The sequence below is a fragment of the Stenella coeruleoalba genome (genome assembly GCF_951394435.1).
Source record: "Stenella coeruleoalba genome assembly, chromosome: 5".
NCBI classification, from domain to species: Eukaryota; Metazoa; Chordata; class Mammalia; order Artiodactyla; family Delphinidae; genus Stenella; species Stenella coeruleoalba.
In genome coordinates, this window is record NC_137150.1 from 138,995,259 (window position 1) to 139,067,347 (window position 72,089).

General features: G+C 45.3%; 1 protein-coding gene across 1 annotated transcript; it reads left to right on the forward strand.

Annotated features, from left to right (window-relative positions):
- Positions 1–22,287: 22,287 nt before the first annotated feature.
- On the forward strand, positions 22,288–54,983 carry PCP4 (Purkinje cell protein 4; the record flags this gene model as incomplete). Its single annotated transcript, XM_079921465.1, has 4 exons — positions 22,288–22,390; positions 22,891–22,943; positions 26,068–26,119; positions 54,856–54,983. The coding sequence occupies 4 exons, from the start codon at positions 22,288–22,290 to the stop codon at positions 54,981–54,983; spliced, it is 336 nt and encodes a 111-aa protein (XP_079777591.1).
- Between the last annotated feature and the right edge of the window lie 17,106 nt (positions 54,984–72,089).

Consider the following 72,089-nt stretch of genomic DNA (forward strand, 5'->3'; position numbering starts at 1 on the left):
TCAGAAGAGAAGTGAGGGAAGGATTGCATTGCACGGCCATGTGGAAGCATTGCCTGTACAAACTACATCTGCAGTTAATCAGAGTAAAACCAGTAGAGAAATGCAAATTGTATGAACCACAAAAAATCTGCGCGTATGGGCGTGTGGGTCTAAGACGGGAGAAACTCTGGCTCCAATCTTCAATTGAAAGTCACTGCTCTGTATCTGTTTATCCAGAAGAGTTTGTTGGGGCAAACTGACAGCTCATTGTATTTTTTAAAAGATCCTATTCTCTGTCTTTCTTTTCAAAAAGGCAGTTTTGGGGTTGTACACCAACACCTTCTAATTCCACTTGGTAGCCGAGATAAATCCACTTTCATATCGTTTTGGCCGGCACTTAAATCATTATTTTAAAAAATCTTTTATTTTGCCTTTTTTTTTTTGACAGATGGGTGATCCTCTTTTTTTTTGAAATCTACAGTAAAATTAACAACTTCAGAAATAAAATGCCTCTTCCCTGCTTTCATCTCTCTGATGGGTGACTTTTGATATAAACATGACATGAAGACGGAGCAGGCAAAGCGTTATAAAATTTAGGAACAGGGTTTGGGTTGGAGCCAAGGAATCGGGCAAGAAAGAGTGCGAGCGTGGATGGAGGATGGGGAGGCAGAAACCTTCCAGCAGCAGCAAACCTTCCACCACAGCAGCTCCTGTTTGCCCAGTGTCCCCAGTACCAAGCATCCAGTAACCTTATTTGAACTTCCCCACAAGCCTGTGAAGTAGGTGCTATTATGATTCCCAATTGATGGATGAGGAAACTGAGGTTCAGAGAAGTTCAAGGTCAGCTGGCTCAAAGCCACCAGCTAGTGAAGGGCAGATCCAGGACGTGGGTGGGTCTTGATGTCCAAATTGCGTATGGAATTTTCTGATCCGTAGGAACAATGCATGCCAGAGAAAGCGAAAGAGGTGGAGAGTGGGGAGCTGAGGCCAGGAAGCTGGGGCTCTGAAACAGAGACAGGGCAATGAGAGCCAGGCCTTCTTTTCCTGAACGCTCAGGTGAGGGGCTTTCTGTAGACTGGACAGAGATTTCAGTATATTCTCTGTTTGCATCGGCTCACCATACTTGCAAGTAGAAGGGATGGCCGTGTGGGGTAGGTTTTTTTATACAACTTAATAGTTTCAGGTAGAAGAAGGGCTTAGAAGCCTGTGTAGCCCAGGGGGCTCCCCCTCTTCGATCAAGTTAGCTAAAGGGGACTCTTCGGGAGTGGGGATCCCCCCGTTGGCTCTCCCCTCTGGCTGTCACCCATCTTCAGCAGAGGTTCCTTGTCCCATGCCACACTCATGAGCTTTCGAGAATGCCTCAGCTTGGCAGTGTCACTTAACTGTAGGTCCCCAGGGAGACAGCAAACTTCCCAGAGCTCACCCATCATGAGGATCACAACCTCGTTTCTGCTGAACATGTAATTAGGGCAGCTCTGCAGCCGCAGCCCCGCCCCCCAGCATTCCGTCAGAGGCCTTTGCGGGCTCTTCCAAGAACTCTGCCCTCTTCCTTAAATGTTGATAAAATCCCACAACATGAACATCTCACACCTTTGCCCCCCTTTGCTTCCCTTCCAGCTCCCTCCGCCTTGCTCCCTCCTGCACCCATCCCCCCCCCCCCACGTCACGTGCAGCCCCCGTGACCAGGTCTGCAGCTCATCTCCAAGTTTCTGGGAGCGTGCCCCTCGGAGGGCGGGAATTTGTCCCTTGACTCAAACTTAAATCTGCTTAAAACATTTAATAAAGTTGAACAGAAGCTCCTTTTCCGGGTAGAGGACGGGATCTCTCCCCCCTTCCCCCTAAGCTTTTCTTTAGTTGGATGACTTCCATGTGGCTTCTAATTTTAATAATTCTCAGGCGGGGATGGATTTCAGATGATCATTTACTTACCCCAGAGGGCCAAAGCAATGGATTTTGTCAGACTTTTCCCTGACCTCAGGATTTATTTGGGTCTGATGGGCACAGAGTTGCTGCTCCAGCTGTCAGGGTATAGTGCCCGCTGCAGAAATTCCCTAGCTCACAGCTGGGCTGGGAGGAGAGGTCCCGAAAGGGCCACAGGCTCCCTGGGGTGAGCTCTCTCTTTGAGTTCTTGCAGCCTTTGGTGGGGGGACTGAGCCTGGAGCTGGTTTTAAACTGGGTGACTTTACGACCACACATCTTTTTCCCCTTTGACAACGCTTTTTAGGGGTAAGTGGCATGTGATTGAAAAGAGCAGCTCAAGTATAGCAAGGAAAGTAAAGTCCAAATCTAGGGTAATGTGAGAGAGTGGAGGTGGTTTGCAGGGGTGTCTAATTGGCATTTCAGTATTAAAGTGTGTCAGATGCGCCTGGAACAATCTATGAAATGAGCTGGAAGACAATTTAGCCGGGATCAAGATACAGGCTTCGGTACGTTCACTGGATCAAAAATCCTAAACACCAAGGTTGAAGTTTACAAAATGTGTTCTCACCTCTTCCCTGCCCAAGAAAGAGAAAGGCTCCTTTTTTTTAGTGACCTAATAATACCATTTGAAAAAAAGTTCCACCAACAATGACAATCAGTTCCATCTTCTCATTCAGGTGTCTGTTTTTAAGTTGCTTTTTAAAAGAACTTATTTAGGAGAGCCAGGAACAAGATATTAATGCATAAAGGCACACATTTGGAGAGTTGATTTAAAAAATGACACACACCATCGCCCTGTTTGTGAGAGGATGGGGGAGTTCCCGGTTGCATAATGCATCCGTTGACAGCTGTGAATTAGACTTGAGACTCCTTTGGGAAAGCGTTCTCCTGATGCTTCCCTGTTGCTGTCCACAGTCTCTTTTCTTGCATCGGCTTGGATGGGATGTTGCAATTTGGTGCCAGATTTCTGGGCCTTTCTCGCATCCAGGCATTGGCCACGACAAAAGGACCACACCTGTCAAGGCATGGTTTGAACACACCGAGGAATTTTGTGGGTCAAATCTTTAGACCCACATGTGTATCCTTAGCACAGAATCAGAAGCTACTTGCCTGATACATTAAATCTCTAAAGCAAGAAGAAAGCAGTGAACAGTGTTGCTCTGGACAGAGATTGCAAGGGAAAGCTATGCCCACTTATATTGGGGGGCGGGGGATGGAAAAGTCTTGATTTTTTTCCCGGAAGTAGCCATTGGTTTAAAAATCACATATGACACTGGTTTAGGGCTCATCTACTCAGCTCTCAGGGTAACCCTTTGGTGAGAGAAATAGTAAGATGAAACAGGCCTAAAATGAAAATTAGTATAGTTGTGTGCTTCCTATGATGTAATAGTGAACTGAAACAGATGCTGACGGGTGAGTAATAGGTTTGCAAGGAACAGTATAATTTCGACCAGTTAAGCACGGATTCTGAGGGTAACTGTGCACAGTGTAGATTTTGCAACTGGCCCCAAAGGCTTAGCAAGAGAAGGTCAAATGAAAATGCAATTCCTTATGTAATTTTAACCTCATTTGGGGATATGCCTGAGAGGAGATATAGGAAGATCCAGCAAAATCCATATGGTTTTGCTGGATCACACATCGATAGATGCTCTCTCTACTCTAATTGGGAACAATAGGTCTAGAAAGACACCAATTGCAACTTGGGTTCGAGTTTCAACATTTCCTAAGTGGGAAGAGGCCACAGTGAAGCAAGAAAATGTGTTTGCTGGGCTGGTGATGGTAATGGATTATTATAAGATTGATTTCCCCCATCCTGCATTTCATTAACGAATGCTGTGGGATTAAGTCTCACCGTTTTTCTCTTTTGAATTCTAAGAGTGACAGAATGCAAGATGTATTTTTTTAGAGAGAAAAATTGAATAAATGACTCACAATTGATTTTGTTAGGGGTTTAGTAGAATAGTGTGATCAAGATGAAGGGGAAACATGAGCTTTTGTAATGGGAAGTGCCTTGAATTTATGATGAACACATTCTCTGCATTATTTTTTAAAATTCTAATTTCCGCTCTCAGTGCTTTATCAGAGGTGTTGTCATAGGTGGAAAGAATTCACAATTTGTTTGGGGTCTTTCTGTTCTTGGTCCACGGGGCACACTGAACTATTTGAACACCTGAATGATATCATGAACCCAAGCCTGGGGCTTTCCATTAATTTAGAATGACTTTCCAGAAAGGGCTTCATAGTGGGGGAAAAGAAAGATTTTATGGGATGCATATGCACAGGTATATATTATATTTGATTGATATTTTTATGAAACACTGCAGTAAAGATCATGCTGTTAAAGTACCACAGACTGAGTGACTTATAAACAATAGAAATTTATCGCTCACGGTTCTGGAGGCTGGCCGTCTGAGACCAGGGTGTCAGCATCCTTGGGTGAAGGATCTCTTCCGGGTTGCAGACTTCCCACTGTATCCTCACCTGGTGGAAGGGGTGAAGGAGCCTTCTGGGGTCTCTTTTATAAAGGCACTAATCCCATCCATGAGGGCTCCACCCTCATGACTTAATCACCTCCCAAAGACCCCACCTCCTAATGCCATCACCTTTGGGTGTTAGGATTTCAGCATGTGAATTTTGGGGGACACAAACATCCAGACCATAGCAAGTATTATGGGTTACATTTTATTTATTAGAATTATCCTACCTAGACTTTGAACTTCCTGAGTCATCCACAGACCTGGCTCCTGGCTTGGCACTTTGTAATGTTCAGTAGATTAATCTACTGGATGAATCAGTAGATTTCAGGTTGTGGATTTATCAGTTACTGTGACCAACAGACCAGCACCCTCTTCTCTAAATGTTGAGATTTGTGGTCCAGGTGAGTTTGGAGAGCAAAAATTTCTCTCTTTTGTTGTTTATGGGTTTGAAACCTGTGTTTGCCATTTAAATCCTTTTAAATTGGAAATGGGTGCATTGTTATACATGCAAAATAAATACCTTCACGGCAGGCAAAGAAAATGAGAAAAACTTAGAAGAATCTCAATAGAAAGAACTCTTGACATTTGGGAAAATGTCAAGGAAAAGAGGGAGCTGAGGGAGGGATGGAGAATTCTAATATCCTTCAGTTTGGGGTTATTCTACATTGAGATTATTTTGATTCAGACAAGTTCTGTGAAATTCAAACAAAAAGGGGTGGTAACCTGAGGGGCAGAGCCCGTGACTACCTTGAAAAATGGCTGATGTATTGAAATGGAAAACCAATTTGACTGGGATTAGAGGCGAATAAGAAATAGTCCAAACGGATCTTTAGTAAGTTAGCTCCATATGCCCAATCGTTCAGCCAAACTGTGAATCTGGAGTATTGTTGCAGGCGCAATATATCTAGCATACAGGAGGCAAGTTGCATATTTAAATATTTTAATTAATACTTAAAAATGAAGCACCGATGTTACTACTAATTAAAACAAATATTTTAATTATAGGTGCATATTTAAATATTTCAAATTAATTTATATTTGAAATAGGAATACAGGACAATTCATATACTAAAAGACATCAATTCATATTTGTCCTCCTGGGAAGTAGGACATTGAATTGTGCATCCAGGCTGCTGTGCAGTCTCGTGGGGTCTGTCTCCACTCTTTTATTGTCCCCAGGCACAAACTACTTACCGTTCTTCCAGTCTTTGGAATGAAGTGAGGTATAAATAAGGAATGGGGAAACATTTTCCATTCGATTTGGTACAGGTGCCCTTTGGGTACAGATAGGAGAATGTTCTATAGCTCATTGCTTTGTGTCATAGGCCAGGCAAGCTTGCCACATCTGGCAACGGCCCAAACCCATAAATCCAACATCCATTTCTGGGCTGTTTTACATGAACCATTCAGTATAAGTTACATATTCCAGGCATCAATCTGCTTGAATATTGTTTGTGCCTTGCAAATAGCCCTAAATTTATGCTTCAGAATCTCACTAAATGACTTCTTGTTCCATATCTGAAAGGGAAACGCTTGGCCATATTTATAACATTGCCAGTGGAAAAATCAAGCACCCACTAAATGCCATTATTTTATATTTTACTCTTAATCTGCCACTTTTTAAATAAAAGGAAGACAAATTAGAATCATAAAGCAAGAAGGTAATCATCCACACATTGAAAATGCTCCTGCAGGACATCTAAAGGGAAGAAGCCCCAAAGTGTGAACTGCCCCACTCAAAGAGGGCAATTTTCATATCATGATGGAGCTATAAGGAAGAACAGGGAGTCCTTTGCTCTGGGAGGTTTCAGCCTCCAGTTTGAGGACACTGGTGGATTTCCTAAGACTGAAATATCTCAAGTCATCCATATTGCAGTCCTTCACCAAATGGCCTGGAATGTCTTTTGAATGTTAGGTTTCAAATACTTGCTTATGGAGATTTGATAACTGAGTTTCTTTCTGGATTGACGTGAGATTACGCTTTGCTGGCTATTATAATCCAAAACTGTTGTGGAGTGGCACGGTGAAAGAAATGGTCATCTGTCCCCATAACACTGCACCCGTATCGTGGCCAAGGTTCTAACAAAGTGACTAGTTATTTTAATTTTATACGATGCATGAGAAGAGGACCCCAGAGACTGACAATACTCATTAACATTGGTCTTAACCAAACAAGAGAGTAAAAATATAGCAAGGAAATACGTTCTTTCTTTTTCCCAAGATCTTTTTGAAATTTTTTTTTTTAGCCAATACACTTTTCTGTCAGTCATGTGGTTAAATTCCAATATTTAAAAACTAATTACACTTGTTTTAAAGATTAAGATTCCTTTTTTTTTTTTCGGTACGCGGGCCTCTCACTGTTGTGGCCTCTCCCGTTGCGGAGCACAGTCTCCGGACGCGCAGGCTCAGCGGCCATGGCTCACGGGCCCAGCTGCTCTGCGGCACGTGGGATCTTCCCGGACCGGGGCACGAACCCATGTCCCCTGCATCGGCAGGCGGACTCTCAACCACTGTGCCGCCAGGGAAGCCCTAAGATTCTTACAGAAATAATTTCCTTATTAAGTATTATCCACTGTTTCCTTAGGGGTTGTTAGAAAAATATCACTTTATTTTCTTGAGCCTGGCAAAATGGATAATTGTACCTAGGCTTTTCTTTTCCACATTTCTGCATGCTTGTTTGATGTGCAGAAGAATCCCTGAGGCCGTGAAGTGGTCAAATTCTGAGGCTGAGAGCATCCACTGTGATGGTCTCCTCATTTGGGAGGGTTGAGAGGTCATCAGTAGACACAGGTGTTGACACAAACCTGCCCACATTCAAGGTGGCAGAGTGTGTTGAACCCTCTATAAAGATCCTCTCTCTTCATGAGTCTCAAAGAGCTGTAGATGGAGATGCAACAAGCACAACTTCAAACTATTATGCCATGGGAACACATCCCTGAAACAATTCAAGGTGGTTTGAAATGATTCTGGTCTCTCCCTAGTGAAACCATTGCTATCCTGCCCCTTGCTTTCTTTGACTTTTTCACCATTAGCTGTGGTAATTCTAATAATAAACATCCACAAGTGCTTAAAAACTAACATTCAAAGCTTATCAGCTTTTGGGGAACCATTTCCTCAGTCGTCCTGCAGATCCGTGACAGAGCAATGGAATGGTGTACACAGTGACCGTGGGTATCAATTCTCAAGAAGAGTGTACGCTCTCAGGGAAACAATTGGGGCATGCGTGCACAATAATTTTTTATTAACTTATTTTAAAATTATTTATTCATGCTAATGTGCTCATCTCTTAAGTGCAGTTATGAAACATACCAAAAATAAGCATTGAAAAGAATGACAGAATGATGAAATAAGCTATACTTTAGATATCTTGCTAATTGTGATGGCTTTATTAATCTTAGTCAAAATTTCAAGGCACCGTATATACTTGTGAGAGATAATTGTTGATGGAAAACGTGGAAATCTATAGTTCAAATAGTCTTGGTAACTAATAGTCTTGGTAACTGCACTTCTTTTTTTTTTAAAAAAATTATTTATTTATTTTATTTTGTTTATTTTTGGCTGCGTTGGGTCTTTGTTGCTGTGCGCGGTCTTTCTCTAGTTGTGACGAGCAGGGGCTACTCTTCATTGTGGTGCACGGACTTCTCATTGCGGTGGCTTCTCGTTGCGGAGCACGTGCTCTAGTAGATGTGGCACATGGGCTCATTAGTTGTGGCTCATGGGCTCTAGAGCACAGGCTCAGTAGTTGTGGCACACAGGCTTAGTTGCTCTGCGGCATGTGGGATCTTCCTGGACCAGGGCTCAAACCCTTGTCTCCTGCATTGGCAGGCGGATTCTTAACCACTGCGCCACCAGGGAAGCCCTGCGCTTCTTTTTGAGCTGAATTTGTTGAGTGTGATTTTTAAGCCTGTATTGGCACTTGTGAAGATATTCTAATAGGAGAAGTGTTAGGTAGCATTTCCATTGTTTCCCTGTTGCTTTTGCTGGAAGTATTAATATCTGTGAAAATTTTATGCAGGAATTTTTTTATTCCTGTAAAAAACAGAAAATTTACCATCTTTCTCATTTTTAAGTGTGTAATTCAATCGTATGGTTTATTTATTTCGTTGTGAAACAGATCTCCAGAATTTTTCATCTTGTAAAACTGAAATTCTACCCATTAAACAACTCCCTGTTCTCCTTCCTCTATCCTCTGTTAACCACCTTTCTATTTTCTGTCTCTATGAATTTGACTACTTTAAGTACCTCATATAAGTGGAATTATACAATATTTGTCTTTTTTTTTTTTTTGTAACGGGCTTGTATTACTTAGCTTCACGTCCTCAAGGTTCATCCATGTTGTAGCATGTGACTATGCAGGAATTTTTTAAAGCCACTTACCTACTGTGGTGCGATTAGGTTGGTTAAATGTAGGTGTATAAATATAAATCCTCTTACCGGAGCACAAGGAACTGCAGTGCAGCATGTGGTGATATTCCAAGAGCAACTTAAGAGTGAGGGAGTCATAGAAATCAAAGTCATGGTTACCAAAGGGGAAAGTGGTGGGAGGAGGATTAATGGATACATACCACTATATATAAAAGAGATAAGCAACAAGGTCCAACTGTATAGCACAGGGAACTATATTCAGTATCTTGTAAGAACCTATAATGGAAAAGAATCTGAAATAGTATATATATATATATATTATATATAATATGTATATATAAAACTGAATCATTTTGCTGTACACCTGAAACTAACACAACATTGTAAATCACTATACTTCAATTAAAAAAAAAAGGGAAAAAAAGAGGGAGGGTGTTCTGGACAATCCTCAGTCGTAGGATTTCCACTGTTTCCCACCCACCAAATGATGATGTCGATATCAATCCAGATAATAGCTACTGGTAACATCTAATTTCTTTCTTACTGATCTTAGATCCTAAACTGATATACATAGACATTCTGAAATTCTCTTCACCACGCATAGTTGTAAGAGTTGAGCACCTTGCAGCCCCTGAGGTGCCATCCATTCTGCAGTCTGTGTCAGTGGTGCCCTCTGGAGTTGTGCAGTGCACAACCTGTGCAGCTGAACGTGGTGGCCCTGCACCTTCCTGGGGCGCAGCTGGCCTGCTTAAAGACCATTGACCCAGAGAAAGAAGGTTGTTTCTACCGTCCTGCTTAGAATTAAAGGAGGCCCTATTGTCATTTCATTCCAGGTAGTCATTTAAAATAGGGAACTGAGTGCCCCAAGGCTAATCCTGTTCAAAATCACAGAGATTCTTGAGCAAAAGTCAGGCTAGCTTTCACTTACACATTTCCTATCCTATTAAATTTCTCATTTTCTGACATATCCTGGATACAGCCCAATTTCTTTTATACCTGTCCCAATTCCATTTAGGACTTGGACATGAAACATATTAAAACTAATATTGTCCTGGATTATTTTTTTCCGAGTAAAAAAAGAACAACCACAGAAATCTTGACAAAGTTATTCTTTCCTTCACCAGGGCTTCCACTTTGTTTCTAGAGGTTTACGTATCCAAGCCGACCCCCTCACCCTCCCACCCCAATCACACATGAAGTTGGTAAATGTCAGTATTGCTACTCTTGTACAATATCTCGTAAAGATCTCTGTTCACAAAGTTTCCTTCTGCATCGTCCAGCAGAGTTTCCTTGACTTTGAGTTTACACCAGTGGCCTTCATTCCTTGCCTTACCCTCCTTGGCTCTGTTTGAAAGTGCAAGACCATTCTAAACCCCCAAAATCAAACTCTTAGAAAATGTTTGCTCAGGCAACAGAGTCCTTTTCTATGGCAAAACCATTGCATGTACAGGCAGACCTTGGAGATATTTTGGGTTCAGTTCCAGACCAATGGAACTGAAATAAAGTGAATATCTCAATAAAGGGACTCACGCAAATGTTTTTGTTTCCCAGTGCGTAGGAAATTTACATTTACACTGCACTGTAGTCTATTATTAAGTGTGCAATAGCATTATGTCTAAGAAAAAGTACCTACCTTAATTAAAAATGCTGTATTGCTGAAAAGATGCTATCATCTGAGCCTTCAGCGAGTCATACTCATTTTGCACAGTCACATCAAAGATGACTGATCAGAGATCACCATAACAAATATAATAACGAAAAAGTTTGAAACATTGTGAGAATTACCAAAATGTGACACAGAGACACAAAGTGAGTAAATGCTTTTGGAAAAATGGCGCCAATAGACTTGCTTGACACACTGTTGCCACAAACCTTCAATTTGTAAAAAATGCAATATTTGCAAAGTGCAGTAAAACGAGATATGCCTGTTATTGGTATTTACTTACCCTCTCAAATTTCTGTTTGCCTTCTAGATTATGAATATTTAAAAGACAGAGACTGTGTCTTCTACACCCTTTCATCTCCTCAGCACATACCATTCAACCCACATTGATGGAGAATCCATTATATGTTGGACATTGTGCTGGGTGAATGGACCCCTCCCCTCAAAGAGCTTATAGGCTACTGGGGGAGACAGAGTTCACATAAAATTAACTGGACGACAGGGTCCATACAGGGTACGGGGCTACTCATTGTATAGACCAAGTGCCAGGGAAGCATTGGTTAACATCATTGTGCAGACCTGGAAAAGGGAAGAAGGATGTGACCTGCAAAACCTTCCCAAAGAGTCAATGCTTACAAAAGTAGGGGCTCAGTACATGTTGGCTGAAGAATAACCACCATAACTAATGGTTAATCTTAAAAGTCATATATGTTAGAACCTCATGCGAATTTAGCAATCTTCAGGTCCAATGAATGGATACACATCTATTAGGATACTATTCAGTTATCCCTTGGTATCCTAGGGGGATTGGTTGGTTCCAGGACCACCCTGCCCACGGATGGATACCAATCCAAAGATGCTCAAGTCCCTTATATAAAATGGCATAATATTTGCATATAACCTACACATATCCTCCCATATACTTAAATCATCTCCAGATTACTTATAATGCCTAATACAATGTAAATTATGTCAATAGTTGTAAATAAAATGTAAGTGCTAAGTAAATAGTTGCTAGCATGCAGCAAATTCAAGTTTTGCGTTTTGGAACTTTCTGGAACTTTTAAAAAATATTTTAAATCTGTGGTTGGTTGAATCTCAGATTCAGAACTGTCAGATACGGAGGGCTGACAGTAGTTGATTTCTAACTCCTGCTTAGTGATGTAAATTGCTTTAAACATGCTGGACATTTTCTTCATCCTTATTAATGAATAGTTGGGTTCTACTGACTTGTCATATCTTTCTTTAAAAGTGTTAAGTGAAAATAAATCTGTTCAGTACTTTGGAAGCAGATTACATGAGGACAGTCAATACGATTTTTGGAATTGTGCATATTGTGTTATTTTAAAAGTTCCATATTCTGATTGTGAGAAATGCCTAAGTGAATTTAGATATGCCTGTAATCTGTCTTCTGTGAGGGTATTAACGTTTGTCCATGGCAGAATATCATTGCACGCTTTGTATCTCAGAGCCCCGGGGGGCTTCTTACTTATTATTATTATTTTCTTGTCTTTGGAGTTCGTTCAGGGCGTGGGCTCATCCCTGTATTTATAGCTCAGTTCTCACATATGCATAAGTCCTGTTCAAAATACCGAGATAATACAGTGTCACATCACAAATATTATTTCTGGCAATGTTCTCTACCTCCAAAATGTGGGCCATTTTACTTCCTCTTGATGTCTTCTTAAAATAGATGCAGCCATTTGTCAATCTGTACTTCCACCAAATACCTCTTGCAAGTTCACTGTTATTTTTTCATCTAGATTTTGTCTTTCCCAACTTCAGAGCAGATTCAGTTCATTTGCGGGGCACTGTTTTGTGAATTTCCACATCACCCTTTTTATGCTGAGTTCTTGCTGAGAGCCAGATTTGACTGAAATGCATGCAAGAGCTTCCCCACGGTTGAATTTTGGATGAGGATTTGGAATTCTCACCTGACACAAATATATATGCCGTGTGATATAACTGTAGGGTCACAAGCAGGGGCCTCAGGGGACCTTGCTCTGCTCCTGTGTCCCTTCAGTATTACAACAAGGAAGCAGGACAGGGGCTGAAGAGTAGAGCAGATTCCCATCAGAAACGAGGCCACTTAAAAACAAGCCACAGCTCTGTCATCTTTTGCTCCAGTCCATCTCTACCATAAACCTCTTTCCAGGTGACAGGAGCTCAGAGCTGGGCAGTCTAAGTGAGCCTGTCACTGGGTGGTGGGGAGAAGACCAGTGACACGATTTGGGGGGACAGTGAAAAATAGAAATGTGGTGCTCCATGTTGAACATGATGAAGAATTTCGAGAACGTGATGCCAAGTGTGGGCCCTTTAAGTGAGGGACCCTGTAGGGGACTGCAAGTGTCACAGGGCCACAGGGCTGGCCCCGTGACGTGGGGGAAGGGAGGTGTGGAAATGGGGGCTGCCGATTGCCTTTTAGTGAAAAAAACAAAACTAAAAATAGAACTACCATATGACCCAGCAACCCACTACTGGGCATATACCCTGAGAAAACCATAATTCGAAAAGAGTCATGTACCAAAATGTTCATTGCAGCTCTATTTACAATAGCCAGGACATGGAAGCAACCTAAGTGTCCATTGACAGATGAATGGATAAAGAAGGTGTGGCACATATATACAATGGAATATTACTCAGCCATAAAAGGAAATGCAACTGAGTCATTTGCAGTGAGGTGGATGGGCCTAGAGTCTGTCAAATAGAGTGAAGTAAGTCAGAAAGAGAAAAACAAATACCATATGCTAACACATATATATGGAATCTAAGGGAAAAAAAGTTCTGAAGAACCTAGAGGCAGGACAGGAATAAAGACACAGATGTAGAGAATGGACTCGAGGACATGGGGAGGGGGAAGCTGGGATGAAGTGAGAGAGTGGCATGGACTTACAAATACTACCAAATGTAAAATAGATAGCTAGTGGGAAGCAGCCGCATAGCACAGGGAGATCAGCTCAGTGCTTTGTGACCACCTAGAGGGGTGGGATAGGGAGGGTGGGAGGGAGACGCAGGAAGGAGGATATACGGGGATATATGTATATGTATAGCTGATTCACTTTGTTACAAAGCAGAAACTAACACATCATTGTAAAGCAATTATACTCCAATAAAGATGTTAAAAAAAAACAAAACAGAGAGACAGAGTGCTGTAACATAATCCCATTATCTCTTGGCCATGCTTGGAGCTTTTTATATATGGTTTTCCCCTCTCCAAGGGGAGGCTTCCGGAATGGCCCACGCCTGACCATGGAAGCAAGGTGACTTGAGGGTCTTAGCTACAAATCAGATGCAGCTTTCATGCCAGCTTGGAGGAAGCCCACCCAGGGACATGCTTGAACAAGGAATCGATGATGCTCTCTGACCCCGCGGGACTGTCATGAGGTTGGAGCCATAAAACGGATTCAAAAACACTTGGAAAGCATATATTTTTTAAAGACCATATAAATGGTAAGCTATAACCTCAATGTGAAAAATTCCCCTGAGTCGGATTCCAAACGTCTTTACTGAGTGAGGTTGCTGGCTCTGAGGGGAACGTTTCGACCTGAGACTTTTCCTGCACTTAAGCCTTCCGTCCTCACCCTTTTCTCCTTGTGTGTGTGATGTCAGGGGACAAGAGGGCAGGTGTGTTATGCTTGTCCAATTAAGGGAACATTTTTGGGCTTGGGAAGTACAAAGCTCTAACCATAGTAAGAACCAGGTGGGCGGGTATGAGACAGGTTGGTGGCGTGAGCTCCCTTCATTTTTAACAGCCCCGTCCCTGGAAGGCAACCTTCAACTAAATTACAGCTGGGTTTTGTTTTCCAGCAAATTAAATTGTTCTGGATTTCGGAGGGATTTGAAAATAAAATTTGGAGCAATATTGCTTGTGAAAAAGGCAGAGACGTTAGACTGAGCTGGTCAGTGCTTCTGGGTGGGTGGGGCCTGTGTATGTTTTGTTTTAAGTGGAGAGAGTGCTAGAATCTTCACCTCCCCAGGGGGCAGCTGATTCAATGGCCCATGTAGCTTTTTCTTTTGTTCATTTTATTTATTTATTTTTGAAGCATAGTTGATTTACAGTGTTGTGTTAGTTTCAGGTGTACAGCAAAGTGAGTCATTTATACAGACATATATATATATATATATTCTTTTTCAGATTCTTTTCCCTTATAGGTTATTACAAAATATAGAGTTCCCTGTGCTCTACGGAAGGTCCTTGTTGTTTATCTATTTTATATATAGTATAGCTTTTCTGCTGTCTTCTAATTTCTAATTCACTTCTTGAGCTGTGACAGCTGATTTAGGACAAAGCCTTCCCCTCTCTTCCAAAAGTATAAAACCTCAGACTTCTACCATGTTCTGAAGCTATTTTTGTTTTACTTGAGTGGGGAAAAAATCCCTGGCTGCTTCTTTATTACCGAAAAAGAAAGACACTAGCTTCTGAAGCCTGGGACAGCCCCCTTTCGGAGAAGCCCACGGAGTAGCGAAAGGGGCTGAGTCAACGTCTGCGCTCCGTCACAACAAGTCAACGTACAGGGACCGAGCTTTGGCTTTTTCTTAGGAGGAGTGTCCAGGCAAGAGTTTATGAAGCTAGTTAAACGTGTGAAAATAAATCGGGACACCCAGACAGAGTGAATTACGGAGAGAGAGCTGTCTGCAGGGTCCTGGAGCCCTGTTCTAGCATCTTACAGATCCTTGGGGCTTCCAAAGATGGCCCAGGCAGGTTGAGTTGACTGTGGCTGTATATGGACCCCCACGTCCTTTTATTCAAGCTCAGACTTGGGGAGAGTCTGCCGATTGGGTGAGAGGCACACACGATGTAAGGGGGTCACTAGGTCCTTCCAGAGTCCTTCCACCTTCCTTCTCTGGTCATCGTCTACCCTCCTCCTGCATCTTCTCTTTCTAGAAAGAAAATAAATCAGTGATTTATACCAAACACACAAATGCATCCACAGCAGAAACAGAGGCCCAGGGAACTTCAAGTGAAAGTAACAACTAACAGGCAGAGGCTGCATAGTTTATGAAAAAAAATGAACATGCAGACCAATAGTCTGTCTTTGGATTCTCATCATAGCCATGTGAAATACATGCTTAATTTAATCGTATTTATTTTAATTCTCCACGAAGAAGAAACTGAGCAGGTCAAGAAGCAGCTGAATGAAATCACTTGTTCAGGGTCCTTCAGCCACATTTGAGAGCTGGGTTTCCTCTTTCCTCAAACTGCTGAGCCCCGTATGCCTCCGTTCCCTTAACTTACTGCAAGTTGAATACGATGGAAAAGAAGGAGGCATTTGTTTTCCAAGTCTCTTTTACCATTACTTGGCAGTCTGACTTTTTTCCAGGGACCACATCTAGGTAATGTGACTATTTTTATTTCATTGAATTCTCACAACCTGATGAGGTCGGTGTATTGTTACGCCCATTTTATAGAAGCAGAAACTGAGGCTCAGAGAAGTTAAGTGTTGTGAGCAGGGTCACACAGCTGCTAAGTAACAGGGCTGGAGAGCCTGGACAGCCTGATTCCAGGGCTCTCTTTCTTTTCTTTTTTTTAAAGTCAGGTTTATTAAGGTATATTTTATATATAGTAAAATTACCCTTTTTAAAGTTGTACAGTGGATGAGTTTTGACATGTTTACAGTCTTACACTTGCGATATAGACTATCAGACTATATAGACTATCAGACTCCCAGAAGTTCTTTTGTTTCCCTTTGGAGTCAGTCCCCTGGCTCTACTCTTAGCCCCAGAACCCAGGTTCTTCAGTATCACACCTTAAATAAAAGTAAGCCCAACGGGTTATGCAAGGTGTTTACAGTGTCTAGAGAATAGCACGATCACATAGTTGAAAATAATTTAAATCGTATATTGCAACAATTTCCAAATGGTGCTTTACAGTTGAGAGCTGATGTATTAGAAATGTAAAAAAAAATGACCAGGGAGGGGTGACAATCGGGTCCTTGTCAATCACTCCAGGGTCTCACAGAGCAGACAGGGTATGCTGTGAAGTAGGGGGTGCTCAGCTTCTGCACAGCAGCCTCAGCGCAGTCTCCGTTTGGGTGTCTGTCCTGGTCCTTAAACTGACGCTCAGCATCGCTACCTGATCCCACTCGTGGGGCCTGGCTCTGGCCAGGCTCCTGTGACCACGCAGAAACCAGCGAGGAGCTTCCAGCCAGCAGGGCCCCTCTGCCGTCGCTCTGCCCTGCATCACTGTCTGCACCCGTGTGGCTGCAGACAAGGACGTCCGTGATGCAGCTGGGAAAGCCCTGGCTCTGGGCTGATTCCGGGTCATGCCGTGTGGTTTAAAGAGAACACTTACCTTCTTTCGAGCCCGAGACAGCATCCTGCCTCCGTGCACTTCGGGGTTCAGGAGGGAATTCAGCCCCCTCCCACAGAATGGCACACCCATGGAGAGCAGGCACCCAAAGTGATGCGGAAGGAGGACGCCCCTGTGCTCTCTGGGACCAGGGTCCAGGGCATGCGGGGCAAGGCCAGTGCAGAGCTTTCTTCTATGTGCATCTGGAGTTCAGCCCAAGTGGAGGACTCTGTTCTCTGACGTGCTGCTTATTTGCATTATTCGTTTGCCAGGACTGCTGTAACAAATCCCACAGACCAGCTGCCTTAAACCGTAGAAGTATATTCTCTCTTGGTCCTGGAGGCCACGAGTCCGAGCTCAAGGTATCAGCAGGGTTGGTTTTTGCTGAGGGCTGTGAAGGAGAATCTGCTCTGGGTTTCTGTCCTTGGCTTGTAGATGACATCTTCTCCCTTTGTCTCATCATACTGTCCTCCCTCTATGCATGTCTGTGTCCAAATTTCCCCTTTTTATAAGGACACCAGCCTATTGGATTAAGGCCTGTCTTAATGACCTCACTTTAACTTGATCACCTCTGTAAGGACCCGATCTCCCAATCAAGCCACTTTCTGAGGTTCTGGGGGTTAGGGCTCCAATTCTGGGGACACACAATTCAACAAATAACACTGCAAATGTGGTGGTGCCTTCCACCCAATTTCAAAGACCATTTGGAACCTTCCATGCCTTTCATTTTCAAGGAGAATTGACAGCAACACATGTCATCGTGACTCTTTGTTGAGCTAAGTTGAATAAATGAAGCAAAGTGATTTTATTGGCATATTTGAGGTACGTGGATTTGAAAAGTTAGAGGTATTTACTGCAAATGAATTTAATAGGACATGAACTCATCCCACGATGAACTCATAGAACTCATCATCGCATCTATGAAATTAGAGGATCCCATACAGAAGCCGTTACATAGCAACTATTCTTTAAATTGCAACCTTTACCTGTTGGGAAATTGTATGTGTGGTATATGACATTTTTATAAAACGGAGGCTATATTTATGTATGTCCACACAGAAAAAAATGGGAAGCAAATACTCTGGAATATTTCAAGGAAGATTACCTAGATTAACTCTGAATAGTTGGATTATAAGTAGTTTTTTGCTTTCCTCCTTGTGTGTTTATTTTCCAAAATTTTCTTTTCTTGGAAAAGAAGATGGGCACAGAGGAGATTTTTAAGGGTAGAAAATACTAATTTAAAATATATGGCTATAGGATAAAGTATAAAGCAAATTTCAATAAGGCAAACCACCAATCCCTAAAAATGAGGGATCTTTTTACCATAAAGGTCAGGATGAAAATGCTAGAAGCTGAATACAGTATTTAAGGCGGAATTATTTGTCTTTCAGAGGTGAAAGCAGGGGGCGGAAGAATTAGGAGGAATAATGAAGGTTAATGCGTTTGTCATGCAAGATCCTGTCATTTTCTTTTTAACCAACCTTTTGACTTTCTTTGAAACCCTGCAGCTGAAGTTCTCTTCTGAAATTGGTTTCTACACCTTTAGGGATTAAATTAGTGGATTTTTTGAATACTCAGTTTTTGGAATGTTACCAGGAGAAATATAGATGATTTTAAAATACTGGTGGCAAGAAATTAAATCAATTCTGTCCTTATCACAAAATGCTGGCAGAAAAGACTCTTCTGCTCTTCAGACAGATGCAGCGCCCTTGATTTGGAAGGGGCCTTTCATGGTGTGCCTTTGGAGTCACTGAGAAGCCACTGGTTTAATGACTGTGGTGGCTCTGAGCACCGTCAGCTACCTGCTGGCTGACCCAGCTGTTTATCTTATTTCACTGCACGATCGCTGTGATTTCCCATCTCTGTCCATTTAAAATCTGATATTTCATCTAAGACACTCATGATCTTTCGTCAATAAAACATTATATGTAATGCCGTAGAAACACGCCTTAATATAATACCATAGGAACATGCCTTTTTTGTTTCTTTATAAACACAGTGATCAAAAAACACCTCAGAAGGGTGGGCTGAGATCTTTGGGGCTGGTTCTGCATCTTGTCATCTCTCCTGTGAAGGATATTGACCCTGGTAAGAATATGCAGTATCTGAGCCGTCACGGTCCCTGTGTCCCTTCTACGCCAGACATGCAGAGAGGTGTTTTTCCTCTTATTTATGACCCATCTGAGGCTCTGCTTGTCACGATGCTGCTATTTCAGGGGCTCCAGGATCCCTGAACCCATTAGCAGTCTGAATATCAGGATGCAACAGCACAAAAGGAAAACAGTGCCACACAGAAAAATAACTTCAGAGGAAATGCATCATCGGGGGATAGATGGTGTGAAGTAGCACTTGCTAAACAAGAGCTTCCAAGCCACCCTGAGGATGGGATGGACTTTTCTTTCCCTCTTTTGCCAAATCTCTGCAACTCCTTGGTAGACAGAGTCCAGCAGAGGCCAGATGTTGGGGACAGAGGGGAAAAGGTTAAAAGATGCCTTGAAACATGTATTTTCCTTTCCCTTGATACAGAGATGCCATCCACTTGATATTGCCCAATAAATAGTGCCTCTACTGGAAAACTCCTTCACTGATGGACAGATGGGGAGAGCACACTTGCTGCATGTCAGGTCCCTACCTGTGACAGCAGAAGCCAGAGGTTAGCATCTTTCCTTCTCAGGAGGGAACAGAGACTCGATAAGGGATTTCCCCAGCCATGCCCAGCTGGTGGGGTCGCTGGGACTCATGGTCCTCCACAAGATGTGGAACCCCCCTTGCCCTCACCCACCCCAGTGTGAGTTGGGGACCCTTTTCCGTGCCCCTGATCTTGGTCATCTTTGGTCAAGCTCTTACCCACCATATGAGATGGTTGGTTTAGTCTCTGTCCCTCTAGGTTGTGAGCCAAGCAAAGTCAGAGGACGTTCCCTTCTCCTGGGGACCCTCAGGGCCCGGCCCAGTGCCTGCCTCATAGAAGGAAAAGTAAATTGTTAGTCCAGGAGCGCGTCACCCCCGGGTTGCTTCCGGGCCTCTGTCTGACGCTAAATCCGTGACCTTCACTGCCCATGGTTTTGTGCATTGGTGAATGTACCTAATTTTGATAATCTGCTTTTGAAAAGAATCTTTCATTTCTTAGCCTGGGAGACACCAGAGTCCTCTAACTGGGGAATTTTCCTAATGCAGCCCCAGTGACAGGCTGACCCCAGGACTCTGAGAAGCCCATTCACTTCCCTCCCCTGATGGCTGGATAACAGGACTGAGAAGAAATGCCTCTGTGAGCCAAAGGCTTCTGTGGGTCCCTCTGTCCTTTGTCCCCTGTGGACCTGGCTCCATGAGGGTTGTCGTCTTTTCTCCAGTGTTGTCAAAGCAAATGCATGCCTAGGGAGAGCTCGTTCCAGAATTTTGTGGCACAATGGGCGAGTTGCTTGGGAAGACGGAGGAAGAAGGGGTGGAGACTTGGGGGGACCCTGGGGACCCTGGGGATGAACGGGGACCCTTACTGCTTCAGAAGGCACTTTGTTCCCCAACTCTAAGGGGCCTTTGGCACTGGTCACCCTCTAGTCACATTGCACCAAATTAAGCATCCAGCCAAGTTCTAGAGTGAAGACAGGTTTATCCACTTAATAGGTATAGATTCAGAAAATATTCTTGGACTGTCCGTTGTGCCCCAAATTTCACCTGCTGGAATTCATTTCATATTTCATTCTTTCCAACCTTCTAGAATGAAAAATAAATATCTTTTCATGGGAACTTGTGTCTTATCCTAAAGATGAAAACAATATATACTGGCTGAATGATTTCCCAAGTAGACATAATCTGTCCAGGGTTCTGAGTTTGCATTAATGAGGAAGCAGGTTTTTGTGATTCCGTGTCCTGTGCGACATATGACTGGCATACCCAGTTTTATGGGTATCAATGGCAAAGTATGAAAGATGAGACCCTCCATGGCAGTATTCTAGAAATCGTATAATAAAAACCCACAGGACTTCCCTGGTGGCGCAGTGGTTGAGAGTTCGCCTGCCGATGCAGGGGACGCGGGTTCGTGCCCCGGTCCGGGAAGATCCCACATGCCGCAGAGTGGCTGGGCCTGTGAGCCATGGCCGCTGAGCCTGCGCGTCCGGAGCCTGTGCTCCGCAACGGGAGAGGCCACAACAGTGAGAGGCCCGCGTACCGCAAAAAAACCCCCAAAAAACAAAACCCACAGAATGACAGCACAGATTCATGACTCACAGTCATAGCCCGTGAGAAAGCTGCGGATGAGAAGTTTCTAACGCCGTATTAGAACAATTTTCTAAATCCTTGAAATGACTTGACTTCTTGAATCTTTTACTTGCTTTGGGGAAACATGTGGCCAGTCCATGGTAGCGCTGCACAGGAGCCTGAGGGAATTTCAGTGGTACGAGCTACCCGTCTTTGTGTACAATGTTGCTATTTTCTTTATGACTTTTTGCAGTACTTTTGACTTTCTAAAATATTGCATTAAGATATTATTTGCCTTTTTTCAGCTTTATTGAAGTATAATGGACAAATGAAATTGTAACATACTGAAAGTGTACAACCGGATAATTTGACATATATGTATGTTATGAAAGGATTCCCACCATCGAGTTAATTTCCACATCCATCACCTCACATATTTACCTTTCTGTTTTTTTTTGGTGAGAGCTCTTAAGTTTCACACTCTTGGCAAATTTCAATTTTATAACAGAGTGCTATCAACGACAGTCAGCGTGGTATGCATTGGACACTCAGACCTTCCTCATAACTCAGTTTGTACCGTTTTACCCGCGTCTCCTGTTTCCCCCGCCCAGCCCCTGGCAGCCACCATCCTTCTCGCAGCTCCTATGACCCCCAACCCCAGATTGCACATATAAGTGATCCCAGACAGCGTTTGTCCTGATTAATGGGTTTCTTGGGGCCCTCTTAAATTCTGTGCCCAAGGCGAATGCCTCTCTCTCCTAACCCACTGGTGATACTCCAAGAACTCAGGTTTTGTGATGGATTTCACAAGGAAGAGTAGAGGACTGAGAGGTGACAGCATATGGAGGCTTGGGATGGACACGCAGCAGGCTTGTGTTTGAGACTGTCTGTGATGGGCAGGACGCCAGCATGCTTCCTATTCAAGCCGGCATCGTTGAGACAAGTATTCCTGATATGTTCACGGCCTCTACGTGTAGCACCAAAGGGGTCAGACACAGTGTAATGTCCACTCTGAGCTCAAAGTATAGGAGGAAATAGATCTGAAGCCGCCTACGTGCCGGAAAATAGGCGTGGCCTCTTCCACTAGTGAAGTATCTAATATGAAAGGACCGTCCGTGACTTTGCAACTTGGTGGAAAAGAGCCGCCCAGCCAAATTGATATGTGAGTGAGGCACCTCTTTCGTGTCACTTGAGGCCCCTGTGGGTGGCCGGCTGGCGTGGGCTCCGCAGACTTCAGGCAGGTCTGAAGTGACAACGTGTCACCTCCTGCCCACACCGTGCGTCCCCACCTCCTTCCCCAGGGCATCCTCCTTTTTCCCGAGCAGATGCCAGGTTGGAGACGCGGCCCAGACTAGAAGCATCAGGAATTAAGTTCTGTGGCGCATGTCTTGGGTCAGTGCAAGATGGGAGCTGGTGGATCCCGGGACACAGTTCAAGCATTGCCGGAGGGCGCAGGCTCGGGGTCTGGGTGCGCCTGGCGGCGCCAGAGGGATGACGAGTCCTCGCGTGGGCTGTCTGGGCCCCACTCCCCCACTCCCGCCTCATTACTGGCACCTCCCTCCCCAGCTGAGCTGTAGCACTAACGGCTCTTGCCTCAGGCTCTGCTCTCTGAGAAACCAAACTGACCAAACTAAGACATGTTCCTTGTTATTTTCCTGTAGCCTTTGGTGCAAGGGGGCTGTCAGGAAAAATGACTTCAAAAGTCATACTTGTCATGATTTAAAAGCATGATTTAAAATCATACTTTTTTTTTTTTTTTCGGTACGTGGGCCTATCACTGTTGTGGCCTCTCCTGTTGCAGAGCACAGGCTCCGGACGCGCAGGCTCAGCGGCCATGGCTCACGGGCCCAACCGCTCCGCGGCATGTGGGATCTTCCTGGACCAGGGCACGAACCCGTGTCCCCTGCATCGGCAGGCGGACTCTCAACCACTGCGCCACCAGGGAAGCCCTGGGCTCCTTTTAATTGGGGTTTTTATTAGACTCTGTAATGCTATCCTTGTATTAGTTAACATCACCGAGGAAGGAAACCTCCCTCCCGAGACCCGTGGGAGTTGCCAGGTGAGGGTTTAAGGGCTGAGGACCCAGAGAAGACCTCTCCCGGCCGTTGTTCTGCCTTAATCCCTCACATCACCTCACAACCGCACTGCAGACACCCTAGCATCATGCAAGCCTCCAGCTTGTGCTGCAGAAGAAGGCGCTCTGATGCTGTGTGTAATGTTAACTTCTTGGGCCGTGTCCTTAGATGGGGACCTAGCATTTCCTGATGGTGAAATGGGCGCGAGATAGAAGGAGGGGGTTTTAATGGTGATGCATTTTCTCGTAAGTTATTTTTCTCTGTGGTGCTGTCTTCTTTCCCTCCATGTGGAAATCTCCCCACCTGCTGGGGTGGGGCCTCAGGAGGATATTGGGGGAGGCACAGGCTCAGTGGTTCCCAGGGCAACTCTGGAGCCAGTGCTTCTGGGTTGGAGCTCAGGCTTTGCCACCTCCCTGCTGTGTGACCTTGAGCAAGTCCTCTGTGCCGGGGGATACGATGTGTAGGGTGATGCTGATGAGGACAGTGGTGCTACCTACCTGGTTAGGGATGCCGTCAGAATTCACTGATGCCCAGGACCACTTGGGGCATGTCTGGCTTTAGTACCTCGACATCCAGCCTGACTCAGACCCTCTCCAGGTACAGATTCAAGGGAATTTCAGCCACCTCACCTGGTGATAAAAAAAAATCACGTGATCACGTGTGTTGACTGCTGTAGACCCCAGGAACAGGAAAGCTATTGGATGTTCCCCCACTGCTCTCAGCCTTGCCTTAAAAATGTCTCCAGGTCTCAAAGAATTCTGAAATGAGGTGCTTTCAAAGACTACTTTTTTTTTGTCAGGATCATTTTCTGATCCGAGACACCATCTCCTTATGACATCTATCAGCTTCATTTTACCTTCATCATATAAGACCTGACCCAAAACCCCTATCTTAGAAATCCTTAAAAATGAACCCCTCTTCTCCCCTGTGCACACTTCATCTTGGTGTTCTTTAGGTTTCTAAAAGGTGATCTTTTATGGAACGATGTATTCACAACATTTGAAAAATGTCAGTGTTTAAGGTATTTAAAGACAGTGGGGCTGGGTGTGCACCTATTTTGTACTTCTATGCCGTTGAATTTGACTTTATTCAACTTTAAAACCCTGTCCTTTTATTCCGTAGAATTCACTTTGTTTTCTGAGTCGTCTATGAATTATGTGAGGAAGGCTGGAGGGGTTAAACCCTGGAGCGGTTCAGCCCCCAGGGGTGGCTGCTGTGCCTCTAGCTTGATCTTTCACGATGGTGATCAGATTTCCATAGAGCAGCGAACTTACCAGCTTTGTGTTTAAAAAGAGGAGACAGAATAAGTACAGGCAAGAAGAAAGTGGCACTTTTACTTGCAAATCGACTGTATTTAAGAAAGGTGTAATTTGGTTTAAATCAAGATGATGTGTATTACAGGTTGAGATTTTAGATAATGATGCCATGACGTGGGGAGCTCAGTGGAGTTTATTGACGATCAGTTGATGCTTGGCCAGATGCAGCCTTCTTCCTCCGCAGGAACAAGGGCAGGTCTGGATTCTGAAAATTCAAGAACTTTCAAGTGAGATATGAAGAAAGAACCCACACTTATCTAGCCTTTCCTTCCACTTCCTGCTAGAGAAAGGTGGTTTTTCTTCGCAGGACGAGGCAGAGCACCCCCGTGACCCCGTGAACTCCCCCGTGGGTGGGAGTTTGAGCTTCTTGTTGACTGAGATGGGGTGTGTGTGTGGCGCGCGCGCGCGCGTGTGTGTGTGCACACGCGTGCGCGGCATGTGTGTGGTGGGGTTGGAAATAAACGGGAGGCTTGGCTTTGCCTCTCTCTCGAGTTATCAAATGTACCAGGTAATAAGCGTACACAGGGGTGGTTAATTTTGTTCACATAAGTCTATATCATTCATTCACCCTGTTTATTTACACTAATCAGAACTTGAAAGCAAGATTTTCCCAGATGATCCGGCTTCTGTTAATCAAGTGTTGGCCAAGGACCTGGGAATTTCTCATGACAACCCTGAGCAATATTGGGAACTGATGATTTTTTTTTTAATATTGTTTTTAGGCTGAAGTCTTGGACCCAAATATAAATTTTAAGGGCACACTTATCCCTGGTGGAAGTCATCTATATTGATTTTCTCCTTGGTCAGCGCCTTGCCTCTCTTTCCATGATCCCATCAGATAGTTACATAACGATGACAATTCCTGAAACACACTGACCTTGGCAAGGAAGTCCAGTCTCCAGTGGTAACTTCCATCCAATTAGCTACATGACCTTGGACAAATCAGGCTCCCTGCCTGGCCTCATTTTCTTCACCTGAAATTTAGAGACTTTACAATCATTTTATTTTTTTTCAACTCGAAGCATATTTTCTGATAATGACCAGAAAATTGGATTAATGAAATACTTCTCTCTCTAAGGACTAGAACAATTCCAAACATCATGTTAATTAAAGACAGTCGCTGGGTAAGCCTCAAGGAAACATGCTTATACGTTTGCATATACAATACAGTGCACATAGCTCCCCAGACCGCATATCCAGAGAATCATGCCCAAAGGTTCAAGACTAACCATAATATATTCATACTTTTGGTCGACCTGGTAAAATGAAAACACACAGCTGTTATCAACTGTTATAAACACGGACAGAAAAATAACTCAACAATAGGAGAAACTCTATTGACATAAGATTTTTTAGTTGATTCCAATTTATTTGAAGATGAGGCATTGAACATAGTGATTGGAACAAAACTATAGCAGTGTAATGGTTGACAAAAAGGGACAGCTCTGATCTCGCGGCTGGCACGAACTCTTGGCTGTTTCCCTCGTATTTTTGGTGCTGTTCTGATCCATCAACAGTCTCCTCTCTGGTTTCCTTGTGACTAGTGACTAGTGACTGCATGCATAGAGCAGTGGATCTGGTCCGGTGGGGTGGTGGTCTGTGACGTTCCGGTACATCCTTTCACGGGCTGATCTTTTCCAGGTCTCACGAGCATCATGCTTTAACCATCTGAGCTAAAGTAACATAGAACTTGATATAATGCAAGAGGTATTTGAAGCAATAAGAGAGACGAAAATAATCCTGAAAGTGTCTGATAACAATTTCTTTCTTTTTTTTTTTATAATGCCTTTAGCGACAAGGAGCTGGGGCAACCAATGGAAAAGACAAGACATCTGGTGAAAATGGTAAGACCCCATGAATAGTCCAACTACTTACTTTTTTCCCGTCTGTAGCCTTGGGCATATGGCAGGTGCGGATCATAACTTCCATCCTGATCGGCTACTATGTACGTCTGCACTTTGGTTTGGAGTGGATTTTAGCAACTCAAAGTAAGCACCGTGGTCTGGTTTTACAAAGAAAACTGAGCTAAATGCAGTGATGAGAACACTTTCCCTCCCAAAGGAGGACTCCCATTTTGGGCAACATGGTTACAATGCAAATATCGTTCTCTGTTTTCTTCATTAGGGTTGGTGAGAATCGTCCGAGTTGGTGTGAGGATAAAATGAGATCACATGAGAGAAGCGCTTTGAAAACTGTGAAGGGCTCAACTTCACAGGAAAGGAGGGTTAAAACTCGCTTCTCTCTCCCTCGTACACAGAGCGCGGTGCTGGACCGGGGGAGGTCCTGGCTCAGTGTCACCCCAGGGATTCACCAGCAGATAACAATAACTAGCAGAGACCAGAGTACTTGCCTCCTTGATTCCAGTCTCCACCTCAGCCTTAAATTGTAGGAATGATCATTAAATTTTATGGATGGGGAAACAGACTGGGAGGGAGCAGAAGAGCTGGGATATGGCCAGGAATGGGAAGAGTGTGGACTTGGAAAGAGACAGAGCTGGGAGGAAGCCCAGCTCCCCAGCTTTAGCGGTTGTGATAGAGGGTGACTGGTCATAATGAAAAGTCGCCAAGTAAGTGCCGAGGGTTAGTTATGGTTCTGGTGGGGTTAGGTTCTGGGTGTTCCTACTTTTTCTTAGTTACAAAATGAACACACTTTTTATGGAAAACTACTCCTGCTTCCTGCTGGATGGAATTTAGGCTGGTGTCCGTCCAATTGTGGATAATGCCAATCTCAAAAACCAGCTGTAAAAATTCCTTAGAGCCCTGAAAACAACTTAGGGTCCTCAGTCATGAGTCTGAGTGCGGCCTGAACAAGACTAAGGTACTAGACTCTTCCTCTGTGGTGCGCTCATCTGGGGCCTTGCTGACTCAGCTGCCTGTTTGGCACCGTCGTACTGGACAGGGTCTGTGTGGTGGTGAGCGCTGGGATGAAATGGTCATTATATTAATAAGCAGAGGGATTGGTGCCCAAGAATGTCCTGATCAGACCTGGGGGATTGAGGAGGGTGGGGGAGGAAATAAATTCTTTCATAAGCCTTTCACGATGCCCACGGCGTTTCTCATCTTCTCTGTGTGGGTTGTGGTGGGGGTGGGTTATTAACAAGGAGGTCAGGAAGCAGAGAGGAGCAAAATGAGAGCTGCTCAAACAGAGAAGGAAGGACGGCCACACGGGTGCTTCCCGGTTTGCTGGGTTCACAGATTCATATCTGTCTCATCATTGGAGTTCACAGCCATGGAATCTGCCAACCTTGGAATCATTGAATTTAGAGTCAAAAGGCTTCTCAGAGATGCCCTTGTGCAGCAGTTCTCAAGCATTTTCCTCTCACAACTTCTTTCCATTCTTAAAAATTCTTAAAGACCCCTAAGAGCTTCCATTTTTGTTGGCTATATCTATTGATAGTTCCCACATTAGAAATTAAAATGGAGAACTTGTTAAAGGGTTTACTTATTCATTCATTAAAAATAAAGTGACAAACCTATGACATGTTAACATAAATAACATTTAAAAAATAAAAAGTGATGATATTTTCCAAGACAGAAAAAAAAAATGTAGTGGAAAAGTTTTGTATTTTTGTAAATCACTTTCATGTCTGGCTTCATGGAAGATGGCTGCTTCTCCATTCAATCTGTTGTAATATCACGTGTTGTGTAGCCTCTAGAAAATTCTATGGGAATTTTCTATGTGCACCTATGAGCAGATGAAAATTTAAAAAGCTACTAATACCTTAGTACCATTAAAAAATAATTTTGATTTCGTGGGTTCCCTCAAAGGAAGGAAGTGCCCCCAGGGTACCTCATCCACACTTTGAGAACTGCTGCTCTAGGTAACTCCCAGGTCATACAGGAGTTATGGAGTCTGAGATCAAGCAGAGAGGCGACCAAGGCAAGACTAGGTCCTTTGTGCTTGATACATCAGCAGCGCTGTTTTCCCCTGGCATCCACGGGTCCTTCAAAGCAAGTCTACATGCTCTGCTTTGCACCAGAGGGAATTACCAGCTGTTATAGAAGACACTACTTTCTGCTATTCTAAGGCATGAAATTTCCTTCAGATAAAAATTGATCCACTCTAGTGAAAATTGCGTGTGCCTTTTCTGGAGGTATAAAAGTTAATAGAAAGAAAAATATTCAAGGTGCTACGGATAAAACTTTTCTTTATGTAATTCTAGATATTAGAGGATATTCATTTTTGAATAGAAAAAGTTAGAGATTATTTGATAGCTATAAAATAAAGGTGCTGTATACATTCAAATTGCTATTAACATGTTCTGTCTTAATTTCAGATAAAATTGCTCATGTGTGATATACGTACATGGTATTTTATTATAATATTAAGTTTGTGCTTTTGCCTCTAAAGATGGACAAAGACAAAAGTCAATAACAACCCAACGAAGATTGGGGTAAAGATTTCTAGAAATGATCTAAAGTATGTTTTCCTAAAAATCTAAGTTGTGTAATTCCTTATTCTTAAATTCATAATATGAGACGATCATCTCGGAATTTCTGTTTTAACCTAATATTACATTCCATTGAAATTCAGATGATTTTACTCTGTCATCACGGGTATCTAGAGAGATCTTTTATCTAATGTATATTTCCTATTAATACAAATGAAGCTGCCTACACATGCGGAAGGAACAGGGACCCATGAGAGCAGAAATATAAGGCGTAGGCTATCAAAATGTTATAAGGTGGGGATAGTAGTCAATTCATTGCAAAACGAACATCCCTCAATTTTGTTAGTTGACTACAAGCCAAAGTGTTCTTATTTCAAATATTATGAATTTATTTGAGATCTGTAACACAAAGCAATGAAGGCTATGGTAGTGAATTATGGATGACTTGAAATTCTAAATTGGATCAGAGAAGACACAAGTCAGCTACATTAAAACCCCAGCGGGATCTAAAGGCTTGGGCTCTGCTGAAATTTTATTATATTGAGTATTATCTCAAAAGAGCCATTGGCTGGGGGTCTGGATTCTTTTAAGATTTATTTTTGTATCGCTGTTGTTGTTGCCGTGGTATTTGACATATATCCACCCCGTACTATCCAGAACAACCCTGAAATTGTCCTTATTCTCCAGGACACCAACTTCTGGATACACAACCCAGCAAATCCGGATGTTCCTCATCTCACCTGCAGCGTGAAGACATTTTTTTTTTCAGAAATATTAGGGTTGTATTATGTTTTAATTTAAAAAATAAATTCATTAGGATCTTGTTGGTTCAGGGATTTTCATTCCTATATGAACAAAGTACCCTTATGATTTGAGTAGTTTAGGCTAAGGACTTAATTTGTTTCTAGATATAATGCCCTACTTGAGTGAAACAACGGTTCAGACCTCCGGTTACAGTTCATCTGCTACATTAAATTCAAACATGTTTATAAATACAGACACTACCATCTGAATCTAGATTATTCACCAGTCGTCACCAGTTTGGACACAATCAAAAGATTTTTTTGTAAGACAATAATTTCACTGGGTCTCTTGATTTATATCTTGATAGTCATCTTTCAGAGAGACTCTAAGAGTTAAATTCCTTTATTGACCTACAAAAATAGGAAAATACTGGAAGTAGAGTGGTTGCTGGGAGACTTCCAATCCGAAGGAAAGATTATAAGTAATAAACTTCTGGTGGAGCTTACTTTCAGAGCTTGGAGGCTTACCGAAGCTAAATTGAATTTCTAAAACTGGAATGGATTTCTTTTGACTTAGTGAACTGTGATATATTTGTTTCCAAAAGTCTGTCTTTGGAGGTGAGAGGCATGTGGACATATCTGAGTTTGATAAGAGAATCCCCCCGCCACCCAATCCAGGCTGTAGGTAAATGCCCAGAAGGAAGGTATCGTTCTGAAATACCATGGGGCTCACCGCCATTGTAGTTTCTTTGAGATGTGAGTAGCCGAGCAAAAACTCAGCACAACTTGAATAGGTGCTTCTTCTTTGGAAAAGAGGTCATGGCTTGAGAAATTTCTAGTAGGTGTGGGATTATGCTAGGAGCACCTAAGGTTTGGTTTGCTTTGATATGATTATACAATTACTAACAATGAATAAGATCAAATGTTGTTGTACTGGGTACTCTCCTCTCCTTTCTTTGAATAAAACTAAAAATCATACACATTTAAGTTTATCTCACCTTTGGATTTGAGGGAACACACGCACACACACACACACAGAGTAATTTTGTTTTTCTGCTATCAAGTAGGTAGAGAGAGATTGATTCAGAAGGACCTGCATTCATAGGCAGAGAGATACACTAGCACTTATCTGAGCCTGACTTTTCAAATAAGAAATAAAATTCAAATAGTTATTTCCAAAGCACTTTACACACTGCCCACCCCCTTTCCCCCTTTGGCTCCAGAGAGCGCAGCAGACGCCCCATTTTTTTCCCTGTGGTATTCTTGATGACCTTTCTATGCCTATGCATCGACTTGGGCAGATTGTCTGGGGGTTCATTTAGTCTATCACCTCCCCTTGGTCTGTGGAAGTGTGTGGGGCAAGGTCTTGTGTGCAAGGATGGAAGATCAGCTTGGAGTAGAAAGGGACTGCTTTGAGGCCGGGAACAGAAGGGGACTTACTGTGTGTTTACTACCACACCCAAGAGAGAAGTTCAGTTCTGGCAGGAGGTGCTGCCGGGCTGGTCTGGTTCCCTGGGCCCAGGGAGGTTAGGATGGAAGGCAAGGGGGGAAATGCAATTTCCAGAAAGGCCATGGAGGGATCATCTCCTGTAACTGCCTGCAGTGGACACATGGCTCGGTTCTGCTTCTAATACCAGATGCGATAAATCAGAGTCTGAGACTGGATGGAGAGAATTTGGATGTGTGTCGGTTCTGCAGGCTGCTCAGGGTTCTGGAAGCCGGGGCGGGGGGCTGTGAAGCTCTCCTCCACCCTGAGGATGTAATATGCCAATTCTGCATGAATCTCAGTACGAGTTATGTGGAAACTTACCGCGCTGAGCCTCTAAGCCCCTTCAAACAGGGAAAATGATAACCTTGAATGTTGAGCTGCCACAGGTCTCAGAAATGTGCAGGTTAAGCTTTCAGAGACTGCATCTGGCTGTGGGAAAAGCACCCCCCTAAAGTAATCGATCACTAGGGTGTGCAACGATTCCCAGGCCAAGAAGCTCTAAACCGGTTTCCTGTTAGAGCGCTAAAACCTGCATGAGGTCTCGAATTCACCTGGACTGATGCATTGTGTGTGCTGCCCTGATTCCCGAGTCACACAGAGCTTTCGAGGTGAAAAATCAAACGGTTCTGGTCTCTGTCGGGGGTCGCTTGGCCCTTTCTCCCCTTCTTTTTCTGCATTTGAAGTAACCAGAAAAAAAAATTCGAAACAAGAATGGATGAAATACGAACACGGCTTCCAAATACTATTAGCAGGACGTGCCCTTTGTGCTATTGGCTCTGAACTCTCTAAAGAATCTCTGTTCCGGAAGGAAGATATGGATACACATGTTTGCTTCTGATATTGATCCAGATGAGGAAGGAATGAAACTGGAATTGCTTATGAAGCCTGGCTTTTAATCAGGGTATCCACACACACCTGGTCAATGGGTAATATCGTTCAACAAGTGAATCGATTCTTTGTGAAGGTTATTTTAGGGATTAGTGCTGACAGGGAATTTATTACTGCCAATCTTAGTTACAGGGGTGATTTTCCCCCTTCAGGCTGAGCGTTATAATAACGTCAACGTGCTAGTAACGTGCTTGGACAAACACGATGCTTCTAATTCAGTGTCTTTGGAGTAAACATGCTTGAAGCATCGTTAATAGACATGGAGCCTTTTACCTGCTCTTGGTTATAATTCTCTACGTCTTTAGGCGCTTGCATAGTTTAAAATGCTCTCACACACAACCGATTCCGTGGCCGACTTGGGAGGTGGGTAGGGGAGGTGATGTCAGGCCAAGTTCCTTGAGAAGTCAGGTGATAGGCCCCAAGGTCACATAAATCATCTGGACCGCCATCTAAACACACCAGCCTGTCCCCAAGTTCGCTCTCTCCTGAGTTCTCCTTGACGGGGAGTCTTGGGTGTAAACTGGCCACTGGGGTGGGCTGTGGTCTGAGCCCATAGAACTGAAGGAAGTTAACAGACTTACACCTTGGCCAGGCTGGAAACCGTAGTCTCATCAGCACCATCTTTTCATCAGTTTACTTAACTGTTCTCTGGCAAAGAGGTGTGATCACAGGCTAATTACAGGGACAGCCCTGCTGATTTTCAAAACTAAAAAACTGAAGCGATATTCTAATTTGTAGGCTTATCCTTATTTCCTCTTCCCTTCCCTCCTCTCTTCCTGTCTTTTAGAGATTATATGTTACAGCTTTAGACTAACTGAAGATAGAATTTTGTATCATATGGAGAAGGCCCATATGCTTTAGCGAAAATAATGAAGTTATAAATTATGCTGAAAGAATTGCTACTCAAGATCTTTTTAAGCCTATGAAGTAGCTTGTACCAGGAAAATGATGATCCGTCTATCCTTTGCCCCGATCAGGAGATAGGAATATTTCCTATTCTGCTTATCAGTTATTTGTATGGACGTAATGCGTCTCAAGTGCTTGAATAGGTTTTGCTCTTTTAAGTAGGTGATACATTCATAATTTTATTTATAGAATTAATTTGCACAGCAAACAGCTTTTCAGAAGAGAGAAACAACTAGAATTTCAGCCTGAGCTACATTTCAGCCTGAGCTAAGATGGTTGAAATTTGTAGGGTTCCTATCAGTGGGTGTATCTGTGATTACAAAGGCATGTAGAAATCCTTTTGAGCAACAGAGTGAGCTGATTTGTCTTCAGAGACTGGACCTCCTCTTAGGCTGGACCTGCTGTCTTATCTGAGTTGTGCAGGAAAAGGAAATCTCCGTGTCTCTGTGATCATCTCCTGGCATCCTTAGAGCACCCTCAGAACTCACTCAGACCCAAGGGCAGAAGTCTCCCTGGGTCTCACCAGAAAGTTCTCTGCCAGCGATTCTAGAACGTCATTGTGGGGTGAGCCCCGGGGGACTGTTGTGTGTTTCTGTAAAATCCACGCAACACGACTGATTGGTTTTGTCCAACATTCTTAATCAGTAACGAGTTGGAGTTTCCAATCAATCCTAATTAATTGCCATGATTTGGCCCTGAATTCAGACGATTCAGTCAAGAAATGGTGCTATTTCACTCCAAGTACAATTTTTTATTCTTTCCTAAGTGAGCCCCTCGTGCTCAGGAAGTGACCACTTTTCACTAACTTTGGCAAGCTGAGGACAGACTGGCTCTGAGTCCTCTTTTAAAAAAACTTTTAAATTGAAGGATAACTACTCTACAATATTATATAAGTTACAGGTGTACAATAGCAATGGACATTTTTAAAGGTTATACTCCATTTATAGTTATTAGAAAAAGTTGGCTGTATTCCCCGTGTTGGACAGTATACCCTTGTAGCTTTTCTTACACCTAGTAGTTTGAACCTCTTACTCCCCTATCCCTATATTACCCCTCCCCCCTTCCTCTCCCCACTGGTTACCACTAGTTTGTTCTCTATATCTGTGACTTCTTTTCTGTTACATTCGCTAGTCTGTTGTATTTTTTAGATTCCATGTATAAGTGGTATCATAGAGTATTTATTTGTCTTTCTCTGTCTGACTCATTTCACTCAGCATAACACCCTCCAAGTCCATCCCTGTTGCTGCAAATGGCAAAATTTCATTCTTTTTTATGGATGAATAGTATTCTACTGTGTGTGTGTGTGTGTGTGTGTGTGTGTGTGTGTATCTCACATCTTCTTTATCTGGAATCCTCTTTTTAAGAGTGACTTCAAAATGTGATAGTGGGTTTAGCTGGCCCTGCGCTAAAAGCTAGTCTAGCAGACCAGCAGCATCACTGTGGCTTTGCCTCACAGAGGGCAGGTGCCTCCCACTTTGGGGGGAGGCAGGAGAACAAAGGCCGTGGATCACCACAGTGGAGGTTGTCTCGAGGTTGGCACGGTGTCACCCAGCCACAGGCTCTAGAAGACAAACCTCTATAAGCTCATCCTCAGCTGTTCTCTGATTGCTGCCTCTTTACATCTTTGGCTCTCTGCAAAGGACAGGGCTGGCTGTATCAGTTGTAGGGTCCAGGGAATATTGAAAGCATGGGCTCCTTCTTAAAAATTATTAAGCAGATCATTCAGTCCAGCCCTGGCTATTCTGAGTGAGGGTCCCTGCGCACGTTGCCTGCCGTGCAGCTGGCCCGAGGGGTGCCACAGACAAACTCCTTTTTAAAAACAATTCAATATGTATCATTCATTTCACAATATGTTTTTTCCCAGCACATTCTAAATTGCTACCCTGGTTTAAGCACAGCAGATAGATAATGGGAACTTTTTAGTATGAGAACTGATTTGCATCTAATTAATTCTCCAAGTCAGGGGTGCAAAACTTCCCTTCTCTTTATATGTTTCCTTACCTTTTAATGGCCTTGGCGAATATTCCTGGATCACTTTGTATATTGGTTGTGACTCTGTAGGATTTCTGGTTTGGGTTCTGGCTTTGAAGAGGATTAGAGATGGCTACAGGGTCTTCGGCTGCTGGAGAGGGAGTTCTAAATCCCCTCCTCCTGCTTTGGGGCAGCTGGGACTCCTCAGGCCAATAGCACACAGCAGAGGGGAGGCCTGTGAGTGTCCGGGCTGGGACCTTAGGAAACTGGCAGCTTCTGCTTTTTCTCTCTGGGAACGTTTGCTGTGGGAGAAGCCAGTTGCCACTTAAGAAGTCCTGCTACCTTAAACCATGATGCTGTGAGGAAGCCCAGCTAGCTCGTGGGGCAGCCATTTGGAGAGATGCCCACCCAGCCAGTGACTGTGCCAGCTCTCCCCACCCGGCTGACAGATGTGTGGGTGAAGGTCCTCGGGTGACCCCAGCCCCAGGGCCTTCTGGCTGCAACCGTGTGGGCGTCTCCGTCCAAGAGGAGCTCAGCTGAGCTTGCCAACCTACAGAACTGGGGGCAAAGAATACTCAGATCTTGTGCCTAAGCTGCTAATTTGGAGTGATTCATTCCCCGGGAATAGTTAACTGGGACTCACGTAACCCACTCATCTTTGCTAACCCATCGGTTGCTTCTCCTTCACTCACTCTGCCCTCCTTCAAGTATATCCTGGATCATTTTCTTTGCCGGTTAGTATAGCATCCCTTCAGAATGCAGACCTTTGGGTCCTTAATAACCAGAAAAGCGATGCTGCAAAACACTCTGGACTCTAGCTTGGTTTTGCTCCTTCATTCATTCATCCATTTATTCAGGAAATATTTGCTAAGCACCTAATATACGTTGGAGATGGTACTCAGAGCTGGGGATGCGATACTTTAGAAAAGCAATGCCGGGAGAGTGAGGTCGGATGTCCTTAGTAACGAATGTATCAGTCATGGTCCCGGGAGGAACCAGAGGGCACCTTCCATGTGAGTAATTCGAGGAGAGTTAACTACCAAGGGACCATTTGCAAAGGTGCGTGCAGGGTTCAGGGAAGCCCACAAAGAACAGCGTAACACCTCAGACTAGAAACCGCAGGGCCTGCAGGGAGGCAACAGAATCCAGAGAGGGCGCTGTGTGCAGAAGCCGCCTGACAGGGGCTGTGGTCTTCTGAAGGACATAGCTAAGGCTCGGGCAATTTTGCAAACTTCTAGGGTTGCCAGATTCAGCAAATAAAAATACAGAATGCCCAGTTAAATTTCAATGTCAGATAAGCAAAAAAAAAAAAAAAGTATAAGTATATCCCATGGAATATTTGGAGCATACTTATGCTAAACTTGTTTTTTGTTGTTTATCTGAAATTCAAATTGAACTGAACAGTCTGTATTGTATCTGACAACCCTAGCAGGGAAGGAGGCAAGGGAATAAATACCCAGATCTCGTTCTGTCTGTCTTCTGATGGCCTCTAGGACCACCCTTGGGATGAATCCAACCAAAGCCACAGCACAATGGTTAGGGAAAGGGTGGAGAGTGAATCAGGAGGGGCGAGAGGTGAGAACTGCCTTGCATCTTACCCCTGCACTTCTCCGACTGGGCTGTGGGCCAGGTCACCCGTGCCCTTCTCAGTCTTCCCTAATTAAAAATGTAGCCTGTTATACTGTAAGTGATTGCAGCTTTACAAAGACAGAGTAGGAGTGATTTTTGTACCCAAATTCTGGATTGGTTTCAGGACAAAAATAAAAGGAAAGAAAAGAAAAGCAGTCCATCAATATCATCCTTTTATTTTAACTGCGGTGTTGTTGGTTGGCTTAATAATTCTAAAAGAAGGAAAACTGTCAGACCTTTTGGGAACGATGACATATTTGACATTCTTAGAGCAATTAGGCTGTCCCTGTAAAGGTTAATGTGTGTTCACACAGTCAGTTTTAGCCTCCCAGCTCAACTCAGGTGTCATTCAAGGGTCAAGGGAGGTGGCCAGAGATGGGGGGTGCTTACCGGGAATGCAGCCAGGACGGGGGTGAGGCTGGACGCATCTCAGTCCAGTCTCAAGAGAAACCTTATGGAGAGGCCAGCCAGAAAAGGGGGTGGGGGGCAGAGCAGGCCTGGTTCCCCCCTGAAGTCAGGGTTATTGGGACAGTAGGGAGAGGACAGCAGCTTACAGCCTCCTGGGGTTTGGGGCCACCAGGGCCCAAATAGGGATGGGGCATGTCCAGGCCCCCTCCAGTGAACTGGGGCTGGAAGCCACACCAGTTTCCAGAAAAACTGCTTTCAGTGTGCATGTGGGATCTACTGTGTCAGTGGGTAACTCAGCCAGCCGCCCTGGCCACCAGAAAGGTGGGAGAAGGGGGGCTGCCAGGACTCCAGGTGTCCCCCGGGAGACCTGGACAAACTTCCGTCTGGCCTGGGGCAGGAGTATTGATCTGGGATGGACGGCACCGTGCTCTCCCAGCCAGCGCTGCCGATTAGAGATGCTAACCTTTGCCTTCCCTGTCCTGGGGAGGCATCAAAGAGCAGATTTGCTTTCATTTTGGTCCCTCTTGGATTCCTGGGTCCCAGAACTTTGAATTAAACTTCAAACTTGTGACTGTGAGATCAGCTGCTTAAAAGAATATGAGAAATGACCATCTCTTTCTTTTAATTAAGTACAAACCAGAACCCAAATCTTCATCCCTCCCCTTCCCCACACAACCAGGGAGATTGTTCTTTCGGGCACAATGGTGAAGATATTTCCCAAAGAAATGAGGATTTGAGCCCCTTTAATATAAGCCAGACTTTGAAACTTCAAGAGGGAAGAAGCAAGACTGTGGGATCATTGAATTTAAAAGATAATTATTTATAGACTTCACTTTTTCCAGCATTAAGGTGAAGGAATATTTATTATTATTATTTACAGAAATTGCCACTTATGAGTGAGAAGGCCAATTACTTGCATATTACTAGATTTAATTTAATAAGACATTAAAAAGTTATATTTTTCTTGAAGATTACCCCCTTTCTCTCAAAAAGCGAACTAAAGAATAGATGCTTCTTATCAACCCTCTGGGATGCTTTTGGGTTCTTGCTACAGCTGTCCTGTTCCAGCTGCCACTTTCCTTCTTCCTGTTGGGATCTAGAATTGAGTCGACCAATGATCAGCTGAAATATGTATTGATTCGACAGAGCCAGACCTGGGGGGCCGCAGGGGAAGGATGGGAAATGGGCAAATGACGAGGTGGCCTTCCTCACAGTATTTATGAGAACACTCCTTCCAGGAACTTACGATTATGCGAAATGGAAGCTCGCTCTATTTCTGTGCTTGGCAAGTGGCTTCTTCAGTCTTTCCAAAGCACATTCTTTTCTCTCTATCCTTCCCCCCATCCCAGACCCTGAAGATAATTGAAAAATTGAACTGTGCTCTGGCATTCATTTAGAAAGCAAAATCTCCTCGGATGTCAGAGGGATGCTTTCGTGGCTTTGGTGCTGATGCGAGGGAAGTCACTCTCCCTTTAGCCTCGTCCAATCACAATCAGCTCACAGAGCCAAGCATCCTACCTGGCAGGGCCCATTTCCCACAGCACAGTGATCACTAATCGTGCTCATCACAGTGAGATGAGGCTTCTTGTCTCTGGCCTTCCTTAGGCTTCGGGGCTTCGGGGTTTCGGGGTTTCAGAATTTCAAGGCAAACATGAACCTCTTGGCAGTTTGAATTGATGTGCGCTCACCAAAATTCAGTTTCTCACCAGCCCATAAAGACCTTGTTTTTATAGTGAGCTTTAAAGATGAGCTGGGTCATCAGACACAGCCCATGGCGATGCCTGTTGTAGATGACACTGCATTTTCTGGCTGCTCTAAATGTTCCTCCCAGGTAGTCACGCTCAGTAATTGTTTCCTAGGAATTTCAAAAGGAATAGAGAAATGTTTAGCATCAAATTTTTGCTGGGTCTATCCATGGAAGAGCTGACACCACATCTGCCTCCTCTGCAGGGCTTTTCCCCTTTCAGTCGATTGCTTTTAAGGTTCTTTACTTTTTAGCCATTCCCCTGATCGCAGAGCTTCTGAACCTGCTCGGCAGCGTGGTCTGGCCTGAACACCCCTTCTGTGTCTCAGTTTTCTCGTGAAGCGGGTGGGGGAAGGGTGAATCCCCAGAGTCTCTGGCCCCTCTGCCATTCTATGGTTTGGCCATTTGCTGGCGGCTCATTCACAGTGAAGCATTTCACTTTTTTGGTCCCCATGTCCTCTTTGTGGGACGATGTTCTCTTTGGACTCTTGTCTAATTTGGCTACATTCTGAGTCTGTCTCTTTTCTGTACACATCGAGGGAATGTTGCCAGTGAGTCCAAAGAAGAAATGAGATGCTATTTCTTGGTGGAAGTAGTAGAGGGGAAAGAAAGTACAGTGGACAGAATCTGAATCAGATTGTCACTGGCTGTGGACATGTGATAACTAACGTTAACTATTTCAACAAAATGGGTTAAAATGGAAAAATACGGCCTTTTGTCTGGACAAACTGCATTTCCGAACGTGGCTTATTTCCGTGGATGTTTCTGTGGTGTTCATTCAGGTTGACAACGAGGCTGCCCGGCTGGGGACCGGCCTCCAGGCGAGGACAGGTGTAGACAACAAGAGTCCATGCATGAAAGGGACACAAAGAGGTGGGTGGCCTCCTAGGGCGAAAATGGGCACACCTGCTCCCTTGACCCCTGAAATTAAATTGTTACTGTGATTTTGCAGCCAGAAGGTATTGCAATTTTCTTTTGAAACTTTATAGCCATTTCCCTTGTGGGCCAAGCAATGCCACCATTTGCCCTGCATCATTGGAATGGTATGTGAGGTTGTCAGCGGTGTACCCTCCCCAGCCCCATGGCAATTGAATATTGAGTTGCAGCTACTTCTGGAAAATGTCTCACTTGCATTTTCTATCAATCCAGCCCATTGACATCTTACATGACAACAAGGCGTGCAGGAACGGCACTATAATTTTGAAATCATGAGCTAGATTAGTGTAGGGAAGGCTAGCGTAGGGAAGGCTAGCGTAGGGTCTTTGAAGACATTGTGAGCGAGCTGCAGATAAGATGTTCAGTCTTTCAGTCTTTTTCTGTTCACACACCTCAAAGGTGAACAAAACAAAACAAAAATCTTGCCAATTCCGTATCTGGGCTGGAAGCAGCCTCTAGGTTGCCCTGGCCATTCACAGCTGGCAGAATAGAAGTCCCTGCTGTGTAGATTTTCAGTTCAGCTTAAAATGACTTTAGTGAAAGGACAGATGCTATGGCTCTGGGAGCACATTGTTCTCGAGCAGACGGTTAGACTTTTTCTCCCCCCAGCATTAGACTGTTAGACTTTTTCTCCCCCTAGCATTCTATCTAAATTGGTTTCTCTCATCAGTTTCTTGTCATCAGCCTCTACTTAATGCTCCCTTGAGCTGCTGCCACCAAAAATGGATATTTTTTCACTGCTTCCATTTTTAATCTAGACAGGAATGCTTCTACTACCTCCGTTGATAATTAGAATGCTTCAAGGAACAATATTTTCATGCTGGTCTTTTGAAAAATTATGTGTTATTAAAAATTTATTTCAAAATTAAATCCTCTTTTGATTATGTTGCCTGACACTGGAAATCGTTTTCTTTTTGGAATTCTTGTAAGAAAAATATTCTGCTTTATTTTTGGTCTGTAAGGACTTCTGGATGGCGGGGGAGGGGCCAGATGGTCTCCGTACAAAGTTCAAGGCCTTGCTTTCCTGTCACAGGGTCACATAAAGCCCTGGTTAAGCAGGGCTCGTGGGACCGAGCACAGCCCACGACTGGATTCTTCCCAGGTGTTCTTCACCTGAACCAATAGAGGACTCTGGGGCTTTAGCACGTTTCCACTTACCTGGGAAAGCACGTCTTATTCATTTCTTCTTGGGATTACTCGTCAGAACGTTATTATTAAACAATGCTTAAAACTAAAACCCAAACTCTACTGTGAGCTCTTCCTCCCGCATCTGAGACGCTCTGTGGGATTGAGCTACCTCGCCCAGAAACCGCATCACTTTATGCTTCCTTGGGTGTTTGATCTTATTCTCTTTTTACATATATGTGAACCCATCTTCCCGGTAAGTAGAATAACGAAGCCCAAAGCTTAAAATGACTCACGTCTAAAAAGCTCTTTCCAACAAGTCAGCAAGCACTTGGTCATGGGCTCTTAAGATAGTGTCACTTTAAGAAAGCAAACAGAAGTGGTGTGTTTTTGCCTGAAACCTACAAAATGGGGTGCGGAAGGAAGACTGACACTGTGGGATCAAGAGACCAGAATGTGTTGAGTCTACACGCACGGGCCGGCAGTTCCTGGAGCTGAATGTGCATCTCTGTTGACGTGTAAAGACGCATTTGTGCACAGAGGCTCGCACCGCGATGCAGAGCCCGTCCCTGTCTCAGGACGTTTGCGAAGCACAAGGTGCATCACCAGATGGGGAAATCAATGCCGATGGCAGCCTCGGGTTTAAGCTGTTGAGCTGTAATGGGGATTGATCGGTCTGGCTGCAGCTGGACCTGGTAGGTACCGAGCTCTGGCCATGCTTCCCAGACCTGCTTTCAAAGCTTTGCTTCCGAAGTCAAATTCTATATACACAGCGGACACATCTGCCCAATAGTCTTGTGCGTCTAAGAAATCTTGTAATCCCTGAAAATCTGCCAAGGAAAACACCTGTCCGCCTGGATTAAAGGCACAGGTTTGAAGAGCTGGAGCAGTATGTGTCAGGGGAGAGAGCGCACCGCCTTGCTCAGCGGCTGGCGGGGGTGGGGGGTGGGTCCAGGAAGGATGCAGAAGCACCTGTGATGCTGCTGGAGAAAGGCCTCTCTAATCTGTCAGTGCCTGCTGCAGAGAGCAAAGGGGAGGAAAAGAGAACCCCGGGTCCAGAGTCTGAAAACAGCTTTGGTCCCTCTCTGGCGTCCATGTGATGGTTTTCCAACCCACAATGCTGTTTGCTTTCCATGTCATTCACAAAGCTTGGCTAATTTCATGAGAACCCTAAGGCTTGTCTGGCCTTTGTCCTCATCAGCTTTTCTCCTCCGGCTCGGAGTTCTGGAATGCATTCCATCTGCCTTAGCACCTACCTTCCCCCCACCCTTTTTTTTTTTTCACTTTTTATTTTATATTGGAGTATAGTTGATTAACAATGTTGTGTTAGTTTCAGGTGTACAGCAAAGTGATTCAGTTATACATACCCATGTATCTATTCCTTTTCAAATTCTTTTCTCATTTAGGTTATTACAGAATACTGAGCAGAGTTCCCTGTGCTCTAAAGTAGGTCCTTGTTGGTTATCTATTTTAAATATAGCAGTGTGTACGTCAATTCCAAACTCCTTTAACTATCCCTTCTCCCCACCATTATCCCCTGATAACCATAAGTTCCTTCTCTAAGTCCATGAGTCTGTTTCTGTTTTGTGAATAAGTTCATTTGTATCAATTTTTCTTTTTTAGATTCTGCATATAAGTGATATCATACTATGTTTCTTTTTCTCTGTCTGACTTACTTCAGTCAGTATGACAACTTCTAGGTCCATCCATGTTGCTGCAGATGGCATTATTTCATTCTTTTTTATGGCTGAGTAATATTCCATTGTATATATGCACCACATCTTCTTTATCCATTCTTCTGTCGATGGACATTTAGGTTGCTTCCATGTCTTGACTACTGTTTACAGCACTGCAATGAACACTGGGGTGCATGTATCCTTTCGGACCATGTTTTTCTCTGGGTATGTGCCCAGGAGTGGGATTGCAGGGTCGTATGGTAGCTCTATTTTTAGTTTCTTAAGGAACCTCCATACTGTTTTCCATAGTGGCTGTACCAATTTACATTCCCACCAACAGTGCAAAAGGGTTCCCTTCTCTTCATACCCTCTCCAGCATTTATCGTTTGTGGATTTTTTGATGATAGCCATTCTGACTTGTGTGAGGTGATACCTACCTTCCCCCTTTAAATCAAATTCTCTAGAATGATGCAGTGAGGGGAGTTAGAAATTCAATGGGGTCAAGTGAGGTTTTTTAGTATTAATTAGGTGCATTATGCTGCTTTGAAGCTACTTGAACATGTCCCGTGATTATGATTGCATTTGACTTTTCTTTCTATTTCAAACTTGGGAACTTTAGAAAATTCTCTATATTGGTGAAATTTTCAGAGTTTAATCCTTTAAAGCTGGTATTTTGAAGTTTAGACGCTGAGGAAAAAGTGAGTCTGAGAAGGTTCCACCCTTCTGAAGTGGTAAAACCAGGTAACATAAATGAAAGGAAAACCCTCCAATTATTTCAAAGCTCTGAAAGGAAGAGAAAAAAATGGACCTGAGGCAGAATGGAAGGAGTGGGCCAAAACCTGGTTGGGGAAAATGCCTTCCTAGGAGCTCCACCTAGCTCATGTTCATTTCTTAAGTTTTCAAGCACTTGAAAAGCTACATACTTTCAAAAGCTAGAAGGGGAAGGGTATGGCGAGAGAAGCTGATGCCCCATGAGCAGAAAAGGAGAGATGAAGCAGGGAAACCTGCGAGTGATGGTTGGCAAAGGTTACTGGATATGCAGGCAATATTTCTGTAAAAACCCCTGAGGTTTTTAAAGTATTAAGTACTATAAAGAAATGGCCAGCCATATCAGAAATTGGACAGATGTATATATCAGAAGAACAAGCATGTAGTTAAGTGAAGACAATGAAGCCATACTATGCACAGGGATGTGTATTTGAACTTGTTATCAGCTTGAAACAAAACGCCTTTAAATGAACTATACCCTTATAAGGACATATGTGTAAGTAGATGAGGTTTATCTATAAGAACCTGAAACCCTAAGATAACAATGGCTTAAACAAAAATGGTTATTCCTCTCTCATACAAAAGGAATCTAGAGGTAGGTAGTCGAGGGCAGTCAGGATAATTTCAAGGAACATCAAGCATCTGTATTACTGTTTTGCTATCCTTAGCATAAGGCTTATGGTCCAAAATAGTTGCCCAAGCACCAGCCATTTCATCTGCATTCCAGCTAGTAGGGAGCAGATAGGAATAAGTAAAAAGGGCAAAGGGTTAGCTTTCTTTTAATGAGATTTCTTTCTTTCTACCCACATTGCATTGATCAGAACCTAAGTCACCCAACAGTAAGGAGGATAAAAAGCTTATTCTGGGTAACCATGTGCCCAGCACCAAATCAGGGGTTTTATAACTAAGAAAAAGGGGGTCAATAGAGGCAAGAAATCAACTTGGCCACAACACATTTCTACTAGTGGAGTTTCTTGAGCACTTACGTACCTGGCTGGCTTGCATGGAGGGCAGGTCTAAGGTGTTAGATGACTCATAAGTTCTCCACATTCCCCTTACCCCTAATCAGCTTGAAGTCTTCAGAGTGTGAAGGAGAGAAAACTGTGGCTTTTCTGAGAGGTCTGCTGTTAAGTGAGTTAGCTGCTGATTCCTGGGAAGGAATTTTCACCACGTACTGCGAAGAGGAAAGAAACATCTGACGTGTGATCCTCGTGTCCGACAGGTTCTTATTTACCTACTTTCATTCAAGTTATTCTCCAGCACATACTAAAGAATTTTCTATGTAAATAAAATGAAAGCCTGCTATCTGATGTCATCCCTTTCCTTACACAACTCCCCTCTCCTCCCACAGCCCCACATAAGCTAGGTGTGCCTGTAGGAAGGAGATGGTGGCACAGACAGCAGAATCCACTCTTGCTAGATTCAGCTGAAAGGGGTTTATTACAGGTTATTGGTGCCTTACAGAATTTCTGGGAGGCAGAGAACCCAGCCCTGGCTGTGCACAGCCAGGAACAATGCATACGGAAACACTCAACCACACGGCAAGTTCTTCCAGCAGAAGTCCTTCTACTGCTGCTGCTGCCCAGCCCTTGGCACTGGGCACAGGATGCTTGATGTCTGCCGACTGCCCTGGCGAAACCCTGTGGATGCCTCTGCCTCTGTGTCTGCCAGACGGGGCCTCTTCCTATGTTTGGTTGCCTCTGCTGGGTTCACTTCTGCCTTCTCAGATCCTGCCACGCTGCACCTATTGGGCTGGCCCTTCGCCTGGGTGGCAGAATTCTGCTCCCAGGACACCTGTGGTGGAGGGAGAAGGTGGAAAGAGAGGGTACTGGGCAACCCAGCCTGTAGGCCCCCATCTATTACCACCAGGGGATAACCCTGAATTTGTCATTGCTCTTTACATATTACAAAGCAGCCAGTGCACACTCTCTTGTAAATGTCTTGAGACAGAAACAAGCCTTGATTCATTATCACGCCCATTTCAAACACAGGGGAGGATGTGAACCTCAGAAAGGCAAATCTGACCACACTCAGTCAGTTGGAACTTGAATTTGAGGCTTCTCTAGCGAAGCTGTTTCTTACCATACCTCATCGCCTTTATTTTTTTCCTAGAAAATGGAGACATTTTGGCTAGTGTCATGGGCTGAATTATATGTCCTAAAATTCATCTGTTGAAACCCTAACCCCTAGTGCTTCAGAATGTGACTGTATTTAGAAATATGGCCTTTAGAGAGGTAATGAAGGTAAAATGAGATCATTAGGGTGGGCCTTAATCCAAGATGCCTAGTGTCATTATAAGAAGAAATCAGGACACCGGTACACATAGAGGGAAGAGCGTGTGAAGACACAGTGAGAAGACGGCCGTCTACATGCCAGAGAGAGAGCCCTCAGAGGAGCCAAGCCTGCCCACACCTTGACCTTGGACTTCCAACCTCCAGGACTGGAGCCAATAAATGTCTGCTGTGTAAGCTGCACTGTCTGTGGTGGTTTGTTAAGGCAGCCCTAGCAGACTAATACAGCTAGGAAACCGATTTTGCCTTTCCAATAGAAAAACTTTTTTCAACGATATTTATATCGTTTTTTGGTTCTCTTCCTAGACTTAATGAGTTTGGGGAAATTTTTGGTCTCACCGGTGCTTATTCTTTTCCATTGATTCCCACAGATGTGCACTTATCTGATTATCTAAATGCCACAGCTGGGTAGTCATCTGAGCAAGGTGCATCCAGGTAGGGGCCAGAGAAATGGGATTATGGGAGAGAGAGGCTTCATATTACTAAAGCCTGATGTGAACAGTGGAGGCTGTGGGTTTCAGAATGCCTCTATTTTAGGACAAAAGAGAATTTCTCTCTCTTGGAAAAAGCTGTAAGTACCAAAAGGGCGCTAACTTGGTAAATGCAAAGTTAGGAGAAATGGCAAATGTGTTTTCATTTGATGCGAGAGAGAACATTGCAGTTGTGGAAAGCCACCCCCTTGCCTGCCGCCACTAACGCCTGACCCTGCTCATTAGTCTCTGCCGCTTAGCACAGGACTGGAAAATTGCAATTCTCCGCACCAGCAGCCTCCATTCAATAAATCCTGAGCCAGCGGGCAGGAGCGAGAAATCGCCCAGAGCTCGGAGCCCGGAGCTGGCTTGCTGGGATTCCACGCTCCCGCCCAGCAAGGGAGGCACTGTTTTAACTCAGGAACAACTGGCTGAGGATGCTGTGGCCTCTTCCTGTTCATTTCCAGCTTTTTAAAGAATGTGTTGTGTTTGTTTTTATTGGCGTTTCATGAAATGGCTCTCTGTGTCAACATCGTGATGAACTAGGTATACCAATTTATTTTTATTATTATTTTTTTCCCAGGAGGAATTGACCTTTTCCCTAACATTAGCTGCCTTGTTCTCTGGATGTATTTTGACCCAATTTGAGGCTTAAAGGATAAACATTCCAATTCTTACTTTTCTTATTTGTCCCTTTACTTTTCCTGCCTGGAGGGCTGGGTTTGGATCCTTATGAAGGAAGCCATGCTGGCTGTCCTTGGGCCACTCGGTGGTAGCCCTGGTCCGGAGAGTGTCAGTGGCCAGCTCTCAGAGTCCCCAGGAGCCCGAACACAATGTGTCAGTTAGCTTACATGTATCGAGGGCAACCCAACTGACCGATGTTAATTCTTTCCAAGTTAACATTATTCTTTGAAAGAAGGTAGGACATTCTAAGAAATTTGGCATTAAAATACCCCATTTGCAGGGCATACTAAGTTAAATGACTGTTATTTCTTGATGGCGTGCTAAAATTTAGGTCCTTTTATAGTACGCTCTGTGCTTTGCCTCCTAATCAAGGCAAACTCCTACTCAGGACAATTATATCCCAATTTACTGCTTATGTGCAAATTTCTGATCGACAGGATTAGGCCTTAGGAGGTAATATGTTTCTAGAAAATAAATCCTAAAATATGGAGGGTTATAAATGTGTAAACGAAAGCCTTTACCTGTGTGTGTGTGTGTGTGTGTGTGTGTGTGTGTGTGTGTGTGCACACGCGTGCACAAGCCCCTGTGTTCACGAATTACTGCCAGTATCTTTAGGCAATGACTTTGCCTCATTGTAAACAAATGTGAGAGTTCCTTTGATCAAGCGTGGTGGTTAATATGATATATTTTGGAATGATGCTGAATTTCCAACTTTTAAAGTCATATCCTGAGCTGTTGCAGGATCCATGAGTAGCTCTGTTATACCTTGGATGACTGCATGTCTGTTAATTTCTACAGAATTTATGCTAATTATTTGAAGTCTGCCACTTTGATGGTATCTGCATGGATGAAGAATACTTTTTCAACACGTGAAGAATAATTTTTCAAAAAGTGTTTTCTCATTGGTGAAGGGCCCCTGCCCCCCGCTCCCAATCTGGGCAGGTGGGTGTGAGGTTCGCTTTGGGTTCGGGCCTCCTGCCTCCACTCTGTCCCCTTCCCAGAGACCGTACCTGGCCACCTTAAAGCATGCACACTCGCTCTCCCCCTCAGCACCCTGCTTTATTTTTGAAGTTTCTGAAATTCTAATACTTATCCATGAATTTACCTTTTTATTTTCTCTTTTCTCAGGAGAGCAGGGTTTTGTGCTTGTGCTCTGTTTTCTCACAGCCCCTAGAACAGTGATGGGCCCGTACGAGGCCTTCCAGGTCATTTGCCGAACGACAGAATTTGGTATAAATTCTCCTGGACCACCTAGTAAACGGGCAGATTTTCCAAACTGGTAGATGGTACCATGTGTTTAGACTTGGACTATTTAAGATTTCTTTTTCCCCCTAAGCAACATTAACTGGTCCATACAGAAGGCTGTCATCTTGGCCTCTGTCTAAGGCCCTGAAAGGAACAACATCCTGGGGAATAAAAACAAGACCTGGATTCTGAATCAGCCCATGGCCAGCACTCACTGGGTGCTCTTGGGTGAGGCACCTTACGGTCTCTGAGCCTTTGTAAAATGGGGACGGTGTATATCCCCTGCCGCTCTCATAAACGTTTGCAGAAACCAGACAAGGCACAGAATGCAAAGTTACTTTAGAACCTAGAGAGCCCCAAAGTTAGATTAGGTCTGAATTGTGTCTCCCTCCAAATTCCTATGCTGAAGCCCTGACCCCCCGCCGCCCCCCAACTGCCATTGTCCCTCAGAAGGTGACTGTGTTTGGATATAGTGCCTTTGAAGAGGTGATTCAGTTAAAATGAGGTCATCAGGGTGGGTCCTCATCCAATCTGACTGGTGTCCTTATAAGAAGAGGAAGAGACCCCAGACCATGTGAGAACATGGCAAGAAGGCAGCCGTCTACAAGCCAAGGAGGGAGGCCTCAGGAGAAACCACAGCATCTGACACCTTGGTCTCGGGCTTCCAGGTTCCAGAACTGTAAAAAAAAAAAAAAAAAAAGTCTGTTGTTTAAGGCACCCAGTCTGTGGCATTTCATAATGGCAGCCCTACTGGTTAATACAGCTGCTCAGTACGAAATTTTGATGGGCTGTAGGGATGATCTGTGTTTATCAGTTCACATTCTGTGTTTATCACGCAAAGAGGATTGTAGTCTATCAAACCGTTCTCCCATTGGATGGATTTTCATGACAGCATCATAGACTTGTCATACGCATTTGGGATTGTCTTTACCCGGTAGCAGTTCCTTCCTTTTATATTTATGATTCTCGATTTTCCATTTGCCATCAAATGATCTGTAAAAGAAAAGCCACTTACGTCTAGGAAGGAAGATCCGTTTAATGCTCAGGGAAGACTGGTTCTTAACATAGCGACATCTTTAAGAAGGGCTACCTCAACGTTTCTCTTATGATATAATAAAATGAAAACCAGCAGGGCCATTCCCTGTCTCAGTTTCTGCAAGGAAAAGGCAATATCTCAGGAAAACGGTGTAAGGAATACCTAGAGCCGTGCAAAGTATAGATCTGAATAGGACTGGATGTTTTCCTGGTGGGGAGGTCATGGCAGCGCTGAATCCTGAGACATCCCAAGCCCCAGGGAGCACTATTTTTTCATCAGGCTGGGGCCATCGGCAGTGCTCTGTGTTGTGCCTGGGTTGTTTGATGAAGTGTCTTCCCAGGGAGGAAAGTCTAATTGCTTGGGACGCTTTTGCAGCTGTGCCTTTTGTTCTCAGAGAGGAGATAGATGGGGACACGGAGAGATGGATAACGGGTAGGTAGACGGATACTGTGGTGGAAACAGTCAGCTGTCCCGCCTGATAGGTTTTTTTTTTTTGCGGTCCGCGGGCCTCTCACTGTTGTGGCCTCTCCTGTCACGGAGCACAGGCTCCACATGCGCAGGCTCAGCGGCCACGGCTCACGGGCCCAGCCACTCCGCGGCATGTGGGATCTTCCCGGACCGGGGCACGAATCCGTGTCCCCTGCATCGGCAGGCGGACTCCCAACCACTGCGCCACCAGGGAAGCCCCCGCCTGATAGGTTTTAATCCTCACCTCCTCAGACTGCCTCATGTCTCTGAGACCAGATGCTCCAGGCAATGGGCCTGAAGGTCTGTGGGGGGCCCTCGTCCACGGAACATGGCAGTTGGGGTCCTACTCACACCTCCTGAGCTCTACTGTCAGGAAGTGGGTTTTCCTCTCATTCTACAGGGGAGTTGGCAATTACTATCTTTTTGTATCACACCAGTGGATTGGAATAAATAATCTCTTGACCATTCTCCTGGTAAGCTTTAGAACTCCTTCGTGGAGGGACATACAGAATGATCAAATTCCAGGACCCCAGACAGATACAGGTGATAAGGACTGCTCAGTCCCCGGCAGTTTACAAGGCGCTCAGGCTCAAAAGCCACCGCCAGGAACCGAGCGAGATGTGTTTTGTCCACGTCAGGCATCGGGACCCTGAATAAAAACGTCAGGTGCAGCCCACCCAGTGCAGATGTGAGCGGCAGCAGAGGACAAGCCGGGTGGCTGCAGGGAGATCTGGAAATGAAGACGGCTCAGGTCCCCTGCACAGCTCACCGAGGTCTACTGTCCCTTCTGATGGAGAAGCTGTGCAGAGCCCGGTGCCCTCAGGGCCTGCCAGCGGCAGGGACTGGCACCGCCCTTCTGCGCTCTCCCAGGTGTCTATTCACGGGACCTGGGAGTCCTCTTTAGGTGGAGGCGTCTCTGTGCTTTGTGCTGCTGAGCAGGGACCGTCCCAACAAACACAAGCCCAGCAAATGCCACAGGCCACCTGAGGGGCCTGATGCCTTGACGCCCCTGCCGGGCTGTGTTTGGAGGTTGCATGGCCGGCCCTGCTGGGCAGCATCCCTTCCCCTTCGCGTTGGGGCCCAAGCACCCGTAAGTCTCACCACTGAGCAGATGCAGGGCCCTGGCCGGGCTGGAGAACCACGTGACTGTCCACAGCCGTCTCTGACGTAGCAAGACCTGCCTGTCACAACTGGGCCTGCATGCAATTTACACCATGGCCTGGATTTGCACATGACACTGGTGACTAGGTGCAGCAGGCTTTTAAAAAGGTTTTTAAAAGATTCTTTTGGTCGTGCTGTGCGACTTGTGGGATCTCAGCTCCCAGACCAGGGACTGACCTTGGGCCACGGCAGTGGAAGCCCAGAATCCTAACCACTAGGCCACCAGGGAACTCCCAGAGCAGGCTTTTAAAAAATATTTTTACTTCTCCATTTTTGAGATGAGCAAACTGAGACTCAGAGAAGCTAAGAACCTTCCTGAGAGCCACAGAGCAGGCAGAGACACCCCCAATCCACCTCGCCTTGACCCACAGCCCTGCTTCTGCCAGTGGCCTCATCCGGGCCGGGAGGGTCTGAGGGTTGGGAAGGAGTCAGCTCCATCCGCCAGGGGGCTGGAGGGCTCTGTCTGCCTGACGTGAGGCCTGCCTTTTGTTTATTCTCTGACATGGTGCTGGTGGCAGGCACTGCTCTGGGCATAGAGGGGCTTAGCCCACCCGGGGCTCCCTGGCATGAGACTCCACCATCAGTGGGAGTATCGGAAGATGCCCACCTCTGCACGCCTGGGCACCCCTTCTCCCACCAGGGCCCTGACCATCCCCTAAAACCCTTTAGACAACGCTTCCTGACGTCATTCCAAGTGGCCACATTTTCCATCCGAGAGAGGAACCTCACCTCTTCCTCACCACGTCACCTGAGGTCAATGCCCCACGGAGGCTTTGCCGTGGCACCTCCCAGTCTCCTCCTTGAGAGGCCATGTGGTGGAAGAGGGGTTGAGGACCCCCTGCCACGTGGAAATGAAACGGTTCCCACCCAGGGTGAGTGACTTGGTGTAGTCCTCCAGGAAAGGCCTGCACTGGACAGCCGCCTGCCTTATTGATTAACGGACTCACTTGCAATCATTGGTCACTCATGGAACACCTACGATGTGCTGAGCCCTGGCTGAGCCACTGGAACAAGGCAGGTGGTGTCCCTGCCCTTACAGAGCTCATGCTGTAGTGGGACAATGGACCACAAACTAGGGAGGAGAGCAGGAAGTAGAATAAGATAGTGATCGCCCCAAGGAGAGCCACATGCGGTGGGGGGAGGGGATGGGGTGGGACCTGGAGGGAGCACACCCTCCTGGGGCCCTTCCTGTCCCCAGCGGGCATGGCTGTGGTCCTACCTTTGGGTCTCAGCTGCTGCTGGTGGTAGGCATCTCTCCTCTGCCCTGAAGTGACGGGGAAGGGAGGCTTTCGTATGGCCACCCTGCACCCTCCGTGGTCACCATCACCCAAGTCATGGGAGAAGAGCCTTGGCAGGCAGCTTGATGACTGAGATTTCTGCAGGGCCAGGGGCTCTGGCCACTGGCAGTGGTCCCTCAGATGCTCTCCTCCATCATCCCTTCCCTCCTGCAGAGTCTGGGGTGCTCAGAGCTCTGCTTTTCTAGCTCCCAGGACCACATGGACCCATCTCCAGGCCCTCACATCATTTGCATTGAACACTGCGCCACCGATTCTAATTAGCTGTCCCCTCTCCACCACAGTCTGGGTCCCCCTCCTGCTTTGCACGTCCCTGGACGGCTCAGCAGGAGTAACCATGGCAGACCTTCCCCAAGACATGCTTGACTCTACAAAGTAGAGAGAGTAACGATTCCTGAAATATTAGTGGTTTCTTTTTTAAACACTGGAATACTTTTCAAACGAGGGAGAACTCGATAAATCACTTTTGGCTGAAGATATTAGTTGAAGATATAATTGTGAAATTCATTTTTATGACCCACCCTTACTGTCTCATTATACATTCCCTAAATATACATAATTTTCCGCATCTTCATTCATCATGTGTCAAAAAATAATATTGCTGTTTTCTTCCATTATTGTAAAAGGGAAAAGATAAACCAGGCTATTCAAAAGCTTCAGGCTGCAGCAACATTTTAAATCTGAAAAAGAAATCTTCTGTTGAGTCAGAGCTCATTTTCCCCCTTTGCAATCACGGTACAGTAGATGCAAGGGTTCCTCCAGGAGGACAGGGGCTTGGGTCTCCAAACCATCTTATGACAATCTTGGTACAGAAGCTGCTGCTTCTCCTCCCTGCTGTGGGCAGGTGAGCTGGAGCCATCACATTTCAGGTTCGCTAGATATTTGCACTTTAGTCCCGGGCTCATGTGATAACATTAGTGAAACATTTTTAAAGGATGAACTTGAGGTTCAGGAAACTCCTATCCCTCCTAATGGCCCTGTCCCTTAGAGAGTCTCTGAAGAAAGGGCCCTGCAGTGTGGAGTAAAATGTGGATGGCTACCCGATGCAGTAAGAGACAATCCCACTATTCTCCATATCATCTGGGTTCTCATGGGTTAAAAAAGATTGCCCCAAATAGTCCCTGGACATTGGTGCACTCAAAATCTCTGCATTTAGGGGCCTCGGCAGTCAATCTGGGATAGAGGAAAACAATTCTGCTGATTTAGGTCATGGACCGATCAGTCCGGCAAGGCTTACAAAGCCAGCATCCTCTCCTCCCAGACGGAGGTGGGATTGGAGGGCTCCGGGCAGAACCTGCTTAGTCTCTGGGAAAATTGAGAGGAACCTGCTCAAGGATCTACAAAGGAAATGTCACGCAACCAGATGCATCTCTCTCTCTCTCTCTCTCTCTCTCTCTCTCCCTCTCTCTCTCTCATCTATCTACTTATTCTATCATTCTATCTATCTATCTATCTATCATTTATCTTTTCTAACTACCTAGCTATCTTGCTAGCTATTTATGAGAGGGAGAGAGAGAGAGAGAGAGAGAGATTGTGTGAGAGAGAACAGGACAGAGTAAACAGGAGAGAAGGAACCTGTCTCGCATATATTCCCAGTGTCCTCTACCCTCTATGCTGGGGGCACTGCCTGAATACTTTCATCCAAGGGCACTAAGACAGGCATTGAAGAGATGGACCACATTTAGGTTAAGTGATGAACTCAGGCTGCCTGGTGACAAAGTCAAGTAATAGAGCCTTGTCCCTGCTCCCTGGCTGGGCTTCCTTTCCTGCCTCAAATGCCCCCGATTTTCCCATCCCCAAGCTAGACGTACTCTTCACACTGTCCGGCCCCTCTGCTCCAGGTGTGAGCCCAGGGTGGCAGGGTTGCTCTCCGTCCAGGTGCCGAGGTGGGTTCTGCCCCCAGTTCTTCCTGGAATTAACCTCAGGACCTTGTTTGTTACTTCATCTGAAGCCAAGTAGCTGGATCTCAACTCTGCCTGCATCTTGGAATCACCTGAGAGGCTTTTTTAAAAAGTAGGGCTGTCTGGCCCTACCTGCAGGGACGCTGATTTATCTAACTTGGTCTTGTTCTCAGGAGCTTTTCTGCTGTGGCCATACAAAGAGGCAGCCCTGAGTCTGGGGTGGGTCCTTGTGTCTGTATTAAAAAATAATGCCTTTGGGACTTGCCTGGCGGTCCAGTGGTTAAGACTCTGTGCTTCCACTGCAGGAGTCATGGGTTTAATCCCTGGTCCAAAAAAAAAAAGCAAAATAAATAATGCCTTTAATGATTCTAATGATTAACTTTCACTAGACCGAAGGAATGATTAGAGGGTTTTATTTATCTGTTTGTTTTCAGCATTTAGCTGGAAAGGTCACATCACACAGGGACAATCAGCACAGGTGATCACTTCGCTTTGGCTTGTATCCTATTTTCAATGATCGTAACCGTGAATGAGTTCATTCCTCTGCCTTAGCAAAAAATGCAAAGCCTACCTTGTTGGAACAAAATGTAAGACTTGTGAAAGTCCAGCTTGATTGTGAAGGTCGAATGGTGTCATCCATCTGTGACAATGATAAAAAAAAAGCCCTAATTCAATAAGTAAATCTCATTGGTAATAGAAGGGTGTGTGCACAGAAACTCAGTGACTTTTTTAGCTCCAGTGGTTGTATCTCTGGGTCCATATCTGTAGCACTATTTAAATTGTATCTACATGAGAAACCAGAGGAAAGTAACATCATTGCTAAAATTTAAAAAGAAATTTTAATTGAAATATAGTTAATTTACAGTGTTGTGTGAGTTTCAAGTGTACAGCAAAGAGATTCAGTTAAACACACATATATATATATATATATTCTTTTTCAGATTCTTTTTCATTACAGGTTATTACAAGATATTGAGTATAGCTCCCTGTGTTATACAGTAGGTCCTTGTTGTTTATCTATTTTATACATAGTAGTGTGTATCTGTTAACCCTAATGTTAAATGGGGCCATAAGAACAGAAAATCATGCACAGAAGATATCTACGATGTTGCGACTGTGTCTTTGAGTTTCATCGTCCCTCCCTCACAGGCGTAGAGGCCAAGCAGCCAGAAGATGCTTCTTCTGAGCCCGGAGGAGGTTCAGGACGCACTCCACAGGCTTGTATTTTGCAAACTAGGTCTTGTGCTGGGGGTGGTGCCACATGGTGCCCCGGAGGCTTTGTTGATCCAGAGCTGCTGTCCGTCTTCCTGCTTGCAGCTCAGTGATTGCCTTATGTTTGTGTTTTTCTTGCTCCAGATGGGCAGAAGAAGGTTCAAGAGGAGTTCGACATCGACATGGATGCACCAGAGACAGAACGCGCAGCAGTGGCCATTCAGTCTCAGTTCAGAAAATTCCAGAAGAAAAAGGCTGGGTCCCAGTCCTAGCGGGAGAGCCCCTTCCTAGTCTGCCTGAAGTCACCACCTTCAACCACCCTGTCAAGAAATTAAAAGAACAACACCTTCGAGGGAAATCATCTGCACATGATACCCACGTGCACCGCAGTCCCGCAATGCATGTACAGAGACCCGTGATATTTATACCCTTGTAGGAAGGCATAGACTATGCAATTGTGAGCGGCTTAATATCTGTTTATCTCCAGTACCATTCCTCTCGCAACTGATTATTTTCCTTGATGTTGTAATAAAATGGAGTTGAGATGCATGATTCAAGTGTCTGCCTCCACTTCTCCCTTTATATTAACTTGGGAAATTACCGTTGCTAGAAGTAAGGCTAGATGTCTATTTTCTTCTCCTTCTAAGGGTTAGAGCCGAAACACGGTGGGTGCCTTCTGTGAGGAGCTTTCCTGCTGAGAACGGAAGATGCGTTCTCAGCTGTGCCTGTCTCATTTGGAGAGTTCTAACCTCTGACTGGCGATGGCGATGAATTTTCTTCTTATGATTGGATTAGAGCCCTGGATCCTGGGGTGCTAGAGAGTCAGAATGTTCCCTGGGGAATTAAGACTCATCCAGGAGAACAAGAAGGGGGAGGGCGATGCATCTGTTTAGGGGCAGTTACCCAGGTTTACACAGCAGGCGCATTTTGCGTTTCGGAGCTCCGCAGGGGATGCCCCCACTGTTGAGGGCTGGTCTGCCGCTCACCAGCAGCTCTCCGTACCTGGGGTGCTCCAGGGCCAGGTGGCTCTCTGGTCTGCCCTCCCATCCCCCTCCGCAGCTCCTGACACCCCTCAGGGAGTGAGTTGCCACCTGTTAGGATTATTTAGCACATCCTGCAATTTGGAGAAGCTGCAAGTTCTCTCCCATCCCAGCTCTTCCCCTGCAAACCTCGTAGGTGAATTGCTTCCCACACCCCAAAGGGTAGGCAGGGAGGAGAGGGCTGTCACATGCAGAGAACACTCCTTCGAGTCAAGAGCCAGGGGGCGGGGTGAGTGCCTGCCTTGGGGCCCCAGGTGGCAGGAGGCCCCGTCCCCGAGACTGGCTGTTGGTTGGAGCTGTGCCGCATGAGAACCTGATGTGGAAGCTGCATTTCGTCTTCATTCCTTTTTCTGAACAGTTCTCTGGGGCTGCTAGGGACAGGGCGAACTCGGGCTCCTCTGATGGGTTTCCAATTAGACAAGCACTAGTTAGGATCATTGGAGCACTGGCAAGCAGCCAGGGCTTCTTGGGACTCCTGATGACCTGTGGTCCCCGCTGAAAAGAGGACAGTGGGTTGAGGGAGCTCTCCATAGAAAGCTTCATTAGACAGCAGGGGTATGAATGTGACGTAGTCTTCTTTGGAGTTCCCTGGAGCACCAATGTAAAGAAAGTTGGGAACAAAACAAGTGCTTAAGGAATTCCGATGAATTCCCTCTACATCCCATCTCACAGCAACCCCATTGCTCCCTCCTTCTCTCCAATATTTCACATAAAGGAAGTGGGATATCCCCTTGCCGTATGTGTCTGGACCTGATGGCCAGCACAGTTCAACAAATCTTGAAGCAAATCTGGTTTTATAGTGAGGATGCTCCCCCAAGAGGGGACTTTTCGTGCAAAGCAGGGAGTCCTAGGGAGGGGTTCTTCCCCAATATTCTAAGGGACAGGAAACTCTCCCTCCCTCCCTGACAAATCCCCATGAGAGCAAAAGGAGGGGAGTAGGGTGAGGGCTGTGACATTTGGAGAGACCCCTCAATGATTCTGATATACCTTCATTCCAATCACAGGACAAGGGTGTATCTGACTTCTTGTGAACCACAGGGATGAATTTAATTTTTTACTTCCCAGGTGGATTCATGAGAGTCTAAAACTCCAGCCAACAGCAATGGGGCGGGGGGGACTCCAAATGTACCTCCCTCTGCATTGAATTGGGTGTGTTGGGTCTATGGATCCGTGGAGCCAGAGGAAAGAGCAGTGGCTCATGACTCCCGCCTTTGGAGGGCCTTTCTGCTCCCGTGGGCTGCAGTGTTCATTGCAGAGAAGAGGATGGAACTTTCCTCTCCAGGGTGCACCCGAGCTGGGCTGCACATGGTGTCAGTTGCATTTCATGCATGTTTATTGAACTCCTACTACATGTATGTACTTGGTGCTGTCACGGTGCTGGCAGGCTGGTGGGGAAGAGGCACCGATAAATAGACAGTAAAATGGGGAGATTCATACTGCAGTGCAACAGAGAGAAGACAGCTCATCCAGGCCTGGAGAATCCTTCAAGTCTTCCTGAGGAATTGCCACCCTCAGCAGCCATCTGAAAGATGGTGGGAGTTGTAGTTAAATAATCTGGGTGGTTGGCTGGTGGAGGAGAGTCAGGGCAAAGCCCAGGAGAAAGAGGTGCTGAACTTTGCAGACCCAGAGATACGATGTATTAGCACACCCCAGCTTGGGGGGGGGGTGTACTGCTACCCAAACTTGGGCAGGCCAGGAGACAGGACCCCAGCACTCGGGACTTGGAACTGGATTCATCTCTGACCTACAGGTCGGCCAAGTGACCGCAGAGAAGTTTACCTTGAGCAGCTGGTTTCCTTACCATCAAGGTGATGATAAAATCTTCTTGGCAAGGTAGATGGGAAAATGTTAGGGATTTAAAATATCTCCTTGTGGGTGTGTGATAAATGGAAGATTATTAATGATAAACCATGAGGTAAAGAGTCAATCGTCACCTCCATCACCAGCATGCTTTTTCTTGAGTCAACCCAATTCATGGGACTCTGCTTCTCTTGGCTGTAGCCAGCTGGGCCAGTGGTGGGCACCTGATCCAAGAGGTGGGCTCTGACGATTGGAATCTTTTCCTCGTGAGTTTGAACCAATAGTCATGGGACCTGAGCCAGTTAATGGGAAGGAGATATTGAGTAGGGGCTGAAGCTGGTATTGTGGCAGGTTAAAGCTGCCCCAAATTCTTAAAACAAACTTTTTTTTTGCAAGAAGCTGCAAAAGTTCATGTGGAGAGAGATGCAGGGGGATGCATAAGAGGATCCAAGACCCAAGATATATGGGCCCACGAGGGATGGGAGGGCAGCCTAGGTTGACTCATTTGGTTGAAATGAGCAGAAACCCACTCATATGAACTAAAAAAAGAAAGAATTATTCGGGTCTCACAGACATCCAAGAATAGAACATCCAAGACATGCAGGAAAAAAATAAAATGCCACGGACAAGCAGAATTACACGAATTTATAACTAAACTCGGGTACAGTGAGGGAAGAACTGATGTGTTTATAACATTGTCCTTAGAGCGTTTTATGACTTTCAGTCAAGTTTTATAGTTTTCTTCATATAGGTCTTGCAGATTTCTTTCTGTTCTATTTCTAGGGATTTCATAGTTTTTTGGTCCTTCTAAATAGAATCTTTCCCCAAAGTGTTCTCTAGCTGGTTTTGCTGTTTTCTAGGAAAACTACTGATATCTGTATATTTAACTCATTAACTACTCATCTTACTGAACTACATAATATCTGATCATTTTTCAGTAGATTCTTTAAGATTTCCAAGCAGACAGTCTTATCTATGATCTATAATTAACAATATTTTTTCTCTTCTTTTCTATTATTTTTAGCTTCTTTCTTTGTTCTTTCTTGTCTTCCTTACACTCCATCCTTGTGTATTGAGGGAGGCGAAGGGATTTTTCCATCTCAAGTGACAGTGAGAGACCATCTCATGCATGAGGTAGGCATCTCCATAGGTCATTTAATTGGGTTGTTTGATTTTAACTTCATGCTGTTGTCTTTTCTCAAGTCTTGCAAGCCTAGTATTGTACCTTTGAATGCACACATTTTGTATACCCTGAAGTTTAACCTCGATAAATTAGTATAATTGTAGGGGAAGGTTAGATAGGGGGAAAGAGTTTACGATTAGAGTTCATTTAGAATTTGTGTTTAAGGTGAGGATTCATATTAATGGCATGTCAAGGAGTTTTCACTTGACTCCAATTCAAATCATAGATGATCCAGGTGGGGTTTCTCAGTCACTGTGCAATGTCCAATATCCTAGCTTGGGCTGCTATAACATAATATCATAAACTGGGGGGCTTAAACAATAAATATTTATTTCTCACAGTTCTGGAGGCTGGAAGTCCATGATCAAGGTGCCAGCAGATTTGGTTCCCCAGTGAGGGCTCTCTTCCTGGCTTGCAGGAGGCATCCTTCTTCTTCTTTTAAAATGTATTTTATTGAAGTATAGTTGATTTACAATGTATTAATTTCTATTGTACAGCAAAGTGATTCAGTTATACATATATATACACACACACATACATATACATACATATATATATATATATATATATATATATACATTCTTTTTCATATTCTTTTCCATTACAGTTTATCATAGGATATTGAATATAGTTCCCCATGCTACACAGTAGGACCTTGTTGTTGATCCATTCTCTATATAATAGTTTGCATCTGCTAACCCCACACTCACAATCCGTCCCCCTCCCCCCTTGGCAACCACCTGTCTGTCTCTAAGCAGACGGCCTCCTTCTTGCTGTGTCCTCACATGGTGGAGAGAGAGAGCTCTGGTGTCTCTTCTTCTCTTATAAGAGCACCAATCCCATCATGGGGGTCCACCCTCATGACCTGTTCTAAAGCCTGTTACCTCCCAAAGGTACCATCTCCTAACATGATTGCATTAAGAGTTAGGGTTTCACCCTATGAATTTTGGGGGGAGCACAAACATTCAGTCCACAACATCCACCTTCTCAGGGGCAGGGCTCACCAGCTCTCCCGCAAGTCCTTTACTGTAATGTGATTGGACTGAATAACACACTGGCCTTGCTCCACAACCCCACTGATCGACCGCCTGGCTCTGATGTGTTCTCATTGCCACTGTTTCCTCTCAGTTGCTGCCTTGACGTTTTCCTCACAGCTGTGACAGTGGACTCTGCTCAGTGCCACGTTGCCCTTTTGGAAATAGTTTGTTCTTTTGCTAACAGATGCTTAATTGAATATCGGTGACTGTTGCTTTGTTTTATGTGACCTCCGTGGGAGTCAGTGGTGGGTCTGCAGGGCAGGGATAATGATGGGTTTGCATAGGGCCTCATCAGGGTTTATGGATAAAACGACCAGAGGATTGTCAAAAGTACAACACTGAACTAGCCCTTTCTCTGCTCCTTGCCCTGTAAAGCAGATGTGAATATGAAGATTTTGAATCCCCGAAGCTACCATTCTCGTTATTTCTATGTGCCAGCGTTGCAGGGTCTCTGCTGCTTGAGAGTTTAGAAAGATGCCATCACACGAGTTGTGACAGCTCACAAAGGGTGGATGGATGGAGAAGGGCTTCTCTGTTAGTGCTTTTTGGGTTTCAGGGAGGGTTTTTTTTTTTACAGCCCCTCAACTAAAGAACCATTTCCTAGCCCACCTGCAAAATGAACTGAGGAGTTCCAGTGAGATGACTGTCTTGTCCCAAGCCAGGCTCTCATTGACTTATGAGATGGATTCCTGCACAGAGACACCTGGTTGCAGGTGAAAGCACAGTTAGACTGGGAGAAGTCTTCCCTGCCTTGTTCTCATGTGTACCTTACCAATGCCAGAAACATCACCCTGACTACATGTTTCCCTCTGGTACTGCCACGGCCACCCGTGCCCTAGTCCTCTAACCATCCACTGTGCTGTGGAAGCCACACACGGAGCATATCCAGCTCGAGACAGGAGAGCTTGTGCCCCACTCTCTAATGATCCACTGTCCAAAGGTCTGGGTTGACCTGATAACTGGGAGAGAGCCTCACCACTCACACTGGGATCACTTCACTGTTCCTCTGATTCCTCCACTTTGCACCCGCTGTTCTCTTTCTAGAACATTCCCCTGTAACAGCCAGAGTACTCTTTTAAGCATGTGAATCTGATTGTGTCACCTTTTCCTTGCCTTATTGTCCCCACACTTAAAGCCTTGCACCAGCTTCCCTGTGCTCGTAGGATAAAGCCAATCTCCTTGACGTGCCCTCTCCCCTCACTTTCTGGATACTTCAGCTTTTCAGATGTGCTGGCCTTCCTCCCATGTCAGGGCGTTTCAGTCTGCCCCTCAGTCTTTGCATCTGGTTACCTCCTACCATGCTTTAGTTCTGAGCTGACAAGTTACCTTCTGGAGCAGTTGAGGTAAAACTAACTGCTGGAAGAGCTCAGCCCCCAGATCCAGGAGACCACACCCAGTAGAAGCTTATTTCTTACTCAGTGCAGAGCCTGAGGCAGGTGTTCTGAGCCATGACTGTCCTCCTCATGGAAGATGGCATCAAAGATTTGTAAAGGGCCAGGCCCAGAAATGACTCAAAGCAGTTCCACTGGTCTGAACACAGGCACGTGGCTACACATATTTTCTAGGGAAGCAGGAAATTCGTCCACCTGTGTGCTCAGGAGGTGGAGGAAACACACCACTGTTTCTGGTGCAACTCCTCCTCTCACACCCCCACCCCACACATAAGGTCCTGTTCTTGAAGGCTCTTATTACAGCTTCACTTTCACATGCATTTATGTGCTTCTTTGATCAGTGTCACATCCTCTGCTCAGCTCCGTGAGGTCAGGGACATCCATTTGATGGCAAGTTAGTTGCTTGCTAAATATTTGCTGGGAGAGTGAATGAATAAATACATATCCAAGTTGCATGTACTCTGAAGAAATCAGCTCCCATTGTATTTGAGGGCATGAAGATCCATATTTGAGAGACATAAAGGAACCCTGTAGTTTCATTCAGTCAACAGCCAAGCAAGACCTTGATTTGATCAGAGTTCAAAATCAGCCTTCATGCTTCATTTTTCTTTCTTAAGAGGGTCTTAGAAAGGCAGTCATGTGGTGGATTTTTTAAGTCAGCCCAGCGGACAATGTGTAGACATACAATAGAATCAGGATAGATGGGCACGAAGACATGTACATTTCTAGGACACTTCCTTCCAAAAAATCAAAATAAAAAAGCAAACAAATCCCCAAGCCTGTGGTGGCTGCAGAGACAGCAGGTGTCTGAACACTGCAAATCCAGGATCCTGCTTAGCATATATTTTGTCATTCCTTCCATGTGGATGAAGCTCCTCCTCTCAACCTACCCTCTCAGGGGAGCAGACCGCCCTGCACCTGTGGTCAGCAGAGCCAGGCTTTGGCTCCAACTCAGTTACTTCCACCAGTGTTGTCCTGGGCAAGAACCATAACTTCCACTGGCCTCAATTTCCCCCTCTGTAAAGTGGGTATAATAAAGTCCCCAGGGTGGTAGGGAGGGAACAGAGTCCCTTCTGTGTGTCAGGCTGAAGCAAGCCACTGAGCACTTTATACATATGTTATCTCATTGAATCTTAATAATCTTATAAAGTAGGTGCTTTATCCCCATTTTACAGATGAGAAAACTAAGGCTCAGAGAGGATCAGGAAATGCTTAGGGTCATGCAGTTAGTGAAGGGTGAAGTGGAATCTCTCATCTGTGTCTGACTTGGGAACCTGTGGTCCTTGACACCTGTATCACTCAGTATGAGGCATCAACTACCAATTTCTTATGCACATAGGGTGGCTTAAGGGTCTACAAGCTTTAGTGGTCCCCATGATGCCTCCCTCATTCATTCAAGCCCTTAGGAGTTCCTTTTGCCTCCGAATTCCAACAGAGGTGGTAGATAAAATAATGGCTCCCAATGATGTCCATGTTCTAAGCCCCAGAAAATATAAATATGTTACCTTAGATGGCAAAAGGGCCTCTGCAGATGTGATTAAGTTAAGGATCTTGAGGTAGGGAGATCATACTGGTTGTCTGGGAGAACCCAACATAATCATGGGGTCCTTATCAGAGGGAGGCAGAAGGATCATGTTAGAAAAAGATATGATGATGGCATAGAGGTTGGAGTGATGCCCTTTGAAGACGGAGGAAGGCGCTGTGAGCCAAGGAATGCAGGTGGCATTCAGAAGGTGGAAAAGGCGGAAACAGCTCTTCCACCAGAGCCTCTAAAAGGAGCTCAGCCCTGCCCACATCTTGATTTTCAATCCTTAAAATGCATTTTGGACTCCTGACCTCCACAGCTGTAATAGTAAATTTGTGTTATTTCAAGGTACCGGTTTGCTGTAATTTGTTACAGCAGCAATAGGAAATTCATACAGTGGTGTTTTCTGTGCTGTATCTCTTGTACCTTAGCACTTGGTGTGGTCTTGTAACTTACCTGCTATGCGTGTGTTAATTATTATCGCACTAGCTAATGGAGAATCCCTTGGCAGGGGGAGACCACAGTTTACCCCTCTCCATGAGGACAGTGCAGACACATCCGCGTATCGAGTAGAAATCTGTTGAGGTCCAAGATGGTGGCCCAGTGATGAGGCCATTGAGATGACCGGCAGATCACCGTGTCACCAGGGTGGGTCTCTGTGGATGGAAGCTGCATAGCATCGTCACACCCATATTTTCTGTGGGATCCCCCAAGGTGGGAGGTGTTGATGGCTGAAGTGACCTGGCAGCATCACGGCATCAACAGCTACCAAGACCGCAGAGCTGTGGGCAAAGGCCACGCATAGGCTGCAGAGGTTGGTCTGGGGCCAGCACTGGCTGTCATCGCAGATCTTCTCGTGGTTCAGGTGTTGCTTAGGCTCTTTTGTGTGTGATCTGTTTGCAACCCAGCTAGCTGGCAGCCTTTGCAGCACTAGGGCACTGAGCCAAGCTGACGAGCACAGTGGCCATGGGAATGGCTTTGCTGCTGCAGAGCTGTGAGTGGGGAGGGGGCAGTGCAGACTCTGCAGCATTTGTAATTTTCCCCCAGCATTGCCACCCTCCCATTGCAGTGTAGCTCCAAGTGCATCCTCCTGGTGGAGCTGAACGTTGGATGGGAAAGCAGGACTCGGGATCCTTTATTAATGTGATAACCTCCGAGGGGGTGTGTGATGGTGATTCCAGGGAGCTGTTTGTGGAGTGTGTTTGGTGACTGTCTGGGTCTAAATGAACTTGTGGGCTCTCAATCCAGCACTCACTCACTCAGTCCTCTCACCCCCATCTACCGCTCCCTTATGTGCCTTCCTGTTCATAAATCAAAAAGCGTTCAATGCTTCAAGCCACCGGGGGTGGGCCGGGGGTGGGATCTCATCCACCCGCGCATTTCATAAACAAATAAAGCAAGGCTCCGAGAAATGGAGTGGTTGGTCCATGGCTGCACCACCTGGACCCGACCCAGAGTCCTAAAGGGCCAGCGTGTCTCCCAAGGAAGGTTAACCCACAAACAGGGCTGATTCAACACATCCCCGACTTTCCGTCAGAGACACGAGGCTGTGCTTTCCTCCAGCCAGGCCTCAGGAGGCCCCCCGCTTGCTAGGCTACACAACCTTTTGCTAAAATTCCCTGGGAATGGAAGTGGAAGAAAGCTCGGAAGCAAACAAATATGGTGCCTCTCCAACGCTATTACCGTCCAGATCTCAGAAAAGCTGACGGTAGGGGGTGGCAATCGAGATTTGAGTTCAGCTGCTTTAACCAAGACCCCCAGTAAAAGTGGCTCCAACGACAGGCTTGTCTCACCTGTGACAGTCTGGGTGAAGCCTTCCGGGGCTGGGAGAGCAGCTCCTGGGATCAGAAACACGTTCCTTCTGTCTCGTTTGACTCCATCCTGAGGACCTGCCCTTTCCCTTCTGGTTTAAGATGGATCACCATGATGTCCACATTCCAGTTCCAGGAAGGGGACACGGGACGGACATCTGGGAGGATGGATATAGAGGGGTGGTACATTCTCTGCCACACAAGGGTCACCTTTGGTGGCCTAACTACGGAGATGGGCATCGTATATGGACCAAGTTCCCTGGACAATTGCTGTCTGTCCACTTCTCTTGGTATGTCTGGTCTGGGGAGTTGGTGATGTGGTGAGACAAATGGTCTGCGTGTCTCCCGTGTCTCCTGGCCCTGGTCAATCCAGTTAATGCTTATGGCCTCCTGCAAGCCTCTGCTACTCCCCGGGGCCTTGTCTCAGCCTGCATGCAGGTCTCGGTGGTGATGGGGCATCACTGCTACTCAAGGCAGTCCCTGGCCAATGCCCAGTGGGGGGCTAGAGGACAACCATCCTGGCTCCCTTGCTCCTCAGGTGGGGTCACTCCGAGGCTGTACCATCCTGCCTTCCAGAGATCCTGGTGGAGGTGACCCCCAATAGCACGTAGTGACCTGCTCGACCACATGCTCTTTATTGGCTTTACTCCCTTCTTGCCTCATGTCAGCACTTCCCCGCCCATGCCGCCTCTGATAACCAACCCGTCAAACCACCTTCATCCAAATCCTTGCCTTAAAGTTTGCTTCTGGGGGAATCCAAGCCAAGACTGTGAGACCAGGGAGATGTGTGGGCATTTTTAGCCAGAACTCCAGGTTCCAAGAATTCTGGACCATATGGAAGATATGTTTTGTTTATATTATACGTTTTACAACCTCCTTTTATGAAGAAATCAACTTCTTAAGAATTAAAAAATGGGAAGAATTGACTTATGTTTCTGGAGCAGCCTCACCCGCTTCATCACTGGAACTTCAGCCAAGAAACCCTCCCTCTCGTCCTTGGGAATTTCCTGTGAATGTTCCTCTGCTTTTTCAGGTCAGAGAACAGGAAATTCAGGTCGTTTCAGGGACGCTGCCTTCTTTATTGATTTGTTATGACTTGGCGCTCAGGTCTCTGGGACCTGGCTTCTGCATCTCAGGATGAACAGGAGTAATGCTCTCTGCATGAGTGCATCCATCTCTCCCCCCAGGGATGCTCCCCAGGGCCCACTCTCCCTGCTCCTTCCAGATGTTCCCTTGCTTGTTTTTGTGGAGTCTCGCTCGGCCCCCTAACCCTCCAGGCTGCTCTCCAAGTGATCCTCGTTCCCTTGCATTTGGTCCAGTCTTGCTCCCTCAAGGCTCTCTGCCAGAGGGTTACTGCTTTCCAGGAGGGTCCTTGATGCCTGTGACAATAATTCTCTGATGGACACAAGATCTAGCCATCCTGGCTGCACAGAACAGAGCCTGTCTCCCTGCACCTATGCTGTCCTAGGACCATGATAAGCTATTCCAGTTAAAATCAGTTCCATTTGGGATGACACAGATTGCACTGTGGTCCCTCAGAATTTCCTGAGCACCATCTCTCCTCTTTTCCTATAGTTTCTAAGCCCCAGGCTATGATTCCCCAGTTTTCTTAATGGACGATCTGACAAACTGAGTTGTCTTCTGGACAGATTATACCATCTTTATCTTGCTTTATCTTGCCTGAGCAGTGTTGGCTCAGTCCTGGGTGTGCTCTTGGGTTGGCTTTGGCCTGAGACCACACTCCTCCTCTATGTGAGGTCTCCCCAGGACATCATGTTAGTGTTTCTCCATGGGGTCCTGGACTTGACAGCCCTGTTCTGTAATAAGGGGTCTGACTATGTCTCTGAGCCAACAATAGCTCCAGCAGGTTTTGAGGATAAGGTGGGACCAGCAGAGTTTTGAGTGCAACTGAACGAGAAAGACCCAGAATTTTTTTTTTTTTTTGGCAATGACTGCCAGGGAATCCCCAAGACCCAGAACTTGATATACCACTGAGGGTGAGGAGGGAGAACCGCTTGCCTCCTCTTCTGTTCAACTTTCCTGTTCTTGGGTTGCTCTTCCTTTCTGTCTCACCTGGATTCCTACTTTTGATCTCTTCATCATAATAGTTGTATTGCTCAGGGTAATTAATGCTAGCTGCTGTAACAAACAACCCCATATCTCAGCAGTTCAGTATACAAGAAGCGTGTTTCTCACTCCTGTACAATCTGATGAGCACTGTCAGCTCTCCCGGGCAGCTCTCCACCCAGGTGGTGACTCAGGGATTCAGGCTCCATCTCTTGGGTGAGTCTGCTCTCCTTGGGTCATTTGCTTGTGAGAGAAAGAGCTTGAGTGCTTACCTGGTGTCTTAGTTTCCTAGGGCTTCCATAAAAAATTGACACTAACTGGGGGCTTAAAACAACAGAAATTTATTGTCTCACAGCTCTGGAGACCAGAATTCAAGATCAAGATGTTGGCAGGGTTGGTTCCTTCTGGAGACACCGAGGGAGAATCCATTCCATGCCTCTTTCCTAGCGTCTTGTGCCTCTGACAATTCTTGAGTTTCTTTGGCTGTAGACACATAACTCCAATCTCCACCTCTATCTACACTTGGACCTCTTCACTGTGTATCTGTGTTCTTTCTTTCACTCTCTCTCTTTCTCTTCTCTTACGAGGATACCTGTCATTTGATTTAGGGCCTACCCTAGACTCAAGGTTGTCTCATCTCAAGATCTTTGACTTCATTACATCTGCAAAGACCCCTTTTCACAGATAAGGACATCTTCACAGGCTCTGTGGGTTGGGGACTTGGATATGTCTTTTTTGGGAGCCACTCTTCAACGCACTACACAAGGTTTGTTTTACTGTCAGCCCTAGAACTGGCACAAGAGTCCACCCACATTCCATTGCCCAGAACTAGTTTCACAGTACAGCTCTATTTGCAAGGGATCCTGGGAAATATAGTTGTTCTGTTTGCTCAGAGGGAGGAGACAGAGGTGGTGGGCATCTGGCCAGTCCCCAACATTGGCTAATACTCAAGAGAGCACTTCCTCTGAGCCAGGTGCCCTGCTAAGGGCTTTGCAAGGACAATCTCATTTTAATCATCTTAATTCTCACAAGAAACTTCTGAGGTTGATGCTCTTTGTTATCCAGGTAAGTAAACAGAAGCACAGAGTCCTCTGAACAATGTCCCATGTCATTTGTAAATGGGAGAACCGCTGTTTTCATCTGAGCAGACTGTTTTCAGGGTCTGTGTCTTTAGCTCCTATGACAAAGCCTCTAGCAGCCCTGATGCCTGGCTGTTGGTCTTTGTGGGCAAAATTGTTACCCTCTCCCACACGTCCCCTAGTCTGTTCTCAGACCCGTACTCATCACTGGGCACTGACTTGTCTGGAGCAAAGTGCTTAGAGGGTGACATGCTCTTTCCTTCACTCTGGAAAGGGTCTCATCTTTCTTCTCCCCACAATGACTTGTTCAAGGACACCTCAATGGACAATGATGAAACAGCCAAAATTCTTACCGTCTAGGTCCGCAACCGGATGACACCAATCAACGAAGATGACAATGCAGATACCCCAAGTTGATTGAAGTAAATGTTAACAAGATCATCTGTCAAAGAAGAAAAGCTGGCTAGTGGAGCATGATATGTTCCTCAAGCACAATTATTGACCTTCGGGTGAGAGGACACTGAAAATTTATTTCTATTTTGGCTGCTCACAGAACTGCATTTCAGCATCTCTAGCATAATCTGCATCAACCTGCAAAACGTCAGTTGGCAGCTTGTTTGAGGTGGATACAAACTACCTTGTCTGAATAGAGCCATGCAGCGTATCTGTAAGCAAAAGGGCCTTGGAGTCACGGAGGGTGGGGAGGAGGGGACCAGGGTTACTGTCTCTCTCCCTGCTGTCCCGTCTGTTCTGGAAAATTTTCTGCTGGCTTGCAGAAGTCTAAAGAGCGAAAAACATGCTTGTGTAATTTTGTACTTCATTACGATTATTGATCCAGATCTGTCTTGTACACATAGACACAAAGAAATAAATATTTGTTTAAGGAAACAAAGTCCAGGAGAGGAGTGAGATTGGAGGAAGGATAAGATTGAAAAAAAAAATCCAAGAGGAAAAGAAAGGGAAAGAGAGGAAGGGAAGAGAAAAATAGGGGGAAAGAAAATAATGTCCCTCTAGCTTGGTTTTGAGGTAAGAGAGAATACTTCTCTCCATGCCCTTGACAAGGGCATAGTTAGGGGACACGCCTGCTAAAAGTTATGGCAAATCTGCTCTCAGTTACTGTAGATGCAGTAGATTTCATCCTTGGAGCTGGAGTGCCGTGGTCCATCCATGGATGGGGGAAGGGGGCACCTGAGGGTCTGAGTTGGCATCAGTTTACTTGGTACCTGCTCTATAGGAGGCATTGTATCAATTCTACAGGAACATAGAGAGAATGATGTAATTAGGTACAAATCTTTCTTTCATGTCTGCTTTGATTAAGCATAATGTTAAGACATGACCATCTGTCTGCAAGGAGCTTGATTTTTAATGGATGTGATGGACATGCCCACAAAGAAGGTAAAAGTGGCATGGTCTCTGAAAGACACATAGATGAAGAATGGGAAGGGAGTGAGATACATTTCAACCCAAAGAAACCTTTGTGGCAAAGTATGGGTCTTGAAGAACACACAGAAATTGGATGTGTGGAGATAGGGAAACGGACATTCCAACAGGGGCAGCCACAGAGGCAAGAAGACGCTTTTTGGGATAATAGCAGCTGTTCCAATTTGGGAAATGCATAGGGAGCTTGGAGTGGTGTGGTGGGATTGAAACCTAAAAAGGTAGGTGAAGGCCAGGCCAGATTACAGATGGCCACCGGGACAGGGATGGCTAGCTGTTCACCAGCCTGTCTTCTTGTCTTGGGCATGAAACCAGGCTACCCTTCCCAGCCTTCCTCACACTTAGATGTGGCCATGCAACTGAGTCCCAACAACAGAATGGGCAGGAGCCACATGCCAGAAAGGGGAGCAGAGACTATGGGTGGGTGGAAGGTGAGCCTGCCCAACTGCATTACCACTTCCTACCTTGCCAGCTGCTGCCACCACCACCACCAACAACACCAACACCTCCACTACCATCAACACCAACAACACAACCATCACCACTATCATCACCACCATCGTCACCTCCAGTACTATCACCACCATCACCACCAACACCAACACCACCACCACCATCACCACCAACACCTTCACCACCACCACCATGACCACCATTGACACCACCACCACCATTATCACCACCATCACCACCACCACTACAACCAGTAGCACCACCTCAACTGTCAGAACCACCATCACTATCACCACCATCACCATCACCACAACTACTGCCATTACTGCTGATAGGAGTTTCAGGTGCACACACTGTGCCAGGTATTGTTCTAAGTACTCTCACGTTTTCTCTCATTTAACCTGGACATTGACCCCATGAGGTAGGCACTATGATTAGCTCCATTTTGAAGATATATTTAAAACAATTTGTTGTGTTCTAGACCTTAGGGATTTTAACTTATCTATAGTTTTGAAGTTCTTTGAGATCAATTCTTAAATATTAGTATTCAGGTAATAGTTTAGGCTTTGTTTTCTTAATCATGCTCATCACAAATCTTGCAGCCTTTCACTTAATCTTGAATTGTAGACCAGGGTTTTCAAAGGTAAGCACATTCATCTGCAGAGAGTAGAAGAAGGGAAAGATTGAGAGGGAGGCAAATTCTCATATTCCATTTAGAAAGTCCACATGTAACATCTGAAACTGAAATGCTAAGAGCTATATAAACATTGTTTTAATCAATTTTGGTATTTTCATGATTATGACTGTGTTAATATAATCCAGAGCTGAGTCATTTAATGTATTGTCATTGCATTTTCTTTCTTTCTTTTTTTTTTTTGGCAGTACGCAGGCCTCTCATTGTTGTGGCCTCTCCCATTGTGGAGCACAGGCTCTGGATGTGCAGGCTTAGCAGTCATGGCCCATGGGCCCAGCCACTCTGCGGCACGTGGGATCTTCCCAGACCGGGGCACGAACCCATGTCCCCTGTATCAGCAGGCAAACTCTCAACCACTGTGCCACCGGGGAAGCCCATGTCATTGCATTTTCTTTCCCTGGAGCTAATAACTGCCTAATTTTTTCTTTGCTTAGGTTTCATGTACTTATCATTATTTTAATCCCAAACTTTCTACCAAAAGTGTATCTATCCTCAGTATATTCAAATTCCTCAAGTCATCTGTATTTTCCTTCATTATTTTTTCTACATAGTGCTCCATCTTCTTGCTGCAATAGGACTGCAGAACAGCTTTCATCCTGGCTTGTCCATCTATCTACCTCTCAAGTACTCAAACTTTCTGCTGTGTTGGGGTTCTTGTCTTCTGGTTCTCATGTGTTACTCTTTCTTGGTTAACTTCTTCATGTTGATGGAATGTATCTTTGGGTTCCTACTAAGACAGAGTGCCAGAAGATATAGTTTTTGAGACCATGCATGTTTGAAGATGTGTTTTTCTTAACTCTTACAATTGAATGATAGTTTGGCTAGGCATAAAAGTCTAGGTTGTGAATAATTATTTTCAGATTCATATATTGTTTTTTTCCGCCACCTTTAATGATACATAATTTACAGACAATAAAATTCATTCATTAAAAGTATATAGTGGAGAAGAGGAACCAAGATGGTGGAGTAGAAGAACATGCTCTCACTCCCTCTTGAGAGAACAACAGAATCACAACTAGCTGCTGGACAATCATGGACAGGAAGACACTGGAACTCACTGAAAAAGATACCCCACATACAAAGACAAAGGAGAAGCCACAGTGAGAGGATAGGAGGGGCGCAATCACAGTAAAATCAAATCCCATAACTGCTGGGTGGGTGACTCACGACTGGAGAACACTTATACCACAGAAGTCCACCCACTGGTGTGAAGGTTCTGAGCCCCACATCAGGCTTCCCAACTTGGACGTCTGGCAAGGGGAGGTGGAATGCCTGGAGAATCAGACTTTGAAGCCTAGTGGAATTTGATTGCAGGACTTTGACAGGACTGGGGGAAACAGAGACTCCATTCTTGGAGCACATACACAAAGTAGTGTGCGCATCGGGACCCAGGGGAAGGAGCAGTGACCCCAGGGGAGACTGAACCAGACCTACCTGCTAGTGTTGGAGGTTCTCCTGCAGAGGCAGGGGGCGGATGTGGCTCACCATGGGCACAAGGATACTGGCAGCAGAAGTTCTGGAAAGTACTCCTTGGCATGAGCCCTCCCAGAGTCTGTCATTAGCCCGACCAAAGAGCCCAGGTAGTCTCCAGTGTTGCTGCCTCTGGCCAAACAACCAACTGGGAGGGAACCCAGCCCCACCCATCAGCAGTCAAGCAGATTAAAGTTTTATTGAACTCTGCCCACCAGAGCAGAGCTCAGTAAAATGTTTACAGTCAGCTCTACCCACCACCAGTCCCACCCATCAGGAAACTTAACACAGTCCTCTTAGATAGCCTCATCCACCAGAGGACAGACAGCAGAAGCAAGAACTACAATCCTGCAGCCTGTGGAACAAAAACCACATTCACAGAAAGATAGAC